The 57,435-nt window shown below is 49.1% G+C and overlaps 1 protein-coding gene across 2 annotated transcripts; it reads left to right on the top strand.

Moving 5' to 3' along the window:
* The first annotated feature begins 5,057 nt into the window (after positions 1–5,057).
* On the top strand, positions 5,058–29,099 carry ATOH8 (atonal bHLH transcription factor 8). Of its 2 annotated transcripts, none has more exons than XM_049794563.1 (3): positions 5,058–5,594; positions 19,929–20,124; positions 28,734–29,099. In XM_049794563.1, exons 1-3 carry the CDS (start codon positions 5,100–5,102, stop codon positions 28,943–28,945), a joined length of 903 nt encoding a protein of 300 aa, XP_049650520.1. In that variant the 5' UTR covers positions 5,058–5,099; the 3' UTR covers positions 28,946–29,099. The 2 variants fall into 2 exon arrangements, with proteins under 2 accessions (XP_049650520.1, XP_049650528.1); XM_049794571.1 differs by having other exon boundaries at positions 19,929–20,120; positions 28,731–28,866.
* Positions 29,100–57,435: the final 28,336 nt, after the last annotated feature.

Raw genomic sequence — 57,435 nt, forward strand, 5'->3', positions numbered from 1 at the left:
AGATATGATGCTGGTATACATTAGGTGTGAATAATTCTCATTTCTTACCTCATTTCACTATCCTTCCTCAGTTTCATATTATCCAAGAGGACTATCCTATAATCCTGCCAATGCACACTTGCCAAGTCTCCAAATAGCTTTAAAAAACCCCACTGATGAGAGACCACCAACTTTACGGGTTCTTGCAACTCCCACTGTACATTTTATGGGTATTTAGCAATGCTACAGGGTTTTCCTAATGCTGGAGAAATTTCTCTTCTCTCCACTAATAATAGACATGTGTTTCAGCAGCCTTTTCTCACTTTTTCTCTCCTCTTCAGCTTATACTCTCAAATTGCTGATTTTTAAGATGTATTTTTCATAGAACTATAAAAACAGTGCATTTTTCTTTTTTTTTTTTATTTTTTTCCAGATTAGGGACTGGACAAACTTTTAGCCTGCCAAGTTTTTTTCTTTCTTTTTTTTTTTTCTTTTTGTTGTTTAAATACTTCACAATAAAAGAATGTGCTCCTGATGGAATTTTTATTACAAAAAAGAAAAGTTCTCCCCTTCTCCTTTCTTATGTCTTACACACTTCAAAACACATACTGCAATTCTGTAACCTCCTAAGAAAGACAGCTGCTCAAATGCTGTCAAACTATTAATGATAATGTCAGAGTACATGACACATATTTAAACATTAAAAGAAGAAGGACTAAGGCTGCATCTCAATCTCACTTTGATGACTCAACTTTACATTGATATACTCAGCATGCCACTTGCGATCAGACTTCTGGTTTTGCTCTTCAACAGCATTTTAAAATAATTCCTCTTGCCTAAGGAGGGTGTTGGAAAATGTACATGAGAGTAGACGGTCCTTTTTAACAAGTGCAGAGCTCTTGCTTTGCGTAGGATTTGGAAGTGTGTTCTGGTTTTCAGAAAGTACAAAGCTGCCACCAGCTGAATCACCTTTCAGAAATGCTCAGGATGCTTTCCTGGGGAAGATGTCCTGTTCTTCGGGCTCTGCTTTGGAGACATCTCCCTGGCACCCACCTGCAGCATGTCTTTCCCCCATCGCCTATCCTGGGCACTAAAGACAAGTCTTTCAAACACCCCGAACTGCACCTACCGCTATATCTTGCCACTTCGTAGATTCTTTCCATTTCCTTTTCTTCTCTACTCATTTATCCTTTTAAAAATACTTTATCGGAAGACACATTCTGGGGTTTCACAGTGATTTCTTTCAACCACATCAATTTTTAGCGGAGCAGAGAGCTGCCCACCGAGGTGTTTCACCCACTGGCAGAAGGCAGAGATGGGTTTAGGGCATGGTGCTGTAGTGTCAGCGAGAGCTGGACCCCGTACAGGGTGGAGTTAATCCATGACTTTGAGTAACGCAGTGCCAGAGGATGCTGGGATGAGAGGTTAACACTTCTCCAATGATACTTTCTGCTCAGATTTTTACCCAGGACTTTTATGTCCTGTGGAGTGGCAAAGGGTTTACTGCCTTATTTATTTACTGTTGAAGACGGAGGTAGCAGAGTTGCATGGCAAGCTTCTTGGTTGGTGCTTACACTGCAGTTATTTTCTTGGTGGGTCTCAAAGCAAAGGAGCGACCCCTTTCCCACCTCACCAGTGTGACCCACGGCCACACCACCACATCACAAAATGCCAGGCGTATTAAACAGGCCTGGGCTGGGTTAGCTTTGCTCACCCCGAGCAAAGAGGACCCCAGAGCCGGCAAAGGGAGGCAACGGGAGTACAGCGAGATGGAGGCAGGGCAATGGGATCGGACAGTGGCACCGGACCACCAGCTTGGCTCTGCCATAGAGAAAACCTCCCCCTGTGTGTGCCTATGCCCTGCAAGTGCCTGCCTTACCCGTATCTGCAAATACCTGCCCTGTAGGATACCGCAGGACTGCTAAAGTGATGCAACTCCAAGTGCAGACGAGGCTGAGATTAAGCGGTCTGCAGAAAAGAAAGGTCAGAAGTTCCCCTACAACTCATAACCACAGTCCTGTTACTCTGCACTTCTCCCCCACAGGCAGGCGATTCCCTCCATCTGTTTTTCACCTCATGCCATCATTTTGGCGCGTAGGTACCACGCAGCAGAAGGAGCTGCTGCATCCATATGGCACAGAGCAGCCAGCACTGCCCGGAGATTTTCTTGCATTCGGTCCCAAAAGCCATGTTGCTCAGGTGGCTTGGCACGAGGCCACGCTGCTCCTAGCCCGAATACCAGTGTCAGCACGGCCTCGCTGCTTTGATTTCCAGAGGCAAGGTGGTCTCTGTGAGCTCAAGCATCGCTGCCCGTCTCCATCGCACACGGAAAGCGTGCCAATGGCTCTGGGGCTACGACGGCTTGTGCTGAAGGGCAGGGTTTATTCTGCAGGAAACTCATCCTTGCTTAATTTAAAGAGTAACTTTCAGCTAAATGAGCTAGTAGAAGAGGTTGTATGGACCCTTTCATTGCAGTTTAAATCTCTCTCCCTTCAGTTTAGCCTCAAGCAAGCTTTAGTTTCAGCCACCTTCAAGGTAAACAGGAGCAACCCAATGGGATGATAACAAGAGAGTCCGCACGCGGTTTGCGCTGCTTTAACTAACGAAGCAAAAGCAGGTAAATGCACTCGGTGCAGGTTTGTACGTACACGGCGTCTGCGCTCCGCGGTTGGCAGCCGTCGCTGCTGTATGCTCTGCGAACGGGGCACAGACGGGGACGGGCTACATGCACCGCACGGTGCGTCACCCTGAGGGACAAGGACCATCGTGACCCAGCCCTGATTCGGGCCTCCCCAGCTCTCTTGTGATACCCATAACCACAAGGATACTAAAATGAGAGAAGGGGAAGGTCTGACAGGCAGTTATGTGACTAGGGACACTCAGGTTTAGGTTTCTTCTTGGAAGCGCTCCGTAATGCAGCTATCGCCAAGGGAGCAGCTATATAACCAGCACCCAGAAAATACACGTGCCTTAAGGGCAAGACGTAAAAAACAAATGGTGTAAATGGCTGCAAATTCCTTTGGTTTTAATGGGCTTCATCTATTTACCCCCTGAATGGATTTGGTCCGCAGAGTCAAGCTAGAACAGCAGGGGGATTTGGGGCAGGCAGAATTTAATGGCTGAGACTTGAAATTTGGCCAAGATCTTGGGTTTAATCCTCCTTCTCCTGTGAGAAGAGACACCAAATGTTTAACGTAGGCTTCCACTGCTGCTGGAGGGGCTGGTGCTACTGCCACTCACTGGGACATTTGGGAGAAACCAGGTCAACAAAAAATCCCTTTGTTGGCTCTCATCTGTGACAGTTAGAGGAACTCCAAGACGAAAGACGGAGAAAATGGTCATTAGGGCATGCCCTGGCATTAGTAGCAATAATTCACAGGCTCTAGCTGAGGATATCAGAGCAGTTTGCCAGCACCACCACAAGGCGGGGGGCGATGCTACCCCCACGGGGAAGTCAGGCACGTCCGAGTTCAACTGACACACATAAAGTCCTTCTGCAAAAGAAAATCAAACTGCAGTGACACCTCGGGCTGAGGATTTAATGGAGGAGGTGGCACGGCTGTTACAGATGTGGTGCTGAACCAGGACTCAGCACATCTTCTCTAGTACTGTCTCCAGTACCTCTAGTTTCTCCACCTGAAGAAACCCTTGCTATGTCTGCTCTGGGGCAGCCTGGCCACAGTAGCTCGAAGCAGAGGACATGAGCCACCGGGTAGAGCTTGTCTTGCTTCGTGGACCTCAACTTGGTCAATAGAAGCTCCCTCTGCTCCCCTCACGTGGTGCCGATGGCTGCTAGGTTGCCATGCCGTGGGGGGAGGAGGAGGGTTAGGAACCAACATCCCTTTTCTCCGCAGTGAATTCAAGCATCTCACAGCTTACACCCCACTGATCCTCAGTAGAACTTAATGTCTAAGGGGTTTAGGTGACTTGAAAACAGAGGCCAGGTGCCTCAACAACAGATACTTTAAAAAATGACAGAGGACCTCCTGAGGCCCCTTCTGTCCTGAATCTTCCTACAGTCCTGTGAAATGCAGTTTATTCCCAGCTGTGCCACGGCTCTGCCTGGGATCTTAGGCAAGTCCCTGCACCTCTCCATCCCTCCCTCTCCCCCGCCTGCCCGCTCTGCGGAGACCCCTGGCCCTGCTGTGCTGGGGCTGCTCCCCCCGGCGTGGCTGGGGCAAGGGGACTTAAGGGGTTTTGGGGTGCCAGCAGAAGGCAGCCCATGGCTGGTACCAACCACCCACGCGTCCGGGCTCCCTTGTTATCCCCGTGAAAAAACAGGGCAGCCTTTTACTGTGGAATAATTCTTCTAAGCAGATCCAAAGTCGGTAGCAGAGCAGCAGGCGAAGGCTTCAGGGAGCCGTGAAAGACGAAGCGGCGACGGGAGGGGTATCTGCGAGGTGTTGGAGGGTCCCCGGCTCCCCTGGCTCCCCATCCTGCCGGGGTGCCCTCGGTGCTCCCGGACTTATTTAAGGAAGGCAACGTGAAGTCAGGCTCTACCCCCCCACACCTCGCGGATGAGGATCCTGGTGAGGCAAACGAGTGATAGGAGGGGAGAAGCAGGGATGAAGGGGGGCTGGAAACCAAAGCAAATCACGGATTTCCCTGGGGAGGCAAGACGGGGCGGGGGGTGGGGGGCGCACACGGTGGGTCGCGGCGAGTCTCCGGGGGGCAGGATTTCTCTTCCATCGCATGGAAGAGCGAGATTAAAGAAGAAAGTGGGAGTGGGGTGGGAGGGAAGGGAAGGGGGGGGTGGGGGGGGATGAACAAAGGAGATTGGCAGCACAGCTGTTTTGGGAAGAAAAAAAAAAAAAAAAAAAAAAAAAAAAAAGCCAGCCTTCCTGTTTCTTTAAAGCCGCTCATCTGCGCGGCGGGCCGGCTGCCGGCGGTGGGGAGGCAGGCTGCGGGGAGCCGCGGACACACGGCCGTGGAACGGCCGGACGCACGGCCGGACGGAGGGAGCCGGCCCGCCGGGGTTCCGTTGCCCGCCGCGGCCGAGCGGGCGCAGATGGGCGGCGGCGGCAGCGGGGCGGCGGCGGCGGCGGCGGCGGCGGCAGGGGCAGCGGGAGCGGAGCGGCGGAGCGGGCGGTGGTGAGCGCACCCGCGTAGCGCCCCGCGCCATGCGGAGCACGCCGCTGGCGGAGGGCGAGCCCTGGCCGCGCCTCTGCCCCGCCGCCGCCGCCGCCGCCGAGCTCGGGGGGCTGCGGAGGCTGCGGCGCAAGCACGGCTGCAAAAGTTTCCGCGTGGAGCTGAAAGTGCTGAGCGGCAGGCGGGCGCCGCTCCGCGCTCCCCCCACGCACCCCCCCCCACCACCACCACCACCTCCTCCTCCTCCTCCTCCCGTTGCCGCCGCCGCCGCCCCCCCACCGCCCGCCTGGGAGCCGCTCGGCGCCGCCAGCGCCTTCCCCGCCGCGCCGCCGCCGCCGCCGCCCCCCGCCGCCCGCCCGCCGCCGCCGCCGCCGCCCGCCGCCTCTCCGCGCCCTCGGCCGGGCGAGGCGTCCGGCGTCTCGCCGGAGATCAAAGCCCTGCAGCAGACGCGGCGGCTGTTGGCCAACGCCCGGGAGAGGACCCGCGTCCACACCATCAGCGCCGCCTTCGAGGCGCTGAGGAAGCAGGTACCTGCCGCCGGTGGGGGGGACCGCGCCGAAATCGGCACCCCCAGACCCATCCCGCCCCGGGGGGGGGGGGGGGGGGCGGCTTTGCGAAGTTCTTCTTCGGCCGCTCTCCCACTCGGGGATGGCCGAGGGGTGCGCGGGGTCGTGGCGGGGGGGGGGCAGCGCCCGCCGTTCTGTACGGCTGAGGCCGGGGGAGGTTAAAGGCAGGAGCCTGGAGTGGACGCCTGACAGAAGGGGAAGTCGGTTCAAAATGCCTGGAAGTACCAACCCTAGAACTGTGCTAACGCTCAAGATAAATAAATAAGGGCTTTTCGTTTGCTTGCAGTTAGAAACTTTTGGACTTTTCCCCGGAGAGAGAACGGCGCAGAGGGGGGGGAAAGGGGAAACAAAACCGAGAAAGCCCTCCGAGTGAAAACCGAGGGTGGGGAGAGGCACTTGGCCAAGCTGCGAGCCGGGGTGATGCTCCTGTACCAAGAGCATCTCTCTGTACCTCTCCTGCTGGGGTGGGCTGCCCCCAAAGGGATCCCGGGGAATTCGGGCAGCGACGTGCTCCTGCTGACTTTTGTGCAGGGTGCCTGACCCCGCAGGGCCCCTGGGGAATCCCGCGGCCACCCCTGAAACTTTCCGAGGGCCCCACGTCTGCCAGGGATGGCCGAGATAAGTTGCGGTCCCTTGCCAGTTAGTTTCCCATCATTTTTACTGTAGTGTGTGCTTGGAGCGCGTACTGTGCCGGGCTTTTTTGTTGAGAGGTTTTGAAAATCCTCACGGTCGTCTGTGAAGGATAATTAGACGTGTTCTCACTGGCAGGGTGGAGGTTCTGAAAAGTAAATGGAGTTGTGGACAAAACCCCTCCACCACCTCCCCAACATGTGGAAGGTGAGGAGAAAATCCAGAGAAGCCGCAAGGTTCTTCTGTTTTCCCCACAAGGAAAAATCGGTGCCCTGGCCCCTATACTCGGCCCTATACTTCTGTCTGTGTGCAGGCACCCTGTCACAGCTCACTGATGGGCAAAGATGCGCTGTCACGTTGTGCAAGCCCGGCTTTTCTGCCTTTCCAGTAAGTGCTGAGGGGACTATTCCAGGTGTGTAGGAAGGAGATGCCCAGGGCTTGGAGGGCAGTGAGCTGCAGATGAGTCTGATCGTGAGAGATGCCGAGCATCGCCTCTCCCACGATGGTCCCTCCAGCCCGGTGGGAGCAGCCACGCTTTGCTTGCAGGGGGGGGGCTCGCACATCCAGGCTTTTGGCTACCGTCTTTCAGACGTTACTTATCCAAGCCATTCGCCAAGTGTCCTCGCGTCAGGACTCAATCCTGTTTCCTGCTTAGAGGAGCTCTGCTTGTTCCCATCTCCCGCGTGATGCCTGCAGCCCTTCTCAATGACTGCTGTGTGTTGGGTGGCTGCACCCCGAGAGTTAATCTTTCTCCGTCATCTACTTCTGCAAACAGACTTCCAGCCCCGACCTCGGTAGGAAGCGCAGGCTGAGACGGGGGCTGTATGTCAGCAGAGAATTGCCGATGAGCATCTAAAGGAGAGCATTTTTAACCACCGCGCGGTGGTGGGATCTGACAGCTTCTGTTATAAGCGTGGTAATCCAGCGTGTGCTGGATGCTGTCCCTCTGGTGCTGAGAGGCCACCCCTTGTAGATGCAAACTCCAGACTTGATATATTTTGTTTCTATAAGCTGCTTCCGTATCTCGGTTGTTTGGTGACTGCGTGTAACGCGCTTGGAACTGTCAGTCTAATTCTCCGTGGACAGACATCTACACCACCAAAACCGCAAGGGGAAGTAGCACTGATTTCCCAAATCACTGGCAATCTTGTTCTAGGCTGAGCCTCAAGCAGAAGTCAGGCAAGCAACAAATTAAAGCCGCACTCTTTTGGGAAATGGGCAACTCTTGAAAAGCCTCAGATTCCTGGCCTTGGCCCTGTCTCCATAAATCATTTCAGTCCTGGACTCAGCTGGGAGCCCAACGAGCCTGCAGAACAAGTTGCTGTCCTCTCTTCCCATGAAAGCCAGTCTCTAGGGTCAGCACGGGAACATACTGGCAGAGCTGTATTCGCTCTGCAGAGAGAAAGGAATCATTCTCCAGGAAATGTTTGCTGTGAGGTTTTCCTAGCAATTTGCTGAGGGGTGGGCTGGCTATCCCGACCATCATTGGATGACATTTGGATTCATTTCTTGTTGGGCTGCCAACGGCGTGCTTGGTGCCGTACGTGACATCAGGTGACAGTCGGCTTCATTGCACATACGCGCGGCGCTGGCTTGTCACTCAAATCCTACACACCGGTGCCGGCGGAGAGGTTTTTGAGGAGCAGTTTGGATCAGAAGAGAGGACGTTGCTTTCCGTCCTGTCTTGGTCAGGGGGGGCCGGGAAGCGGGAGGACGGAGAGATGCGTTTGTAGAGGTAAACGCAGTAGGGAGGCTTGCTCTTGCCTCGGGTGACCACCGTCTTTTCACATCCCCGAGCATACAAAGGGCCTTCAGCCCCGTGCAGGAGGCAATCCCCGTATGCCATCAGCCGCAGACCTCGGTTTACTTCTTGTTCCTCGGTTAGCCCTCCGTCCCTCCTTGTCATCACGTATCAGGCTCTTAAGCAGCTGGGAGGCTTTTTCTGAGGCACTGAAACCGATACCTCCCCGCCGACGGGCGGGCGAGGAGCTCGGGAGAGTGCCGCGCTTGCACGCAGCCGGCCCTGGCCCCGCGCTCCCTGGGGAAGGGGTCGGCTGCTGGGTGCAGAACCGCTGGAAGCAGGAGCCCCGCTCAGCCACCGGTACCCAGCACCCACGCAGGTGTCGTCCCCTTCCCCACCCTGCTTGGATGCGCAGGGCTGGAGATACCCATCCTCGCTGGCACGCACGAGAGAAAACCCCAATGCTTGCAGGATCAGGCTCACCGCGGCTGTAGGGAGCCCATCCACGCCTGGTGAGGAGGAGGAGGAGGAGGAAGAAGGGGAAGCCATGCCTTTCTGCACGACACCCTCCTCATCTCGGCAGCCCACCCGAGGGTGAGCGACTGGCACGCAGCGTGCCGGGCAGATGGGCTGACAGCGGCGTCCCTGCACTCCGCAGCTGTGTACATATGGCACACATGTTTCAGCTTGTGTCAGCTAGCTCTCCAGATGGCAGGAAGGGGTGGTGGGTTGTTTTTTTTTGTTTTGGTTTTTTTTTTTTTTTCCCCAGTTCTTGATGGAGGAAGAGCCGACCACAGTCGTTTCACACAAGGAGAGGCTAATCCAGCCATGTCCCTGAGCACTTAGCTGTCCCCGGCTCGCCTCTGAGGCCAGGACCCCCTCAGAGGTGGGAGGTAGACGGGCAGCTGCCGGCTCCGGGAAGCTGCCTGCTTTTGGGAGAGATGTGTCATTGCCGTTGTGCTCGCCCCATGGTGTCATGGCCACCAGGAATGAGGATCTCTCTCCCTCTCTCTGTATCGAGCTGCTCCCTTTACCACAGGGTCATAACACTGAAGTGGGACTGAAGAGTAGGTGCTCTTGAGAAGCCCTCGTCTTAGAACTTCTCATCTCCAGTCTGGAAGAGATTTCCCCCCCTGAATCCAGCAAACATCGTTTGTCCAAGTGATCCTTCCACTGACAGTGGACTCCTCAGGCTAACAGCGTAGTTCCCCATGGAAAACACTCACCTGCTCTGAAACACTTTGAGACGGTGGAGAAACTTCTGCTATACTTTGCTCTCCCTTTGCTGCTGCCTTTCTGGGTGTCCCTCCTGGGTGCTGCTCCTGTCCCCGTGACTGGGCAGCTCCTACCCGGAGCACTGGTCCCCTGCCCTCAGATGCCCTGGTGGGTGCTGGTCAGTGGGTTCTTGCACTGTCCCAGCTGTTCCAGGACCCCCCATAAGTGACGGGTTGTCGCTTCCATCCTTTTTCTCTCCCTGCCGTTGTGGGTGGTCAACGAACCCAGACGTCTCTGATGCAGACAGAGGCACAGCACTGAGTTCACAAGAACCCAATCTCCTCCTCCATCCGACGTGCCCTTGTGCTGGTGGATGTTCCAGTTCATGAAGCAGCGCAACCGTTCGGAGGAGACAAGATGCAGCAACACCACCGCGCAGCTTCGGAGCAGCCGCTATCCAGGTCAGGCCATGGTTACCAGCGACGCTGGCTCCTTCTTTTGTCTGCCAGTTCCTTTCGGCAGCAAGAGTCTTCTACTCCAGCACCCCCCAAATGTGAAACTGAACTGTGTTCACATTTGTTACGGCATGGACTTAGCCACCAGGTTTGCTCCTGGAGGCCTTGGCCAGGAGGAGATAGTGCTCTCCACTGTTAGGCTACGGTGGTCACCCAAGCAAACCAACTCCCACCGGTACATTGCACTCGCAGGAGTTGCGATCGAGCTTCTCAGCTGTGCTGACAGACCCTAAGGTGGCAGCAAACTCTCCCTCGATGGACGGAGACAACCACAGCAGCCTTCCTGATCTGGAGCCTGCCTAGGCTTGCACATCTGGTTTCTCTCTGGAGCACTGCTGTCCAGCTTCTCCTCAAGAAAGCAACGCACCGAGCCACAGCGAGCTAGAGTCTGCGCCGGGAGCAAATGTGTCCACAGACATTTATTTTTCCCTTGAAGTATATTGGCGTTTTTTCTAAATCTTTTCACCACTGCATTACCAGAGCGCTCTCTGCCTTAGCAGCTGACAGCCTCGCTCTCTGCACTCATGTGGGTTCTGGAGATATTTTAGGGTTTTATAGGGCTTTTTAGCTGCTGGAGTGGAGGGTTTCCCTCCACACACACACACACACACACACACACCCCACTAGCATCCTTTCACTTTTTGCTGCCGGCTCGCGCGTGGGTGCTGTGGCTTGTTGTTAAATCAGTGCAGAAAAGACCCCGCTCGCTCCCGTCGGGAGGGTGGTGGGACATCGGGAGCGGCAGCCTGGAGGCCGCGGGAGGAGGTTGCGTTGCTGTGGAGCGGCCTGGGGGCCAAGCTGTCTGCAGGGGTTCGAAAAGGGACAAGCCAGGCGCTAAATGCAGGCAGGACCTGCGGCTTGAGCAGTGCCTTAGCCGCAAGGCAGCGGAGGCTGAGACTATTCTGGGGATGCGTCATTACGTGCTCGCCCTCTTTGTGTGTCATCCCAAAGGCGGCTGTGGTTTGTCACCTCTGCAGGCGGGACACCGTACGCCACCAGTGTCGCTGGCGTGTCCTTAACTGTGTGGTGGGGAGGCTGCGAGCTTTCCTCCATCACCTGCTGACATCTCCCAGCCCAGTGATTCATCCCCCCATGATCCCACCAGCGGGAAGCCCTAAGATGCCTGAAAACCCGGCTCTGGAAGACAGACTGCCCGTTGAGCTCCGTGGGGGTGACAGCCGGGTGGGAAGGTTTGGCCCCGCTCCACAGCGGCAGTTGGAGAGATGCTGCTGGGCTTCGGGAGAGCCCCAGCATCCTCCACACGTTGCTCGCAACGTGCGGTGCTACCGCTGCGCGTTGTCATCGAACAGCACAGCGTTAACCAGAGCATCTCGGTGGTTTCAGCCAGTCCAGTGTGACGCTTATGGTTATTTAGAGCCCGGTTGGGGCAGAGTGGGGTGGCACTGTGGTTTAACAGCTAAAGAAGATGACAAAATACTGGCCCGAAGCAACACGAGGGGAGAGAAAATAAGGGAGAAACCAGACAAAAGGACAAAAATCCTGAAAACAATGACTGTGTGTCACCAAGAACGGGGCTTGTTTGCTCCCTTGGCTGCTGTCTAACTGATTTTATCCTCTGCTACAAATCCAGCTCCTGTCAGGAGGTATTTGCTCTGCCTGCTGCAGCCACCCTGAGTTAACCTCTGTGTTTTCTTACGGCTCCCGCTGAAATCGGAGGAAAGAGTCTGCTTTTCTCCATCGGGCTTTGAATCCAGCCTCCGCTCCCTGCCTTAATCCGCTCTCAAATTCCTCCCTGGGCTGCAGTCCCCACGGTGGGGAGGCGAGGCACTTTATGGTACCTTGCAGCAAAGCCCCCCGGGGCTCTTTGTTCCCGACTTGCAGCTCCTTCGGTCCATGCCATGTGTGTTCTTTGCAAAGCGATATATCCCACCCCGGTCCCAGTTTGCACTGTCCCCAGCGCCAGGCAAGGATGCGAGCAGAGCCACGTGTGTGCTGCACGAGGGTTGTGCTCCTTGCAGCTGGCCACCGCCTCTGGGCAGCTCCTGGGTCTAAGCAGCGGTAGCAAGGGAGTGGAAAACCCTCTGGTGTCCAGCAGTGGCCGGTGACTAAAGAATCGCCAAGGCCAAGCTGGGGCTGGTGTAATGCTATTTGCTCCGGTGGAGCTTGTTCTCCTGTTCCCCAGATGAATTGGACCCATTGGACCTCAGAGGTGGAGATGATAGCTACTACAGTGTAACCCAAGAAGGGGAAACTATGGTTCTTGGGGGTAGCCCCTCCTAGAGGAGATTTTCTGTGCCCAATGGCCCTGGGATTTCTCCTGTGATACCCCAGTAGTCCTCTGTGTAGTTATTATTTTGGAAGGTGGTTCAAAGAGCCTGCAATAATGTAGGAGCTTTGCTGCTGCCCAGCAATGTAATATTTTTCATGCATGATACTGCGGGCGTGTGTTGCATGCCCTGAGGATGTGCAGGAGGCTTTGAGGGTGCAAAACATCCAGGGAATAGTGCAGGAGGACTGTCCGAAGCAGACCAGAGCCAGGCCTGGGGCAGCATTAACCAGACTGCCGTTTGGAAGAGATCCCCGGGGTGAACTCACCCAGCACCACACCTAGGTTTTGTTTGGAGGAAGCCAATTCAGTCGCTCCAAGGAGTGAACTCATGTTTTTGCAATGTGAGCGATGGGGGAGCCAGGAGCTGGGAGGGAACCGGGAGCTGGGTTATTTGACAGCGTGGACCCACCCAAGAGGCAAAGGCGCCTCGGTCGGGACTAGTGCTCCCGCATGAGTGATGCTGCTTTTGTTCTTGTTGGCATTTTTAAGCTAGGTTTGGTCCCTGGCTGGATGCTTCGTTGCCTGTGGCGAGGCAGGGATGAGGCTTTCTTTCAAGCTGCTGTGATTGCTTTGCTAGCACGGGGCTGCCCGTTCCCCACCGCTGCAGTCTGGTGGCAGAGAAACAAAAGCCTCCCACACCCATGGTATGAAATAGCTGCCCATCACTGGCAGAGTAGAGCTCCAAGAAGCATCTGACACCGTGATGCCCACAGATGGTCAACGGAGGGGATTCTGCCCATCTACTCTGCTCTGGTGAGACCACCACCTGCAGGACTGCATTCAGCTCTGGGGCTCCCGAGATAAGAAGGACATGGACCTGTTGGAGCGGACCCAGAGGACGGCCACAAAAATGATGAGAGGGATGGAACACCTCTGCTACGAGGACAGGCTGAGAGAGTCGGGGTTGTTCAGCGTGGAGAAGAGAAGGCTCCAGGGAGACCTTATTGCAGCCTTCCAACACTTAAAGGGGGCTTAGAAGAAAGATGGGGACAGACTTTTTAGCAGGGCCTGTAGTGACAGGACAAGTGGCAGTGGTTTTAAACTAAAGGAGGGTAGATTCAGACTAGATATAAAGAAGAGATTTTTTATGATGAGAGTGGTGAGGCACTGGCACAGGTCGCCCAGAGCGGTGGTCGATGCCCCATCCCTGGAAACATTCAAGGTCAGGTTGGACGGAGCTCTGAGCGACCTGATTGAGTTGAAGATGTCCCTGCTCATTGCAGGGGGGTTGGACTGGATGGCCTTTAAAGGTCCCTTCCAACCCACACCATTCTATGATTCTGTAGGGCCCTTCTCCAAACGCATTCCCCTGAGAACCATGCCATTTATCCACAAAGCAGGATCTGGCCTTGCTGGGTTCAAGCACATGCTGTGCTGCCCCAGAGGTCCAGATCAGTGTAGTGAGCACCAGTGGCCTGGAGGAGCCATCGGTGGAAGCTGGTTGCTGCTGTGCCGTGGGCAGGAGGAGGGGTATTTGGGGACCAGGGCCATGCAGCAGGCTCTGCTGCCGCCGCATGTGGGAGTTGTCTTGCAGGCAGCAAAGCTGCGTGTCTGGTAGCTGCAAGTTGCTGGGTGGCTCTGAACCACACACCATGGTTCTCCTGGGTCCTCAGTTCAGGCACTCCATGGAAGCTGTCTACTTACATGGCGCCGTTACTGTAACTGCCAGATCCACCCATGGATAACCAACTGCACTGAAAGGGGCTGGCAGGACTGCAAAAGGACATCCCAGCAATGCTCGCAGACTTTTCCATCATACAGCTGTATAAATCATCATTGTCCCACCTAGGATGTTAGGAGGACTCAGGGCATGTACCTGTCAAGAGTAAAGTAGGGAAGCCAAGGCCCTTGCTGGTGAATCAGAACACACCAACTAGCCCATCAACCAATGGGTCCCTCAAGAAGTAGGAGGACCCATATGTGTTCACCTCCCCTCTGGAACTGTGTAGAAAGAAAAAGGCTGGCTCCAAACCCTTCCCAAACATGCTCCACAACATAATACATGTTGAAAACAAGCCATGATCTTCTGGACAAGGCCTTCAGCCTCTTAAGGCTGTTACTTACAGAATCACAGAATGTTTTGGGTTGGAAGGGACCCTTAAAGATCATCTAGTCCAACCCCCCACTATGGGCAGGGACGCCTTCCACTAGATCAGGTTGCTCAAAGCCCCATCCAACCTGGCCTTGAACACTTCCAGGGATGGGGCATCCACAGTTTCTGTCCTCTTCCTAGTAGCTCCGCAGACATCAGCCCTGGAGATACTTTGGGGTGGTGAAAGAGGTTTCCCCTGTGCTCAGGACCAACAAGCAAGGAACGCCAGCAATCCTGCTGCCCCAACCTGCCACCTTTCCCCAAGATGCCTTAACCCCAGGAAACGTCTGACTCACCCTGGGCTGGAAGGAGGAATGTACAAAAGGCAGAGCTATTAAGCACTGGACATTTATATGAACCTTCTGGAAAAATTTTTGGCAGGAGGTGCAGCACAAACAATGAGACAGTGCAGTTGCACTGTGTGTTCGGACGCAGGGAAGAGGCAGCCAAATGCTCTCCCGGGGGGCCCTAATGTGTTTTAACTCCCAGCATAAAAATAAACCAGATGAATTAGCAGACAGGTAAATTCAGCAGCTTATTATGGCATGTTGTGGAGGAGCTAGCTGTCAGGCGGGCTTAGCTTACGCTGCATCGCAAACACAGACGTTTCTCTGCCTTGGAGCCACCCCGTCTTCCCTGCTGTACCCAGGGGCCCCAATTCTGCCCTGCGTGACCTTCACGTGGAGGGGATCTGTGCAAGTCTGTGCTGCTAAGTCCTGTTGCTAGCATGATAACAGAGAGGTCTGGACCCCCAGCACCTGACGCCCTTCTTTCTTCCAGCGTTTTCATGCAGCGTAAAAGCAGAGTAGGCTTGGCTTTACAGACGTTATCTGTACAGGTCCAGAGGGTGTTTATAGAAATTATATCTTATTGATAAGGACAGCGCTGCCTGGCCAGAAGCTCAGTACTGTGAACTGTCTTAATGCTCCTGAACTCCATAGGATGCTCCTGGTTGTTCCTCACAGACCCATCGTGGTGAACTTAACCCTACACCCTCACAGGGCAGCGGTGGTTGTTGTTCCCACTCACCCATCTTCTTTCTCTAGTTGCTCCCCAACCTCATCCCGCAGTCTCCTCTCCTGTGCCCTGGGTGAGAATCAACTCCAGGACCATGCCTTCCTCGAGAGGGCTGGCTGCGGGCCGAGCACGGCTCTCGTCAAGTGCGTGACAGATTTCCCATGGACTTCAAAGGGAGCATCTTTGGTCTTCCCAGGGCGCTGCCTCTGAATTGCAGACGTCAAGGATGGACAAAAGACCTGTTAGGTCACATCCTGTCCTATCTTCCTGCCAAAGAAGGGCTCTTCTGCACAGGAATATGTCTCAGGAGTGTTCATCTTGCATTGCTTCAGCCCTGCCAGCCTGGGGATCACTGATAAGACCCATGAGACTCTGCAGAGCCTTTCGCAGATGCAACCAACAAACATCCTCTGGCTGAAGCTCTGGTTCCTGCTGGTCCCAGCCCACTGCCGTGCTGATCTCCTGAAGCTGAGGATGGTGCCAATAGCCTTTCCTTTCTAGGAGACAGCTGCATTCCTTCGGATCGGTGTGAAATTTCAGTTGCAATTCCTTCCTAATTCCTTTTAATCATTGGAAATATTGCAGGCAAGATGGTGAGCTGTGCTGCTGTTCGGCAGAAATCAGTGAGGTCAGATAAGGGAAATATTTTCATTAACTGCAGAGGAACTTGAGCTCTCCCCTGGTTCCCTCTGGCTCTGAACGGACCTGCTCAGCTCCCGTCATTGCAGCTCTCCCACTAAAGCACTGATGTCTGTTTGGCTCAGCCGTGATGAGCAAGAAGGTGACAGAAGGAAAGGGCTTGGTGCTTACCAGGCGCGTGACGGATGCCTGTTCGCATTACCTCCTGCTGAAAATCTGTATAACGTAGACCCCAGTGGGAGCTGGGATGGTTACACCTGCGTGGCCACACCAACATCAGGCATTTTTCCCATCTCTAAGATGCTCGCTCTGGTTTGGGTTGGATTTTGAAGACTTCCTGGCATCCAGGTGTGTCATCAACACCCTGCACTCCACCTTATGCGAATCTGTCCCCTCTTCCCTGCTGGCTTTATGTTCAAGAAGGGATAAAAACAAAGTTCGCTTTCTCCCCCCCCCCCCCCCCCCCGACTCCCCCCACTGCTTAGGGAAGCTTTGGATCTGGATCTGAACTAAAAGTGGCTCATTCCTCTCTCAATTTCCCATGTTTAATTCAAGAGGAAACATTAAAATGGCAGGAGCTGAGCCAAGACAGGGAGGGTTCCTACGCAATAGTTATTCTAACACTGTTACCATGGCAAAAACTCTTATCTCCTAATGTTGGTGCCCCGCACCCACCACAGTGGTATCTGAGCTGCTCAAGGTGAACCTCTTCTCAGGGACGTACAGGGCAGTTCCAGTTTGGACTTTGCTGCAGCGTGTGGGAAAAGTGTTGTGTAATCCTAGTCGAGAGTTTTGTCAACTGTTAGCATTGAGATCTTTCTTGGAATTTGTGGCAAACATGTCCTACAAAACAGTTTGGTTTTTATTTTGTTTCTTCTTTTTTTAAAAAAAAAATAAATAAAACCACAAAAGAAAGAGAGCAAAACAGATGAGCAAAAAAGACATTAGCTTGCCTTCTTGTGTTGTAACTGGACAGCGTCTGTGCATCAGCCTCAAGGATTTCGTGGTCTATTTTCCTTCCACTCGATTTAACTTCCTTCTTGCTCTAATTCTGAAATTATTCCCACATTTCACTGAATCCTTCCATTTTAGTTTCCATCTTGCTTTGGTCTTTCACGCTGCTGTTTGATCTGGGCTCTCCACTGTTCTTGTTACATTGGCGTCAAGAGAGACTTGGGTGTTTCCGCTGCCCGAAGCTCTTGCTTTCAAAATAACTCTCAGCTTACTGCATCTCGGGGCCAGGTATTATGGTCTGAGGGCAAGTACAGTTGGTGGGTGCATAATGCTGGCAGAGAAGTGAAGGCAAGAATTTAGAGAGAGATTTTGTCAGGCAAAAAGAGGCCCTTGGTGCCACCAGACTCCAGCCAGAGAGTAAATAGATTCCCTGCAATGTCCCTGCTCATTGCGGGGGGGGGGGAGGGTGGGGGGTGGGGTTGGACTAGATGACCTTTAAAAGTCCCTTCTAACCCAAACTATTCTATGGTTCTATGATTCCTTGCCTCCTCAGGGGTATCTATAGCAGGTGGTGTGTATAAAAAAAAAAAAGCCCTTTGAAGCTTGTTGGCTTGCTTCTGGAGAGGTTGGGTACTGCGGGGCACCTCAGCTGTATCATACAAGCCAAATGGCCCACAGCGTCAACAGCATTAAAGTCCATGTGCTTGTGGATAAGGGTGATCCAACCGATTGTAGTTGGTTTGGATTTCCCTAAATATCATGGCAGAGCTCCTCCCTGGGAGCATTTGAAGAAACTGAGCATCTTGGACTGGAGTGTGCATTAGTGATCGGTGGACAGGCAGGGACTGGTGGGTAGGGAAAAAAGGCTGGTTCCTGCAGGGAGGGATGTCATGAGTGGAAGAACCAGGATCTGACTCTGAGCTTAGCTCTGCTTCAAGCAGGGAGTTGGGTTGGAGACCTCAAAGGTCCCACCACCTGAAGTTGTGACTGTGGGGGCAGTGCTGCTGAGTGCGTTGATAAATGACCTGGAAAGGTGGGTGAGCAGTGTGATAGCAGGTTTGCTGGTAGTACTCCAGCAAAAGGTACTGATAGTTGCTAAAGGTAGCAAAGATAAGAATTACAGAGGGACCTTCTGACTCTGAGTGACTAGGTAATAATATGGCAGATGAAATAAATACAGTGTAGATAAAGTGAAGTGATGCATATGGGGAAAACCATACCAGATCCCACATATGAAGTGATGGAACCAGTGCTGACCATTATCTCAGAGAAGAGAGACCTCAGGGTTTCTGTAGATGGTTCAGTGGAAGTCTCGGGTCAGTGCCTGGTAGTGATCACAAATCAAATCCAGAGTTATGAGAAAAGGAATATTAAACAAAACAGAGAACATACATAAACATCAGTTAGATAAATACACAGAGCACCCACAACATGAATACTGTGTGGCGTTCTGATCCTCTCAGCTCCAAAAGAACTAGGAAAGGTTCAGGGAAGAGCAGCAAGGGTCATCAAAGGTATGGGATGGCTTCCACACTACTGTCTGCTAAGGAGGTTTGATATTTTTCTTCTGGAAAAGAGGCCGAGGAAATGATGGAAGACTAAAAACGTGTCACAGAGGAGGTGAATAAAAATCTGCTGTCCTCTCTTCTAGTACAGGAACTGGGGGACCTCAAGTGAAGACAATAGGAGCCAAGTTCAAAACAAGCAAGAGGAGGGCAGTGTTATGTAGGCTAGGGGAGAAAACTTTGCAAAAAGAAGTTGTGGGTGCTCAAAATTGGCAGGGCTTCAGCTTACCAGACCAAATTCATGGACAAAAAAGGCCTATCATGGGTTGCTAAATACAGGGAAGGCACATCTAGCTGAGGTCATGGAGGTGACGTTAGTTGGAGCCTGGCAGAATACTTGGGGAAATCCTAGATATGCCTGAGCATATCTCCCTTGGCATCTGTGTATGGCTGCTGTGGGGTTCGGGAAGGGGGTGAACCCATCTTACCTTATGTAAAGTCAGGGACATCACTCCAGGGCTGAGCCTGGCTTTGTGTCTCTGTGGAGAAAAGAGAAGCTGAGGCATGAGAATGGCAAGAAGCGTTAAAAAATCTCCAACCCCAGGCAGAGGGATGAGGAGGATGGAGACTGGTATGGAGGCAGATGGTAGAGAGACATTGAGGCATTCCAGGGATGGATGTAGTATGAAAACTAAGATTGACGGGTGGTCAGGCAACCTGAGTGGCTAGGATGGATTTCAATAAATGCCCAGCTCCAGTTTCCCATAGGCAATAGACTCTCGTGCATTAAAGGCTGAATGACCTTTAGCAATTTTGCAAACTATCGAACATGGCCCTAAGCCTATTGAACCCAGAAGATCTCTCGTTAAGCTGGACATGTCGAAGTTGTGTGTCTACAATCGAGGGCTTATGTAGTGTTGTGCTGGATCACGATCGGAAAGCAATCAAACCTTCTGCAGCAGGAAATGTGTACTGTTCAGTTCTTTAGACACACGCTGTTTAGTTCGAATTGTTTGAATGTTTCACATTACACTAGAAATCTTCAAGGGTAAAGAAATAAATTGCATAAGGTACAACCAGGGCCCTGAACCAGGCTCTGGTTTGGTCTCTTCTGGGAGGTGAGGTACCGTGATGGGGTGTTTCAGCAGGTAGGAATTTCTGCCTCCAGGTCCTGCTCCTTCAACAGCATCGTGTTTTAGCACAGGCTGAAAGTCACGATTGATGCTGTTTGAGTGCAAAACCACCAGGTTGTGATATATTTGCTCATATCCCCCTTATTGCCTTATTCTGCAAGACCTGCGATGGCATTGGAGCTACTTGCGGGGAGTAAGTTACTCAAGACGAGTAACTGAGTGGCGTGGGGGTTGCAGGTTTCTGAGAAAAACGGGGCCTCTGAGAAGTGAACTGAATGGCAGGCGGACGTCCCAGGCCGTATCCTGCCATTGCGTTTTAAGCAGAACTGCCCCGCTGAAATCAAGAGGCTTCGTGCTGCTTTCATCCCCATGGAGATCAGCGGGGGAGTTCTTCTTAAAAACCTGTTGGGACCATATGGCCTTTTATCGCTAGAGTTCCTATTTATGTTAAAAACTGCTAAGAAAATAACCTACAGTTGTTTTTTCATGCTTCAAGCAAGATATTTTGTTTATCTGGCCTAATTTTTAATTTATTTTTTTTTTTTTCCCTGTTACCCTTTCTAGGTTCCCTGCTATTCTTATGGTCAAAAGTTGTCCAAACTGGCCATCTTGAGAATAGCCTGTAACTATATCCTTTCCCTGGCCAGACTAGCAGACCTGGATTACAGCGCTGACCACAGTAACATGAGCTTCTCTGAATGCGTGGAGCAGTGCACTAGGACCTTACAAGCAGAAGGAAGATCTAAAAAAAGGAAGGTATGTTACAGCCTCCCCTCCTCACCCCCCAAATAACGGTAAAAGTTACAAAAGGAGGAAAAAAAAAAAGAAAAAATCCAAAGTGGTTTCCTTCCTTTCTCAACCTCTTGAAATTTTCCTGATTTTTTTTTATCCCTCGCCTTTCTCTCTCGCTTTTTCTCCTCCATCCGTCTGATCTTGTAATAACCGCATTCCTCTCTAATCAAAAGCTTTTCTCTCCTCCCCGTCTTCCGTGCTGGGCTCTTCCTCTCGTTAGTCGCCCATCGTGTGTTTTAACACAAGCGTGATCCTATTAGAGTCATCTTGGGGCTGTTATTTGTTAAACCAAACCAACCTCGAGTCGCCTTTTGGAGCCCATAAAACACGGTCGCCCGCCTGTGTTTTCTGTTTTGTTTAATCTAACACTTATCTCCGAGAAAAATCACCCGACAACAAAAAAAAAGTAGCTAATGGAGACATTGTATGTATAAACACATTAGTAAGATGTATGACCTGAAGGACATGTGGGTATCTTGAGGAAACAACGTTAAATCTAATTACGCCTTGCATTCCTTTAGGTTACTTAACACTGAACCAATTAGGTGAAATCATCGTCAAGCGGCGGGAGGAGGAAGCGGAGCGTTCTGCCAGTTTTCCTCTCGAAGAGTGACATGGGTGAATTAAAGGAGTGATTGATGTCTTTGTTCAGGCTTTTATGACAAAAAGAGTTTTGTAAACTCGAATTGAACTTCCCCCTGCTTTCTGGGCTCGCTTGTCAGGCGGGATAATAAATCAGCAGGATTTTAATGGATGAATGGGCAGCTAAACCAGGGAGCAGGCTCCTTCTCCGGTGTCGTTAAGATCTGCCTCCAATTCGGGCAGGTTTCTTTACTTTTCCTCCTCTTTAGCCCGACAAATCATCCTGCAGCAGCTCAGTTTATAAATAAACACAATAGCACACTCCCTGTCGCTTCCTCTCGCTGTCACGGGCTGTATTTATGCCCCCAGAGCAGCGGTGCCAGGCGGAGACACCGCACCGCTCGCCCACGGCCAGCAGCACTGGCTGGAACTGGGAGGTGTGGGGGGAGTTCCTGGGCAGGCCCGAAATGAGGGGTTCATTGTGGGGTCCGTCGTGCCGGTGGTGTCCCAGGGACGCCGATGTGATGCCGCCGACCCTAGGGCGAGGTGAGAGTTGGGTCTTGGGTCCCCTCTCCGAGTGGAGATGGGGGAGAAGGAGGGGATGAGCATCCTTTTTGAGGTTTTGGCAGATTGCTAGTTGGGTCTTGGGTCCCCTCCCCATGTTGAGATGGGGGAGAAGGAGAGGATGAGCATCCTTTTGGGGGCTTCAGCAGATTTCTGGGCTGGTGTTCAGGCTTTGGGTGCCCGATGGGCTGAGACCTATTGTCTTGGCTTATGTAAACCAACGCGAGCTTAAAGACAGAAAACGCAGAGCCAGATTTCAAATGGCTCCAAATCCCAGGGTGTTCACATCTGAGGGTTAGGGCTGGGCCCGTCCTTAATTAAAAAAATAAATTAAGAATTAAAAGCCTTCCATTTATGGCATTTGTTCTCCAAAGTTTGCTCCGGAGTGGACGCATGGAGAAGAGCCCTGAGCCCATCAAGAGTGCACAATGAAACTCTCACGGGGCATCGGCACATCCCGCCTCCCAACGGGCCACCCTCAATCCACAGAAACAGCATCACCAGGAGAAAATCTGCCTTTTCTCCACATTCTTGAAGGACAGCCACCCTAACCCCTCTCCAAAGGCCCTCTACAAAAAGAAAGCTGGGCGTTGTATCTGGGGCAGGGTCTTGATCCCTGTCCTGCCTTGCTTTTCTTTCTGGAAAGTGTCTTGCAAATGCATTTCTGCTACTTGGGAGAGTCCAAGTTTAGGGCAGCCTAAGACCCTGTGGATTCCCCTAGCTGATAGGTATCAGTTTATTTCCAGCAGTATTTGCTCAGGTGATGGCAAGAGCACATTCAGCTGATGATGAAGCCAAAACCAGTAGGTACCACTAAATTACACCAGTAATTCCCAGTAGATAGGAATGGGGATGGGAGGACTCAGCTTGATATCTGTCTCCCTTTCTCCCTGAGCCAAGCAAATCAATGGCATCACGAGCACAAGGGAGGGAAATGCCGTTGTCAGAGGGAAATTACAGATCCGGGATGGCTGTGCAGGCAAGATCCAAGCTCTGGATGTCAGGTGGTGTGAAGGGATGTCTCTCCTGGGGGGTCTCACGTGGGCGGCTGGATGAGGATACAATGGCTTGGCCCAAAATCACCACGCCCTCATTAATATTGAAATCGGCACGTTTTTCTAAGCTGTGTGTGTTTTTAATCAGGTCTCCAAAACCACTGCTCACTGAGCAGTTCCTCTGAATTATCGACTTTGGGGTGGTTGTTACATTTTTGTTGGTGGTGTTTTTTCAGTTTCCTTTTTTATTCTCTCTTAAAAAAAAATAATCACAGCAAGCCCAAGCACAGACCTCTGCTCCTTGAGCTCTACCGTTGGGTCCATGGCACCCTTATCTCCTGTCATCCATCTCTGTTTTATTGTGTCTCTGCCTCTATCGCTGTCTCTCTCAGCTCTCTGATTGCGATGTGCTATGGCACCCTGAGCTTTTCACACAAAAAAGTAGCTGGTTGGAGTTTGTTTTGGCAGGCCGGGGCTCCAGATGTTGCGTTTGCTGGACTGTGCGTCGCCTTTTGCTTTGTTTTTGAGGGCGAATTATCTGCTGTCCCTAATGTTAGGTTGTTGTTCAGACTTTGCTGTTGCAATAGGAAATTTAATGGGTGTTTTCCCCCCCTTTCCACTCCATTTTGTTAATTAGAGAAGTTGGCTTTAGCCTTTCAAACCTGACTAGGAAAAAAAAAAAATCCCCTTTCCAGTCCTAACTACAGTTATATGGTGATTTTAGTTGTTGCAGTTGAGATTTGACTGAGGGTGTTTGGTGATGGGAGATCTCATTTATAAGCGGCAAAGGGGTAATTGAAGAGCTTCAAATGCATTTGCCTTTAAAAAAAAAAAAAAAAGCTGCATGATGGGGTGGTGAATTCTGATGATAGTCTTCCTTTTTTAAAGCTGCTTTTTGCTGGTTATACAAGTAATCTGGACTAAGCCTTGCCCTTCAACATGCACGCAAGAGTCGCACCACGTTGGGAGATTTGGGTTGCAACACCTTCAGCAGAGCCCGAGTCCTGCTGGGGCCACGCTGATGTCCTGGGAAAAGGTGGGGGGATCCACCCTCGGCTCCAGCCGAGAGCATCCTCCGGCAGCGAAAAGGAGCTGGATCAGAAAGGGGACTCCGAGTTTCCCCATCCCTGGTGTACCCCCGTTTCTGCATGGGGCACGATCCCGAGCGGCCAGAGGTCGTCTGAAAGCCTTGCGCAGATTTCGTAGGGTTTCTGGTCCAGCTTTCTGTTTGCACGGTCTCTTTTTCTAGCCTTTTCCCCCTCGGGGCCAAAGTCTGGTGCCCTGCAGAAGGCAGCGTTACGGCTCAGGGGAGGGTTAGGACTTAGGGTGCGTGGCCGGGGGCTCTCCCTGGAGACTGGTGTTTTGGTGGGCGCAGAGCCGTGCACCGCAGCCCCCCACATCCCCCAGCCCCACAGGATCCGACCCCCAGGGCTATGGGACAGACTTTACCTCCCCACCAGGCAGCACAACCACAGCCCTTCGGGCTACAAAGAGCAGGATCCGACCTGCTAACAAATACCCTATACAGCACATCCAGTACGCGGCACTAAACAGAAAACCCCGAGCGCTAAAAAAAATCCACCCCCCAAACTCCCGTCGCAAGGTTCATTTTCTTCTCCTTCCCCTCTTTGCTTTTGATTAACCCTCGTGCTAGGCAGGAACATCGCCGCGGCCATGGGAGCTAAGCCGGAGCAGGGAGGGATGGGTGAGGGATATATTATTTTTTTTTCGCTTTATCCTCCCCCCGTCCCGACTTTTCTGGCAGTCGCAGACTCCAGATGTTCGGAGCGCGAGCTGGGAAGTCCTGCTGGCGCCACTTGGGGCAGAGGGCAGGGGAAAGGCACGCGAGCTGGAACCCGGAGTACTCAGTCACTGCAGGACTTGGCGCATTCCCCAGCTCGCTGCTGGCACATTCCCCGGCTCTCTCCTGGCCATCTGTTCCAAAAAAACACTTTCAGAACCTCATCATCACTCAGGATACAACACTGCGAGCAGCTGTTAGCGAGGCAGAAGGAAAAAAAAAAAACACACACACACACACTTATAAAAAAAAAAAAAAAAAAACCACCAAACCATGCGAAAGGTCTCTTTGTGAGAGAGGAAGCTGGGTTATGAATAACAGGCGAGCAGTTGGAGCTCAATAAAAGTTTTCGGCTGGAATTTAGTTTCTTGTTTTTGTGCCTGTGTGTGTGGATGCGCACAGACGCAAGGAATTAAAAACTAGAAATGTGCTCTCGCTCTCTCTGTCTCCCTATATATATACTCCCCAATAATTAAATGATACAGAAGCACATATAGAATGAAAAGCCACTCTATTTGTTGCAGTCTGCTGCACTAAAATGGCTCACATTATGTATGTAATTATTGCATTATATAAAATAGTTATTGTGGTGTTCTGCCATGCCTTGATGCCGCCTCGTTGCTACTTTGCTAAAAGCAGAGTTCCCGCTGTAGGTAACACTTACTCCCATTGAAAAATTCAACGGAAGGCATTCTGCGGGCATATTTACTTGCGGGAGTGAACAAGTTAAGGTTTTACATTATAAAAGAAAAACGGTCGTGGCAGGCTTGATTCGTATGGCAACGAAACCATTCGCTTGGAGCATATTTTTTCGGTAACGCTGTATCATGACTCGTGACTTATTTAGGCAGAGCCCCGAGATAAAGCCACAGCTCCCACCCCCTGGTTTGCGCGGATGATCCTGGCTGCCGGGGTTTGCTGTTATTGATCATCTGATATTGATTATTATAACACGTTCGGAGCCAGCACAGTAAAAATCTTGATGATCTGCGTGGCATTTCTTCCTCGTGGCTCCCCGTCCTGTGTGGGAGCAGGGGGGCTCCGATAATGAGGTTCGACCTCCCTTTCCCTGCAGTTTGACTTAGCAGAGGTTCCTCTTTAAAAATAGCTTCATTTCCCTGCTAGGACTTGCAGGCGAGAGCGGGCAGCCAGCCAGTCTGCTTCCCCACGGCCGCCAGCTCCGCGGGCCCCGGGGAGGAGCTGGACCACAGGAGAGCAGCGACCCGCTCCGAGCCGTCCGTCTGCCTGCGGGATGGCAGCATCCCCGGGGGCTGCCAGGGGAGGGAACCGGGATCCTCCTGGCCGTCAGTTATCCCTGCCCCGTGCTAGCCGAAGGATAACGCACCTGGGGAACGGACCTGCTTCAAAATAAGGCGGCGAGGGGGTCGCGAGGCTGCGGAAGCGCCGTAGCGGATTCCCGTGCTTATGGCTTGCGTTTGATACGTCCCTGTTAGCCGAAACAGAGGTTGCAAATGGGGCACGGGTGGGAGGCTAAGGGCTCGCGACAAGTCCGTGAGCAAGTTCACCCAGCGCCAGGCAGGGAGACGGCAGCAGCAGCTCTGTGCATCCCCACGGGCACTGCACCCCCTGCGTTGGCCCGTCGGGTGGTCGAGCATCAGGACCCCAAAAAAGCAGGGCTGAGAGCTTTTTCTTGCAAAAGACATGTGATGCGGGACCCCACTGTTGCGTGGCAGGACACTAAAAAATCCCTTTGCTTTAAGAGGTGTTGGAGCAGCCGCATAGCAGCATGCAAAGGTTGGGGCCGGCGATTCACTCCCACGGTGGGAGCAGGGTCCTGGCGTAGGCTCCGTTCCCTTTGTAGCGAGGGTATTACCAAGAATAGGGTAAGATCCACCCCACAGATATCAGGTAACTACAGCAAAAGGAAAATGTGAGTAGAAGAGACAGGAGAAGCCCTGGAACAAAGGCTGACTCAATTCCAGAAGTGCTTTGATTTATAGAGATTGAAATGCTCCAGGATGCTGCAAACTCACCAAGGTCATTGGGCCAGTTGTCAAATTCAAGAGCCATGGGAGTTCTGATATTATTAGTTTAAAACAGACCCTGGTTAATAAATCTGTCTTCAGAGCTCCTGGCTGGAGTGGAAAAGGGCGAAGGGGGAAAGAAAGGAGCCTGTTCCCACCTAACACAACCCATGGTCTGCTCTGGGGCTGACCGAGCAGTGCCAACGAGGTCTGCTGAGCTCCTCCATCGCGTTGCAGAGGGATCTCTCCATTCCCTTTCCATTTCCTTCACCTCGAAGATACAGCGCGATTGCCCTTGGCTGGTTTGTACGTGTTCCCTCTTGCCCCACCATGGCTGATCTTCCCCACTTGCAAAGAGTGCGGAGACAGAGCGCTGCCTAAAAACCCAGAACCCACCGATGTTTTTTCTCAGCGTTGAGCACCCTGAGCTAAAGGGTAGGGGCTCTCTGAAGGAATGCAGGAGGTGTTAACTGCAGTCTCGGGTCCTATTTGTTCAGCACTTTAAAGAGCAGCGGAGGCACAAGAGAGGGGACCGGGGGCCCGGTGACTCCGGTGGCTTTGGCTTAGGGCATGAGGCTGCTCTTGCCGGGTAATTCGTTCCTGCAGTGGAAGAGGTTTTGCTTGCTAAGACTGCTGTTCCAGACGGGAACAGGGAGGCGGATTTGTCTCTCTTCTGTCTTCTAATATTAATGAGAGTGGTCATTGCTTCCCTCCTTTTTCTTCTTTTGCATTTTCTTTCCATGTGGGATAAATTAAACAACCGACTTCTTTATTACAGGTTATTAATATCTATTATTTCTTGTTGGAAAATAATTTTAGGGGGTTTCTGACAGAAACGTTTGCAATACACAAGGCTGTTTGTTTGTCGTTCTCCCACCTAAACCTCTATTCAAAATCCCAAATTCTAATTAAGGCCTTGAATTAGGCCAATAGTTTCTACATTCTCCTTCTCTGAGCAGCACTAGGTAATGTCTTACAGTCAGCAGAGCCACCTCCTTATTGATAATAATTGCAATAACAAGCTCTGTTTTCAGATTTGGCATGCGCCAGCTGTGAAGAGTTCGTTATTGCTTACGTAGGAGAGAACCGATGTGGGCTGGGACCGACAGAGCGAAGTTTATCCGGGGACTTTGCTATCGCTGGGATGCGCTGGGATGCAGCCAGCCCACGGCTCCGTCCTGTCCTCCGGCAGAGCTGCACGGCCGAACACCTCCTCCACCGTATCCAGATGTGCTGACCCCAACTCCTGGAGTCCAGGGTCCAGCAGAGACCAGCATTTCTTGCATGGAGGATGACCTGGGCCCTTTCGGTGTAGCAAGGGAAATCCTGATGGTCCTGGGGCAATCCTGTGTTTGCCAGGGTCTGGGCTTTGCAGGAGGGGGTGGCAAGGTGGATGTTTTGGGTCCCCCTGACCCTTAGCCTGGCATGGATGCTCAGCTGTGATGGTTGATCTCACATAGCAGCAGCCCTAATGATAGTAATAAAATAAAACAAAACAAAATAAAATAAATAAAATTAAATAATAAAACATCAGTATCTTAGTAATATTTTATACCTTAATGTTACAATATCCAGTAATGGAAAAAGAGAGGCAGTACAGAAACAAAACAGATTGAGGAAAAAATGTTTTTCAGACCAAGCTTTAAGGAGTTTGACCTTTTTAAGACTGTCAGAAAGACGGCTGATCTGTCCAGGGAATTGATGACCGTGTCCGAAGGACCTTCAGAGGCCGTACTGCACCCTGAAGGGCTCTTAAATCCACTGGCAAAATGCAAGAAACGGTGGTTGGACTCGGTAAATGGGATCTCGTTTCCAAGTTTCTAATTCCTAAGTTACTTAAAGGAGGATTTAGGAGCCCACGTGATGAAGGCAGTTTGGACAACGGAGATGTGATCTCATGAAAGAGCAGGCCCTGAGGATTTTTCTCTGTTTTGAGCTAACGATTGTTTGTGGGATGTTTGTGGGGCTTATTTTAATGTTAAAGGGGGTTAGATGAGATTTTTTCCCTGTCTGAAGGTGCTGTGCTTTGGAGTTATGCATTTTCCAATGGACCTGGCCCTAATACTCTGTAGCCAAATGCAATTACCCAAGTCCATCTGCCACAGCCGTGATGCACGGGGGGATGCACAGGCACAAGGGACAGGTTGCAGTCCTGCAGGCTGAGAAGCCATGCACGCAAAAAAAGTAAATGCAATTACTAAAATACAGAAGTAAACCCCCTATCCTGCGCAAATCCAGCTTGTCCCAACTCCTTTGCTTTCTCTCTGCAATTCTGAGCTTGGCTTCTGAAGCTGAAAATAGACCCAAAAAGCTGCAGGTCTTGTAAAAAGCAGGTATATTTGCCATCATTTCTGATTTTTTTTTTTTTGCAGCAGGAGCTAGAGCCAGCACCTAATTACGTGGTTGCACGTCTTCCCCAAACTTTCCGCGTCCCCTCTCTGCCACTCCCTCTGCTCTGTGCGGGCTCTGGCCACCGTTGTGGCACCTACAGGTGGTTGCTCTGCGAGCCCAACTCTTAAAGACCTGCCCATCCATGGCCGATGGTCCCCGAGGACACCCCAGCGTGCATCAGCCATGGTCGTTCGTGCTAGGAGCCGGTGGGACACCATGTGTTCGCTGTTCTGATGGTGCATCTTTCTCTTTCCAGGAGTAATAACCAGAAGGGAGGATTCAGAAGAGCTTCCAGCCAGAGTTACATCTGTTCTTGGCAAAGGTTGCACGATCCAGATGAAGACTGCAAGCAGCTTTTTTGCAGAAACCCCTTTTCGAGATGACAATTGGCCAAGGAACTTTCTTAATCTCTGGAACAGAAAGGAAAAAAGGAAAACAAACAAACAAAAAAAGGACGGGGACGCTTCTTAATTGTTGTTAAGCCAGCCACCTTTTAGTACGTGCAATTTATTTAGCACTTTTCCCTTTGCTTAACTGGGAAATGTTACCCTCTCAGCTCATGTGTACAGTAATTTTTCGTTGTTGTTGTTGTTGCTGTTGTGCCAAAGATTTGATGGAGCTTCTACACTGTGTCTTATTTTTGCCTTAACGTTAAATCTTTGAGCCAAAGAAAAGTCAGAGGTGCCATTCAGATGGTGGCAAGCAGGCCAGCCAGCTGTCGGTGACAAATCCGAATTTCTGAATCCTTCTGTGAGTCGCCTCTTATTTCTCCTGCCCGCACTTCTCTGCCTGCAGTCCTGGAGCCAGCACTCAATGTGGGCAAGAGCTGGGACAGCACCAAATCGTGCTTCGGTGTTCAGGTTTGCTTCTTTCTCTGAGCTACTCCGTAGTTCTGCCTCTTGGGCAATTTCCTGACGTTCCTGCCTGTGCGACACATCCACAGAGTAGAAATACTGACACGAAGTGAGAGCTGGAACAGGAGCTATGATTTTTTTTTTTAATAAATAAATAATAAAAAAAAATAAATAAGCAAAAGCTAAGTGCATGTAAAGCAAAAAAAAAAAAAAAAAGGAAATCAAAAGAAAGTTCAGCTAGGCAGAATGAAATGCAGCAAAACGATTCAGCAAGCGTTTCAGGTTTGTGAAGTCTTTTTTTCCGTGGGGTTTTTCAAGTGGTCAGAAACCCATGTAATGCAAAAGCATTTGAATCCTATACTGTACCTTTCACTTCAAATTGAAGTAAAAAAAAAAAAAAACAAAGAAAAGATTGAGAAACATTTGCTTGGAGTAAGCAGACTTTATAGGTAATGCAGTTCATATGCAAGACATCTGCTAATGATGGGGGGACAGAGCTCCGTGTTCAAGTAAAAGAAATACGAGTTTCCAAACCGAGGAGATTAACAGCTTTTGTTTCCCGCTCAAGGGGAAAGGTTATTTGCGAGGCCAGATTCGCATCCTGGCTACATCAGCGTAAATCAGGTTCCCAGGTGTCTGACTTACTCCAGTCTGACTCTGGCCGGGCATCGCCAGGCGCTGGGGAGGGCGAGGGGCTGGGGTGGGCGAGCACCGGCGGGCAGGGGAAGGGAATAGTCTTGGTTTTACCGACATGAATACAAAAAACTTGAACTCCTCAGCGCCTGCCCGTTTATTTCCCGAGCTGAGCAACTGGCAGATGAACGCCGAGCTGGGGAGCCGGTATCCAAAACCCGAGCAGGGTCTGGGTCTGGGGTGCACGGTGATGGTCTGCTCGCTGCCAAGTCCCCTGGCCCAGGCGAGGATGGGCGAGCTCCCGGTGAGGATGCTTAAGATGGGTTCTACCTGATTTCTGGGACACACAGGGGACGGCTGTGTCCAAGCCCCCTCCCAGGAGCTCCATTATACTGCTCACCCCTCCAACCTCACCGCCGGTCATTATTAGCAGCCCAATAAAATACATTTTTAGATTGTCATTTGTATTTCTTTATTAAAGCACAGTTTTTAACCCTGTCTTTCGTTATATACGTTAAAGCCAGCTTTTTAGCTTGTAACAGGGAGAGGGGCTGAGGTCAGGGACTGCGGGAAACACTCCAGGGGTGTTTGCACCCGTGTCAAAGGGTTGGGTTTAAAGTGCATTGGCTTTCAAGAACCAGCAAGCGGCTGGACCTCGCGAATGTGGCCCAGCAACAGAAAACAGTGACAGAAAGGGAACTGGAAGGCAGTAGAAAAACAAAACAGCATCACAAGGTGACCTAAAGGAGGAACGGCAGGTTTTGTACAGGGCCATGCTGCAATTCTCCCGTCTGGGGTTTGAGCAAGAGCGAGAGACAACCCCAAGTTGTCCCCACACCAACACACACGGGCTACACCGTGTAGCCTGGGGCTAAGGAAAGCCTGGGGGCATTTCTGTCTTCGAGCAGCATCCAAAATTCACCGAGCATTTTTAATTTGAGAAACACCATTGTATTTTAGTCATGAGTTCTGCAGTGGCTCTCAGTTTGCGAGAGTTAATAATTATCAGTAAGGCAAGGTCTGCAGGGAGAGTCAGCAATACAATACTGCTGATATTCTTTATTTACCTTTTTTTTTTTTCCTTTCAATTCCTGTTGATAAGGAATTTGCTGCAAACATGTAAGTCACAAGCCGGGCAGCGTCATTGGGTTGCAATTGGGGCTTTAGGTTATGCAACATTGTTTGTTCCCCTCATTAGGGAAACATTAACCCTTGGGATCAAGTTGCTTCATTTACAAATTCCCAAATTCATTTTCCTTAAACATTCCCTGCTATTCCCACCCTACTGCTGCCTTCCAGTAAATGCAGGCACAAAGATAGCCCTTAAAAGTTTTAAAAAAAAAAAGTTTTGCTTGGTTTAAGCGAACAAGCCTCTACAAGAGGCTGTGTGGATGCTTTTGCATCCCAGCAGGAGGTGAGGCAAGGTGAGAGGAGCAGCAATGGGGATCCCTACCACCGCCCCATGCTGCTCAGCCCGGCTCCACCACCCAAATCTGACGACAACAAGGGTAAATTTTTACCAAAGCGTGGCAAATGTGAGTTTGACCACCACAGTGGAGGTGACGCTCTGCTTTCCCGGCCAGGCACGCAGCCGGCGTCAGCCTTGTTTCGCTCCTCCCCAGCCAACACGCCAAGCCATCGCTCTCCTCTGCGGGTAATGAGGTGGTAATGATGTTTGTGATCACGCTGGAAAAGAAAGAACAGCCCTTATGCCATCACCTGCCCCGTGGTCAGCAGAGCCAAAGCCAAGCTCCACGTCTGGGATGGGATGGGAGGGCGCGGGACTAACGCAGCCCCTGCGTAGGACGACTGGTGGGAATTCCACCTCGGTGCCCTCCGTGCCGAGGGCTGAGATGATGCGTCTTGGAGTGCCGAGATGGCGGTGCCTAAATGAACCCGTTAACCAACGAGCATCAACTCCAACCGCTCGTAAACTCCTATGCATCAATCCGAATCGCTCACAAAGCTGCATGCAAAGGTCAGGACTGGCCTTGCACCCCTTCTGTGTCCTTAATCCACACCCGGCGCTGCCTGACGGATGCCAGCGCTAATGCCTTTTCCCTACAAGCTACCTACATTTGGCAGGGATCAGCTGTCACCTTTCAGGGAAGGTTTAAAGTGCCTCAAAGCACTTTTATTACAAATCTTGGGCTGAGCCCAGCTCTTCCAAACTGCAAGGTGAGACGCACCATTTGCACAGCTTACCTGGTGACCTGCTGGCCCAGCTCTTCTTGCTGCTGCGTTTATAGGATTTATTCCTTCCCTCTACAGCCCTGGGGCCTGGAGAACCGTCTCCCCCCCAAAACTAACTAGGAGATCCATCACCTAAGCAAGGCAACGTGGATCCCTCTTCCTAGACGGCTGCTTTGATGAATACAATCGTCATATATATGCACATGCGTACACACAAATCTATATGGAGAGTGTTTCTACCTTGGTTTTTGGATGTGATATTTCACAGACTCAACCGTATTTCAGTGGGAGTTTCCTTATTCCTGCCCCTGCCCTGCTACATGTCGCAGTGGCACTAGTTACACTGCAGCTGTAAGATGTGTATTGTAATTATTAGTAATTGTATTCACTTACTCCATATAAAAGTATCAGCACAGTAACATGAATGATTTGTGTAATGATATATTTGCTGTTATTAGGACCTAATATGTTATGCCTGTAATTACATACTATGCCCCATATAATAGGCCTGGAATTGCTGTGTAAATTTTGGGTAATTACAGAAAACTATGCTACAAACAGGTCCCCCTAGACCAAGTCGACCATTCACTACCAGGAAATAACCATTTTTAAAGGCTCTGCAATAGACAAACTGATAGACAACTGAAAGCCAAAAGCCATCTGAATGTACAGCAGTAGTGATGGGGAAAAAGAAAGAGCATGCAGGTATATTAGGGGGAGAAATAACAGTGCAGGGGAGCAAGAGAAGTACCAGTCTAGGCAGTGTTATCCCTGGGGAACCTTTCTTCCAGCTCTTGATTTCAGCAATGTTCCAGCAAAAATCCAAGGAACATCCAGTGGGTGCAAGGTAAGCTCCAAGTAGCACAAACTCATTCAGATGCAACTGTTTCAAAGGATTTAGAAGCCATGCTCATCATTAAAAAAGAAAGTTATAATGCTTGCATCTAGATTAAAAGTCTGCCAGAGGTCATTACAGCTTAATGCATAGTCAGGCTTTTCTAAATCAGCTGGAAACATTGACATTGATTAAAATTTATCCTCCCTTTCCCAGTTCCAAGAGATTTTCCAGACTTCAACACACTTTTTTTTTGGTGAAGCTGATCCTTCCCCTCCTCACTGCAGTATCTGCACATCTTCCATCTAAAATCAATAGCAATAGCACGGTCCCCCATGGGCTTCCTGCAGTCGTGAGCGTTTCTCCCAAGGATGGGACGTGATGGGAAGAAATGAGATCAGCCATCTTTATGGCTGAGTGAATAGTTACAGGCTTTGAGGGCTTTCTCATGGTCATGAACCTCAGAACAACTTCTGATTATTTTAATTTCACTGCAGCCTTCCAGCTTCGTCATCTACACTGCCAACTTCTATTAAGGTTCCATTAAAAGGCAATGAAACACAGGGCTTTTTACAATACCCTTGACAGAACAATTTCCCTTTCTGGATACAGTAAAATTTTTCAGCCAAAAATACATCTTTTTGGTTAAAAAAAAGAAGAGAGAAAGAGAGACAATTTCAAGCAGATCAAAATATTTCATAAAATGTTGTCAGACTGTCTCAGCCAAAAAAAACAATCCAGAAAAGGCTAATTTTCAAAGCAAAATATTGATTTTTCCTCTCTGCCTATCATAATTACATTTGTTTCCACTTGCTTATGAAAAGCCCCAGATAGCAGACAATATTTCATTTTGTGTAGAGCTAAGTGTTTTGTTCAGATCAAAATGTTTTCCACAACACTTTGTCATTTGTAGATGTTGGGTAATTGAATTTTACTGTTATTAGTTGTACCTTTTCCTTCAAGGATCCTACCATCTCTTCACTTGAAGTGTAACTAAACTTAGCAACAGAGGGAAGGACAAACCCTGCCCTCAGATATAACTGGGTGAATTCAAGCAAATCCTGATTGAAACAAAATGTGTTGTAACAGGTAAGGGCTGGGAGGAGTATAGAATTTAACCTTAAATTATGCATAGAATAAGCTTGTCCAAGACACCGTTTTAAAAGTTTTAACCCACAACATACCAATAACATATAAAATCCGTGTCCTTTCATATCAGTATTGAAACGACAAGTCTGATTTGGGGGCATCTATGCATGTGCTTGGTCTTCCCGAAGTTCATGGGATTTCTTGTAGCATTAAGCACAAGCAACCGGTTTGGTGCCCCAATGACTCAGTGTCAGGGATGGGTTTTGTGCAACGGAAGATCGGGTAGCTTCAAATATTGGTAGATATTAAAATTAAGTTCGTGTTCCCTCTCATTTGGCACATTGCACTGAATGAGATGACAAGGGCTGGCCCCCATCCCATGTACGTAAGAGAGTGTAAAACATGGGCTTAAGTATAGGGGTCTTTGCAATGAAGCAGAAGATCTCATTGCTCTATCCCTTTCCATGATATGCATTATAATAGTATATAACTCATGACTTGCACCATAAATCACTCCTGGGGTTACTGTGCCGAGGAAAGCAAGGGAATTTTTTTGGAAGAAGCCTGAGAGTGAGACAAGTTGGCAAGACCCACGGACAGGCTTGAGCCCCTGATTGAGGAGCCAGCGGAGGAGAGCGGGACTGCGGGGTGAGCAGGACCCCCAGCAGCCGAGGCTGATGCGGGGAGAGCTGTGATGGACTGAGATCCCCACCTCACCAGTAGCACGCGTGTTGGAGCAACCACGGGACTGACGCAAAACCTTGAGTGGGTGCGCCTTGCGAGAGTGATGCCTCTTTGGTGAGCTGAATGGAGAGGATCCTGCACAAAAACACTGTATAATGGTCATAAGACCATCACGAGACATAGGCTTGTGAAAGCTAAATGAAGATGGGAGATAAAACCTTCATTCTGGAATCTCCTAGCTTCTCTGTGGTGGAGTTCGTAACCTCAGTGCAGTTTATAGGCAAATACTACCTGAGATTTACAGACTGCATGTTTGCACATCTACAATTCAAACCTGATTGTGATGACCTCACATAAAATAGTAATAATCAACTATCAATAATACTTTGGGAATTGGGGGAAAAAATAAAGGAAAAATGTTCATTCTTAATAAAAACCGGTGCTGACGGTCAGGAAATTGAACCTTCTGCTAGCATTAGTTACAGGAGCCAAAAACATTGCTGCTGAATGTTTCTGGGGAGCATATGCTTTATATACTTAAAAGATACTCTTCTATATCAAGTCTTTGTAATTGCAGAGACATGGAAAATAAAGGCAGAAATCATAAAGATTTCCTTTTCCTCTGGTAGCTAATCAGCCCAGGGTGTATTTATGTACAAGCAGAGAGCTGTCTTCATCCCTGCCTCTCTCCTCCCTGCATCCCCAGGACACAGTCCTATGTGCAGTTAGCTGACATTTCCCTAATGAATCAAACCATTTGCTCCAGAAATACAAGATGCAGGGCCAATATTTTCAAAAGCTGCCTTTAAAACTCTGGCAGCAATTTAGTGTGGTCATGTTTCCGAGTGTGAAGCTCTTCATGTATGAATGCTTGCACTCAGGATTTATTTGCTTGGACTGCTCTCACATCTGTGCAGGGAGCGTGACCGTGAACCCAAAGTTTTCCATGTGCTATCTACTAGATGGGGGAAAAATGGGTTTAAAGGATTAGAAACCAGGTAAGGACTGGAAACCTGGTAAGGATTTGCAGATCCAGGATGGTGTTTAGGGCTATAGAGCAGGGAGCGAGTTAGAGGAAAGGAAAATGAAGAAAATGTTACGTTTAAGTGAAAAAACCCCAGCAGTTTTGCTACATTCACTACTATCTTTCTTTCCTTGCACTTCAAGTGGGGGCGAAGTGCCTTTCTGTGCACATCTGGGAGCACAGCAACACGAAGCAAGGTGCACAGATCCCAGAGGTGGCCTCAGACCTGGAAATGGTCTGGCCACATCAGCATCATCCAAAATCAAGACTAATTAGTCCTTGCGGGAGCATATCAGCTCCGGTGCCGCAGCATTAACGTGACATGGGACTGTGATCAGGACCTAAATGGGGACATGCCGTTTGGGTGTACTAACCTTCGCTGACCTTGCTTGGGGACCCCTAACACACCCTTGCCTCACACCTCATCTGTTATCCACTGTGACAAGAAGGGAAAGGCCACAGCTCAACCTGGGCGAGATGTCTGCAATGTGTTTTTTTGAATGTTTAGTGACATTCACTGTCTCAGATGCACGCGGCAGGACCGCACCGTATTGTGCCCACCGTAAGTGCAAACCAGAAAGATGCCACTTGCCCCAGCCTACACGCAGAACTGCCCCAGCTCTGTGTCACCCCCATTTTTAGCCTTTTTTACTTTTAAAGAATTGCTAAATTTAATAGAGAAATAAAACCACCGAGAGTCTTGCAGCTTTTACGGAGAAAAGTGTGCTTGCTCGGGAAGCGTGAAATTAAAAGCTCTCGAGTGTGCCTTTGCCCAGCTCCACACCACGTGTACCTCGCCAGCTCTGCAACGGGCTGGGAGCTCACTAATTCGCTCCATGGCCTCATCCTGCAAACATGTACCCCTGCAAACGAGGCTTACTCATGGAAACACTATGCCTGCATTCCCGTTAGCGAGCAGCTCGGGAGGAACCTGCTCCCCAGGCTGCCCAGGGGACGTGGCTGGCACCGTCCAAGCCATCAGCCTGGCACCATCGGGAGGGCTCCGGCAGCACAGCAAGCCACCGAGCCTGGCCAAGAGCACGAGATCCCACATGCTCTGAAGGACACCCTCTGGCCATGCTCGAGGCCACACTTGGATGTTTTCTGACAACACGGACACCAGAATCTCTTCTTGAAATAAAGTGCCTTCCAGCAGCTCTCAACAGGCTCCAGAGAGATGCCCAGGAGTTTTACTAAAAGCAGCTTGCCTGCCTGTCCATCCCTGCGTTATCAGAGTTCGCTTTGTGGTGTGTTTTCCTTAGGAAAATGTGGATGTTGCTGTTCCCCAGCCCCCGCCAACAGCCTCCAAGTCCTCAGGGCTGGGCATGAGGCACAAAATGGGCTCCTGCCAGTTGACTCCCAAATCGACGACAGCACCTCGCATGCTTGCAACACGGCGTAACGGTCAGTCTCCTGCTCCTCAACTTCACCGGTCAGACAGAGTGGAGCAAGCTGGCCTCCGATCCACAAACCACGTTTTCTGGGGCAAGACAGGACCACACCGGGTCTGGAAGCTAGGTCACGTCCCAGGGCTCCCAGCTCAGACTGTCCCCGTGGAGGTTGTAACCGTGTGCTGTGACACATGGTCCTCCGTCCCTGCCTGTGCACCCTTCCATCACCCGCTGGGAGGCTCAACGTATGTGATCGCACACTTTGGAAGAGAAGAAAGCCAAGGGACCTGCCCTTCTTTGAGAGATGGAGTAGCAAAAAGTTGCTTGCTTGCTTCCAAACCCAGCAGGGTTTGAAAGGTTTGTCCCTCTGGGGGAGAAACCGCTCTGGGTCTGAGGTTTGTCCCCACCACCACAGCGGCTGAGGTACACGCCGGGACCTCAGAAATAAGACCACGGCGTCCTCGCACAGCTTTGGGGAGCGCCTGCTGTGACCCCCTCCCGCATGGCTACAGCTCTGTTGGTCATGGTGCACCAACGTGCACGTAACACGTTCCAGACTCCTTTGGTTTGACTGATGCATATTTTGACAGCTCAGAGAAAACATTTTGCAAGATGCACAGTCAAAGGCTCTTTCAAGCCGAGATGTTGTGGAAAGCCGCGTGAGCTCTCCAAGGCACTATCTCTCTCTCTGCCAGCTGCTCTAATGAAAGCTCCCTGTGCAGGCCAGAAGATACAGCAGGGAATAATACATTCCTTTAAATAGCATCCTAGCTGGCTTGAGGAGGCCATGAACATTTTAACTTGCTTATAATCTTCCTGCGGTTCAACCCTCTCTCCTGCAGCAGTCTGCTCTGGGCACCAGGGCCAAGCAATGACATGGGAAGCCTTTAAAATGGCATTAACTAACCCATAACCGTTCAGGGAGCGCTTGCGTTCATGTCCTTTCCCGAGCAATACTGCACGCCACGCAATACCTACCCTGTAGCATGCTGCTCAGGTCTTAATTACCCGGAGGTAATTGGCATATGAAGAGGCAGCGCTGAGGTCAGCAGAGGAGACCTTGTTGCACCAGGGACTGATCTCAATGAGATGATCGCTTCAATAACACGTGGCGCTGGCTAGAAAATGCTCCCCTAACATCTTCCACGTGACATTTTTCCAGAGGCAAAGCCAGCTAAAGAGGTCCCCGAATGTCCTCCTTTGGACCCATGTAACCATCTGTAGAACAGGTCAGTGAAAGAAAACAATTGGGGCCAAGGGGGGGGGGGGGGGGGAAATAAATTAATTGAGATTTAAAAAGTGCACAGAGCCCAATTGCAGCACGACTCACAAGCAATTGTTTTGGCACAGCAGCAGGACAGCAAACTGCCAAGCAGCAGCAGGAAAAGTTTTGGGGCTAAGGAGCATTGGGATTCGCTTAATGCAGCTTTGCTCGAGGAGAAGCTTGAATAGAGGACTGTCTCCTGGATGACTAGAAGGAGCAGCATAAAGGCAATGTTGAGAGGTTTAGAATTTCTATATAGAAAGAGTTATTTAGAATAATTCCCAGTCTCCCGCCCATAGGAAATTTCAAATAAAAACTTAAGATTCCGTGGCAACAGCAGTCTCCAGCCTAAATAAAAAAATAAAAAAGAGGAAAAATTGTTTTGGGGAAAAATATCAAAGGGAGCATTTTCTCTGCTGAAAGCTGAAATTCTTCCACAAAAAAGTCATTTTGCCACTCCCCAGAAAACCAGAAAAAAATATTAGCGTTTTTCCATGGGTGATTTTTAACGGTTGCCTCATTGTCTTCAACTTCAATGTTCCTTCTGCAGAGCCTCCCAGCCCTGCCCTCGTCTCACTGCACCCATCAGCTCGCATATAGTCTCTCCAGGACAGAACAGGTTTCTCTCCCATGCAGCTCACAGCACACCCACTATCGGTGGTTTAGTCAGATTATATTACTGATGGCAATACTCTGATACAGCTGTAGCTTTGCGATGCTGAACGTGTGAGCTACCACAGCATGTCAAAGGCGCTGGACTTTCTCTCCGCTTTAATTTCTCTGCACCACCCTATGCTTCTTGCCTTGCTCTACCACTGCCCCAAAATACATCTACTTCCTATCCCAAAGGTTCGATGTTACCGAAATAATTGGTGGCAGTGCAATAATTTTCAACATTGTGAGGCAAATGGTGTCAAACAGCCCTAAAACAAGTGTCCCGTGTTTCGCAGGGACATTTTTAGGGACTATTCCTAAATTTTATCAGGTGTTTTCCTGTGTTATGGGGCTCCACAAAGGATATTTTAAACCAACCTTCTTGTCATGGGTTTGTTTTCTGGTCTAAACAATTTGTGTTGCATAGGTCTACCAGCAATCCGTTCAAGTTTATCATAAAATATTAGAAAAAAAGTTGCATCATCATGGAAGTGTCAGCAGAACCAGGTCTTCTCTTAGCTGGGAAGATCTGTTTTCGCTATGCGCCTTTACCCTCAGAAAATAAGTTCTTTATATTTGCTTTACAATGAGAGATTTGGGGGCCATAATTACCTTTCCTCACTTATTTCCAGTGGTTGGGAATGGGTTAATTTGCATTGAGCCAAAACCACGGTCAGGGCTTCTCAACCTCGAAGCACAACTCTGTTTGCTAGAAATTCATTTCCATGCAGCATTTCCAGCACAAGGAAAGGGCATCAAAACAGCTTTTCATGGGAACTGAACCACTTTCACACCTCCAGCTGCCGCTGTGAGGTGAGAAAGAACTCTCCATTTTAACCGTACCGAAATATCGCGGCTCTTCTGGTGACGGTGAGGACAGGTGGCCTTTCCCCGCTTCCCAAACCGCAATTACAGCAGCCGCAGCTTTTCACTTTGGAAAGCAGCCCTTTGGTAAGTTGGGAACGAGGGTGTGGGCTGTGCCCTGTCACCTCTGGGAGAGGACCCACGTCCTTCACACGCCGTCACCAAAAACCGTCTCGGCACCAGGCAGGTGTTTGCAGCGACGGCAACCATGACGCCGGCCTTCGCCTTTCTGCCCCGGGCACAGCCGCGTCAAAATCTGGAGGGCAGAATTAACTCCGTGTTTGAGGGTTATGAATGCTGAGGGTTTCAAGCAGGAGCTGGGGGAGATGCAAACCAGGCACCAAATCTGTTCTCTTGCGAGCTTTCCCATCTCAGGTGTCTCACACAAATGCCGACCACGGATGGTCACCTATCTTACTGTTCCCTGCCCCATTCCCTCAAACTGCACATAGCTCCCAACACCACGGCTGCTCAGCTCCATGCCTCGCACAGCAAACCTCCATTCACCCTAAATCTTTCAGTTCTTTCCTCGCCTTCCACATAACTTTCACCCATGTTTTTCTCCCCCCGCATCCTGTCATCACCCATAGGGCAGTTCAGTCTCTTTTCTTCTTTGTCTCCTGCCCAAGAAAGGGCATGTCAGAATTAATGTATCCAAGAAAAGGAGCCCATTATCCCAGCAAAGCCTGAAGCAAAGATGTATTCCTGCTCTGGGCTGGGTTCATACCACACTAGCACACAGACAACTTTGTTTAATTTGGGTGTCTTCCTATGGCACTGCATTCAGACCCATATCAGCTGCACCCAAGCCACAGACAGCTTCAAAAACTTAGTGACGGCACCATTTTAAATGCGTGCACAAGCCAAAGCCCTGCAGAAACACGTGCAACATATTCCTTGCGTGTCAGCTTATTATACAAGGAGGCAGCTCATTTCTGGACACGTCCTCCATGGAGAGTACCTAATTGTAGAGTACCTAATCTGAGATCAGAGCTGTAGCGCGTTCCGCATCACTGATTCATTGCCTGAAACTCCCCAAATTATAAATCCGCTCAAGGCGAGCACCCAACTCCTATACATTAGCCTTGCCACCCAACTACCGCTCTCGCCCTCAGTCCTTGCAATGTCTCAACCAGCTTGTTCGACGTGGAGACACCACTTTCCCTGGGACAGCAGGAGGGAGAGGAGGAGCGGTCACCCAGGACCCCAACCCTCAGATGAAGGCTGGTCGCTGTGGAGGTCCCAGCCAGGGACCCCAACGGGATTTGCCATCCCCCCGGCGGGGAAGAAGCAGCCTGCGAGCACATCCATCGCTCAGCTGCGGGAGCCTGCAGCCCGGAGAATTAAGTATTCAGCAACCACTAAACTCACAAATAGACAGTAGGCGCCAGAATCCTCAGCTGTGGCTCCTTGGACTACACTGGATTTACGCTGATTTAAGCCAGCTGAGGATCCGCGCCACCGGGCCAAGTCCCGCTGGCCTACCTCAAGCTGATGGCTAGTTGACGTGACTGATGACTAAGATTTCCATTTAGCCTAACTCGAAGCATGAGCAGTGCCTATGTAGTGCTACCATTGTTGACTCCAGCCTTTTGTCTCGGGCTGTAACCGATAGGCCTAATAACCAAAATCATACTGCATGCATTCATTCACCCTCTTCACAAACAGCATGTTATTGAGCTCAGTGGTGAAAAGGCATGCACAAACACAATGGGGCTGGGATTAAGCCCAGCTGCATTACCAAAGTAAATACTTTTGCTGCTGACAGTTTGTCTGTAGGGATTTGGAGAAAAGTTTTGTGCATCTACTTAGGCAACATATGGTTTTATTTTCCCTGTTAACAAAAACAGTAGTGGTCAAAAGTCAACACCCTCTGATGACTGTTTGGTGGCCAATGTGGAATGGGCTTGGTGGTCTAAGTCCAGTTCCTTACATGTCCACATAAAAATGATCCTCTTCCTGCATTCCTCTCTCACTTGGCACTGTGGTTTAGTCTCCGCAAGGAAGCCGAGGGGTTTTTGAGGTTAATCTCATCTGTCCTCCTTCCTGATTGAAAGCAATGGGTGACGTGGTTTGGGTTAAGATACTTTGCTAGCTTCTTTAATTTCCCTTGTGATGAAAACCCCTCCACAATCTGTTTTCTTGAAGCCTGAAGAGAGTCAGAATTAATCCACATTAGCCAGTGGCCGGGGCATGCCAGCTTGTCAGACTTCTAAAGCAAACACAGAGCCGATGAGGACGAGCATCATGCCAAGAACACAAATGGTCTGAATTTAGCCCTTCATCTCCAAGCCGAATGCATACTGTTCTCCAAAGATCTCCGCAACACTCAATCAACAGCTGGTCACCTTCACATCTGAAACCGAGAAGAAAATCCACAAAGGCCTGGGTTTATATTTGGTGGTGACTTCAGTGGGGTGGTAAAGGGCAAAAAGTTGGCTGAACTTCCACGGGTGCCCATCTCACATAGCTCCAGTGAAGTAATTGGCAGATACTGGCACTCAGCATTGTTGGGAAGAAAAAAAACCAACCGGCACCACCATCAAACCCTCCATAGCTGACTCGCCTAAAAGATTTTAAAGCTTTCAAGGTGCAAACAGGTCTTGTCTACACTGAGGTAATGAGAATTACAGCAACTAGAGCACAACTGCTAACACTTAGCATCTGCGGGGTCAGAGGCAGCTCGAGAGCTGCGAAGGGAGGTTAACTAGACCCGCCACATGAAGTAATTGTTTTTAAGGGAGTGTATCCAAGCTGGAACACAGCAATGCAGAACATGCACATTAAGACAGGTGTAATCCCAGGCACAGTGGGTGGGAAGGAAGGCTGGAAAATTACAATTAAGAAGCCAAGACATGTTGCATAATCCAGACTTCCCCGCCAAGATGAAGGTAGTTTGTTGAGGGCCAGATTCTGCGTGATGCCCAGCTACTCCCACAATGTGTTTGCCATCTTCAGATGCTACTGAGATCTCTGAAAGCTGAAGGTCCGAAGTATTTTGCAGAGGATGCTCAAACCTGCTCGCAACAGCCAGCAATGGGCAGGCAGCCAGGGCTGGAGGTGCTAAGCCAGGAAGAGAAAATGCTGCAGCTCAGGTTGACACGCAAAGGGATCTTGCAAATGGGCCATCAGAGTCCCATGGTCACACACGCATCCATCCACGGAGGAAAAAGGTAAAGGCAGAAATTGTTTCTGTTCCTGTGAAAGACAATTGGTGAAAACAAAAGCTTATCTTAACGTTTTTCTGCAGCAGTTTGGGGATTTTCATTCAAAAAGCAAAAACTGAAAAAATGTTTGGTTTCTGGCAATCAAAAACTGGAAACTTTTTGGCCACAAACCAAAATAATTTGGGGTTTCTGGGTTTTGGTTTTGTTTTGGGGTTTCGCCAAACTCCTTAGCTTACTTTTGCCAAAAAACTGCACATTTTTCAAGCTTTTTCTTTCTCAATGAAAACCCTAAAATTGTTGTTGAAATTGGACATTTCCCATAGAATTTTTTGATTATTTTTTTTTAAGGCATTCTCGGCAAAAAGAATGTTTTAAATGAGCAATTTCATCCAGCTCTGTAAGCAGATCTCTTGGAGGGACTATCATACCCTCACTTTTTTATCTCTTCTCCCCAGCTCACTTTTCTCACCCATGGGACTCGGGGCTGTGACCATGGTCTGGTTTTGACCACCACATGGCCAGGCTTTACCGTTGTGGAGCAGCCATGCTGACCCTCCCAGGGACAAACAGCTCTGGGGTGGGAATGGCTTGAGCTTTTCCTTTGAAATACCAATCATCTCTGTGGAAATTAAGAAATGTAGCAAAGGAAAATAAGTATCTGGAATCTAGATTCAGCAGTTCTTATACTTGGGCCACATTTGGACCCATGGTTCTTGGAGATGAAAGTGCTGGTACCTGTCCTCCAAAGTGCCAAATGTCGTTTACCCCCAGGTTCGTTAGAGCTGCTGGCCCCGGGGTCCACCATAAGCTCCACAAAGTACGTGGCTGATACAGTCTGCATTAATATTCAAGGTCCGGCACAGGAAAAGTGGACAGGAAAAATGGACAGGAAAAATTAGATCTTATGGACTTCTGACACAAACACAATGCTAGTGACTAAAAAGAAAATGAAGAACTGTAATACTTTTCTAGCCCAAGTACTGAACTCAGAGATGGAGCTGAAGAGTGAACCCCCCTCAGAACTGAGAAGGTGTTTGTACTTTCTCCAGCATAACTTTGATCTGACCCACCACTGAAACCAGAAACTGCACAGAAGTGAGGGAAGTTTGGACTGGAGTCTGAGTGCCAGAGTTTAAGACTGCGCTTTTACGAGACAGATCCAAACTACAATAACAAATCTCAACTTCCTGAAGTTCGGTGAATGTGAATTTGGACCGGGTTTTGAATTTCACTCTTCCAACCAATCTCCCATTAAATGGCCATTGAAAGAGCCATTCTTTCCCCAGTTAAAACTAAGAGATCTTGGAGTCTTTATAACAAAGTAGAGCCATCTTATGGCGGCTTTTTTCCTGGAAATATCCTCTTTTCTTGCTTTCAAGGTCTGTTTGGATGTTTCCTTTGGTTGGGGCACTGAACTAGGTATTTGATGACCCTGCCAGAGCTATGACTTCTGTGAGGAAGGCCGGGAGAAGGAAGGCCGACAAGGGGGAGGGCAACCACACATGTCGGTGGCAAGTGGGACGGTATGCCAGGAGGGAGAGGGGAGGTGATGAGTCTCAAATTTAGGCAAAAAGGGGATTGCCACGCAGCAAAAATACCAACTCAGAGGACTTTGAGCAGGATGTTTGGAGGCATCAGCCAAGACAAGAACTGATGACGGGAAGAGATGGATTTGGGCTGGGCTGGAGAAGGGAAGGAATAGGGAATGGGTGGGTGAGGTGGAGGCAGGTAAGGTGCTGGTTATGAGGACCAAGGTATCTCTCAGGAGTTGGGGACAGGCCAGGGATAAGAAGGAGGGTCTGAGGGGCTGGTAGGTTCTCACAGGGCAGATGAAGAGAAGGGGGTAATGACGGATTGAGAGGGCTGGGTGGTTGGTGAAGAAGAGGAGCAGATGAGGTTTTGCTTTTCTTTTTTTTTTTTCTCCATTTGGATAATAACGGCCCTTACACTATTTTTAATCTGATTTTCAGCAAAGTTTATTTAAGCCTTGACACAGCCTGTCAGCTGAGTCATGGTTAACAGTGTTGTCCCCTAAGTGCAAGGCAAGGGGAATAAATTAGTTTAAATCTCTGTAAAAGGTTTCACAGTTGCAACAGGGTGAAAGTACAGGCACAGTAAATTACTGCAGTTCAGCTCACTGTTAAGTCGTGCATCTGAATCCTCCAAATACAGAAGAGACACTCTGTGATTAATACAAACCTAGGAACGAGCTAAAATACCAGCACAGGCTGGTTTTAGAGGCCCTTAAGTGGAGCAGTTAACCTGGAAGGCGAGTTGGGGACCCTCGTGATGAAAACCTCACAAATGGAGAGGTGGGTGAAATGCCAGATAGCTCTGGGAGAGAGGAAATATTTATATTGATTTATTCTGCCATTTGAACTGTAATGTCCTTATAATAAACCATCCCCCAGGAGTGGGTGTTATTTGGATTGTCTTGACACCAGATAGTGAGAAACCCAAGAAGGGGAAACTGAGGCAGGGCCAAGGTTTGACATCCAGCTACATAGGCTCCTTTCGTGGTCCTTCATCAGGGCTGTTTTCACCCACAGTGTGCTCACATAGTTAAGAGGATCTAGGAAGCTGTGATTCCTTTGCTTTCCAAAGCCGTTACTCAGGAAAAGACTAATTAAGTGCCGGTGTTATTACAGCAGGTCCTCAAGTCTCCGAACACCACCAGCGGTGATTAGGCAGGCGTCAGCTACTGGGCGGGATTTCCCACCGCCCAGCTGTGTAATTATCACGGCAGCTCAGCCAAAATCATTTGACAAAGAAAACCAGCTGCAGGCTGCGGGTCTGGGAGATAGCACATGTCCAGCAGAGAGAGAAACAATAACCTCTTCTCCTCTGTATTTTCCCAAAAGAAAGATCAATGAAGAGAAGCACGCCACATTCCTGCAGAGGAGCAGATAGAAATATCGATTTCTGGGGAGCACCTGGAATAAGAATCAGGGGTACAATACGTCTCACTGCGGTTTTCTTGGAGAACTGAATATTCACTGCTGCCTCTCTCGCCTAGGGACATGGAGGCGGCAGGTGAGAGCTAAGGAGGGAGGATCTGTTGCATTGCTTTGAAATATGGACCCCATGCTGCAGCATCATCCCTGCTGAGAGAGGCTGAGGGCTGTCTTTAATATCCCCAATAAAGCACTGAAGTGGCCTTTCAGTGCTGGAAAAGCTTTGGGTTTGTCTCCTGAAAAGAGAGGATTTCTGTTGTCTGTGACCTTGAGTAACCTTCAGCCTCAGTTTCCCCATGCCAAAGGATGGCATCTGTGCTAGCTGCCTCACTGGTTGCCTCAGACACATCGCATAGCGCCTTCAAACAAACTGGGCAGAGCCCAGCCCACAGCTCGGGGGCTTTCTTCTGCCTCTCTCTGCCACCAGATGCACCTTCAAGAGATGTCTTCCCTGTCTACTGTCGCAAGGCTTTTGATCGCATGTGAAATGGCCATTAGCATCTCCCAAGCTTTTCTTCCCTCCCAGCAAGGATGGTTGATGCACAGAGGGGAGCAGAGAGCCAAACACAGGAGAGACAAACTGGGCTGCCGGCATGTGTGGGAGAGGAACTGGAGTTGTTTGGAAGAGTCTATGCAGATCCTTGCCATGGGTCAGCAGTGCGCTTAGTGGTGTAGCAGGACAAAAGCAGGTTAAGAGAACGAGGAGAGGTTGCAACTGGGGAAGATAGCACCATCACCACCAGCACAGTGTTGTCTCCACCCTGTAAGCTACCCACCAGGTCCAGCTGACGTGTGCAGGTAGAGAGTCTTCCCCTGGTTGTTTCTGGTATGTAGGTGTCCCAACCCATCACAGCATGGTGTAGATCTGGCTGTGAGGAGCTTAGCGTGAGTCGTACATCCAGCACGTGGCAATGGCCAGGACTGGACACAGGACCCACCTAGACCTGCTGGCATGAAGGACAGTGTGAAAGACAAGGCCCTTGGAAAAGAAGGACAAGGACAAAAGCCAACATTTTCCAGAGTAGCAGCACAAAGGCATCTATTGCCATTTATCTGTAGGAGTACCCTACCCAATTCCAATTTCATATCATCATCCAAAGCTATCTCTTCGCTCCCATCTGAATTTATTTGGAGCAATCCTCTCCCATCCTTCAAACAGCCAGACAGGACCTTTTCAGTAGGTCCCTCATGAACACTGTTTGCTTGCTGGAGCCTGTAAGCAGGGATAGATCTCACTTGATCTGCTGCATGAGGAACTCACTGCTTTCATGAAGGTGCCAGCCTCAGCCTCTAACTACATTCTCAGTGTCTGTGCAAATCTGCCAACCATTAGCAAATGCCTTCTCAGAGGGCTCTTCAACCTGCAAATCCATTTGCACTTAAATTGCCCGACACACAGCACTTGGCCTAGATGAGTAACGAAGTGTGTGACCTTCCAGCAATCAAGCATTGCTAATATCTCAACTATTTCAAATGTTTAATAACTTAATTTAATGCAGTGAGAACGATTTGATTGAATGCACAATATCTGTAGCAGCTAATTAACCACAGTAGCCCAGAGAAGTCTTGGACTTCATACAACCTTTCAATATAATTACAAATTTTTAACAGCAAAATGAATTTAAACCCAACCTGACACAGCAATCCATCTTCATCTCCAGATAAAAGGTAGCACACGCAGTATTAACATTTAAACAAAAGCCATGGGCAGCGGAGAGAGACAAGGAGCATTAGCAGATGGGCTTTATGAATTACTAACAACGCTGCAGGAGGGGAGGGGTGGACAAGTGCATTGTATTGTACGGGTCGGACTTACAACGTGGCCACTCGCTTTGCTGGCTTTGCCTGTAATCCATGAGTTTAGACTTCACGGCAAAGGCAGGGCCCTTTAGGTCTACCTATGTCTCCTCTGGAGGACCAGGTGTGTTGTTACTGACTCATCCTCCTCTTGCTCGTACGCACACCGGCAAGCACGGGTGATCACATCTTTGCTTTTATTAGAGCTGTTTCCCAGCAAAGTGGACCTGAACACAGCAACCTCGCACTCCTTTGTGCCTGGGTAGGCAAGAAAATGTCTTAATGGTCTTCTTGCTCCTGTCCTGTGTGCCTTATGGGAATCCTCTACCCTCCTGTGAAGGATGCCTGGAGATTTCCTCCTCTCCTACGTTCCAAGGCATAGGTTATGTGCCATGGCTTGCAGTGACGTGAGGATTTGGGTACGGAGCTTACAGGGTCAAAGTTCGACCACACTTGCTGTAGCCATGATGGGGATTAAACTGGGCTTTAGGACACTAGGTGGGACTCATGGCACCCTAACGCAGCATTTCAAGTAGTGCAGGGGAGTTGGAGATGTCTGTTCCTCTCCACTGACTGTAAAACACGTCAGATGTGTGATTCAGGAAAGGAATGGGTTTGGGTCCATCCCACATGCAAAGCATCTCTGTGCACAAAACCGTTGTTGGCATTAATGGATGCAACAAATGTGGCATGGGGTCACTTCCTTGCAAAGCTCTGACATTCAGTAGTATCTGACCTGAAAACTCAACAACTACGAGACACCTTCCCTGCCACCTCCCAAGTAATAATAACAAGAGGAGAAGAATACATTTGGAGTTTTAATTTGCTTTCTTGGTTTGAGCCTTCTGCATTCAGAGAGCCTCTCCTAAAAGCCGTGAAGGATAGAAGCAGATTTTAAGTGAAAGGTGAGATTTCTCCTTCAACAAGCAACCACCTGCCCTCAGCTGCTTGGACGTGGCATTTTAAGCCTCTCTGGAGCCTGTACTACTGTAAAGCCAGCGCAGTTAATATCCATGGAAGTGCTCCTAATTTACACTGGTGTAAATAAGAGCGGGATTAGAGTGACAGTAAAACAGACAAAAAAACAATGACAATATAACACAGACATCCTACAATCATGATAGTGAGTAGCTTTAGTGGATATTAGTAGTTCAGAATAAATGGAAGGCACATAAAAGAGCTATTTGTTCTTGCTGTTAAGAATCTTTCAGATTCCTATTTAGCTTGTATCTGTCAAAGACATTTTTTCCCCAAGAGTTTGTGAAACATTACCATAAAACTGTCCCATGTAGAGTTTTAATTGCCGAGTTCAAAACTAGGCTGACTCTGCCAAATGTGATAGCATCAGCTGGTGGCGTCATTTGTCATTGTTACAGGCAAATAAACCAGCGAGTTAATCAAAGGGGATGAAAAATGAGGTGGTTTCATTTTTTGGAGTCCTGAATCCAATTCTTTCTCCTTTCTTCTCACCAGTCTGCACCAAAATGCCAACAGCACCAGCTGGCCAAAAGGCACTCATTCAAAAATCAGTTGTAGACAACACATAGGCACATTCTCTGCAGATAAAATCAAGGACAAACAGGAGGAGATAAGAGTAAATAGGAGACAAAGAGAAAAAAACATTGTCTGGACAGTGCAGCTGAAGGAGATGAGCAGATAGGCAATCACTGCTGCTCAGACAGTACTTTGGTCCAAGGCCCCTCCATATCACACTGACATGAGGTCTCTCTGGAAGGACAGAGTGGTGAAATATATTCTTCTGAGGGCCCCTTGGACTACTACATAAAACAAGCAGAGGTCAAAATCCAAATGAGTCCTAGTGTTTGGGAATCACGTTCATCAGCAATATGTTGCCTGGAAGCTCAGCTCTGGGCTTCTGCTAATCCTGTGCGGACCCCAGCCATGAGGTGTTCTTTGACCGCACAATCACTGCCCTTCTCTTGCAGACAGAAACAGTTACTTGCAAATCTTTGCTCTTAATATGCCAGTGCTGGCCTTTAGCAGACCCAAAGTAGATGAGAAGGTAACATTTTTTGGTCAAAAGGCACCCTGCTTATCTCCTTCTTAGATCCATTTGGTGGAAAGACAGGAATTATCTGCCAGATGGAGACCTAATACATTTCATGCAGTACCTCAAACTGATAGAACAGGCTCCCTCATTCTCAAGGTATTCAGTCAAAGGGTTCTCTTGTCTCATACAGACTTCTAGCTTCCCTGAACCACTGTGAAGAAATGATGTGGCCAGCATCACACTGGAAGTCTATGGAGATGTACAGGCACTCACAAATGAACACAGTGACGGGCTTAGTGTTCGAGCTGACAGCTGAGCGTACATGCTCCTAGCCTATACACTCAAAGTAAATGTATGAGCTGAAATCTTTGTGTGGTGCTTTTATAGCTGATCCCAGGGCAGAGCCAAGGTCTTCCAAGTCCATGGCCAACACCAGCAAGAGCATCTCTCCTCATTCTGAATATTTTGAAGGCGTCTTCTCATACTTGCTTTTCCCCCTTAGTCCATCCCCCGCTACCTCTCCTAGCAAACTTCTCTATTAATCTAACCTCAATAGTCCCGAGCTTACAAGTATTTGTAGAAAAGTGGAAGACTAAGAGCAAAACAGCATCTACTGCACAGCTCCGTCCTCATCCTCCACCCAACTGCCCTTACCCCAGCCACAAAAGCCGCCAAGTCTTGCACATATAACAGTTCTCATGCCTCCTGCCTTTTCTCTTTCTTAATTTTCCCTCCCTTTAACGAGAAAATCACACTTTACTTTCACCATCCCTTGACCTGAAGTTTGTTCAGGCAGGATCAGAACAGGTCAAGGGTGAGGACCAGATACTTCTCCACAACCAGCTGCGACTCCTTTAAACTCCATCTTCTTGGTATCTTCACATCCAGAGATGAGCAGGTCTGGCCCTGCCCAGGTGCTGCTCTCCTGAGGGGGTTCAGATGGGGCAGGGTGAGCTACTCAGCTTTGAATTTTGAGATGCCAGAACGAAAAAGGTGTTCTCTTCCTCAATATACGTGGAAGAGGTGGAGAGAACAGTGACATTCCCTTTGCTCAGAGTTCCCATGGGTTTTAGGACTTTTAAACTTTCCCCAGAAAAGTAAGTGGGGACTTACCCCAGAATGCAACAGCATCTTGGGGGGGGGGGGGGGAAGTAACTTAAAGAAAAACAAAGTTGCCTCTCCCAGGGCTTGATCTTATGTTCTCTGAATTTGACCTCCTGTCCACTAATGTGTATGAAAATACCCTCCACAATGAAACATTTCTTCATAGGCAATTATCTTAATTTTTATTACACAGGAATTCCTTTTCCTGTCAGACGGGGTGAGCTGAGCACTGCTCATGGCATCTCTAGTTCCTCCCACCAGATATCACAGTGGATGATCTCACAGAATGTGCATTTCCCCTCCACAAAATTTCAAAATGGGACCACATCCCTACAGATTTCCTACAGCTTAGAAAGAGGGTGCATCTGATTTGTCCTTCCAACTCAACAACAGCAGGGTCTAGCTATGCTACAAGCTTTTCAGAAGCAGAGGTTGGGACAGAAGAGAGAAATCGCATCGTAATAAACAAGTGAAAAACAAATATATGATGCTAGAAAGAAGAAATTATCTGCAAGAAAGAAGCAGCACGAAGGAAATTTGAAATAATAACTGGTACAGTAGCAAGTTTCTGCAGGCAGGATGTATGACCAAGATGTCTTCTTTTTGCCTAAAATGCAGCAATCAGCACACTGGCTTAGTGCATACACTAGCAGTTGGCCTCAGAGGTCAAATCATCCTACAGGGCTCAAGATCATCTCATTTACCACGAGAGACAGATCCTACTGCTGAGTATCTTGAGCTGATGTCTAAGGATAGTCTCTGTATCCCCACGTCTGGCATCGCAGAGCATTGGTCATGGTCTCAGACCCCAGTGCCCTGTGCCAATGGCTCACTACATCGGCATGTTCCCATTTTGAAAGCAGAAACCAAACCAAAAACATGTGTCATCTTGCCAAAAATCACAACTCCACCTCAAATCTCATGACCTTTGAAATCTCAGATCCTAGAAGCAAGTCTTTTACCTCTACCTGGGAAGAATTCCTTGGTGGAGAGCATCCTGTCCCATACATCCATACAAAAAGAAAAATAGCGCATGTTTTCATTCAGGCCTACCAATGAGCTCTCAGCCCCGCTGAAGAGAGCCATTGTGGAGTGACTGCATTATAAAAGATGTTAAGACCTCTTCCAGACCATAAAATATGCAACAAAACAGAGTGCCAAATACCAGTCCTTTCCATGGCCCAAGACAAAGAGCCGCCCTGCAAAGCATTAATCCCTGCAGCTGCCTTGAACTATTCATGTCTCTCAGCTTTACGTAAGGAGCCATTCCATTCTAGCTACCACTCTCCTCAAAACAGAGATTTGCAGAGACTTTAACACAATTAAAGGTCATTCTGTGAACAGAGAACCCAAAGTTTTGAATGGGAGACTGTGACTTCTTAGCAGAGAAGGCCAGACTATTTATTTTCAGTGGAGAGTAAATTTACCCCAAAAATGCAGTTATGATCGTTTCTCCTTTACACACATCAACACCCTTTTCCTTTTTCGAGCAGCTTCATGGTTAGTATATTCACTTAGACTATGAGAGACCTCGCTTCAATTTCCTCCTCTTCCTGGGCTGATCTGGACATCTCTCATCTTCCTGCCCCAAACCACCAGACCACAGGACAGAGCTACACAATTAAGCGTTACCAAAGCCCAGTGGGTTGTCCTATTGAGGTCAGCTCGGCAGGAGCAGCGTGCTGTCCCATGGGCCAGCTAGGGACCACGCACCACCTCCTACTGCTGGGGGTGGCAACACCCAGCTTCAGCTGTCCCCCAAGAGAAGGTGACCTGTAGGAGACACAAAACCACCTCTGGAAATGTGGGAAGCGTCATGGTTTGCTGAGGTCTGGGCAAAATATACTCCCAGTCTAGATACAGGCTGCAATGTGCCATTTGAGTCACCCTGTTATAGACGTCTAGTGGGATTTTTCATTTTTCTCTTACTGACACTATTAAACTTTTCATACATTATCATGAATACTGGGAAACCTAATCTACAGGTTAGGGAGAGGAAGCCATGGCCTCTCCTTCTGTGGCAGAAAGGATTTTTAGGGTTTCATGATACAAAGCTCTAAGAAGTAGATTTGAAGAACATCCTCTGCTGAATATCATATAGCTTTGTGGTGGGACTGATCGCCTTAGAGGCTGAGTTTTGAAGCTGGACCCTCCACCAGTGGGGGGGGGGAGGGCGGGAAATTGCATCTAAGTTTCCTTCACTGTGGGTAAACACCCAAAGAGATGGGCCTTTGGATATACGACAGCTGCCACTTCCACACAGCTATTTGGTTCTTTGCTTTTTGTACAAAGGCCTGAAAATAAAATGTTTTGCTTTAAACCAAAAGAACATTTGGCTCGACACAAGAATGTTTTTTAATTTCTTGGGTTATTGAAAGAAAGCTAAAAATTTTAAGCTTGGCTGGAGCAAAACCTAAATTTTTTACAAATGTTTGGTTCTGTAACTAAGGCACACAAACAAACAAACAAAAATCTGTTTCTCACAGCTCAGCTTCTCATGCCAATAAAAGATCTTTCTCCAAACCACTAGTTTTCAGCGGGTACAAGATGCCACCTTTGGTGATTTGCTTCTTTGGAGGCTAGGAGACCTCTGCTTAAAAGCACCTACCAGAAATTCCCCCTAGTGACAAGAAGCCTGTGTTTCTGGCATAAAAAGCTATTTTGTACCTTCAGGTGGCAATTTATGACAAGACTTGTAATAGTGAAATTCATTGCACCAGCAGCCAGGCCTTATCTCGCTTATTTTAACTCGAAAGGAGCCAAAATTAGAGGCTGTGATGCTGCACTTCAGCTTGGGTACGTCACTTGGAAGGGTCTAACAGGCAAAAGACTCTCTCTAGAAAATAAGTCCCCAGCTGCCACCCAGCACAGTCCCTCTGAGGAGCAAGTGACTTGCCCAAACCACTCACCAGGGTGCCCAGTTCGCACCTTTGGACAAGCACTGAAGCCTCCTGGGACAAAAAAAAAAAAAACCAAAACCAAAACCACTAGGAGCTGGCAAGACTAAGATCATTTGTCCTTCCCTGTGAGCCATCGAAGTATTTTTAAATAGTCCTTGACTAACAGGCCCTCCTCACTTGTACTGTCCATGCAGTAGATGAGAAGTGCTGGCCCCAGGCAATGTCTTATGGGCATCATTCTGAAGAGGAAATAAAAATAAAGTTGTTTCATTAGCAAAGGACTTGTTTTCCCCACCAGTCTGGTTCCTGGCTGTCCTGAAGTCCCAAATGGCTCTGGTGCCCTGACTTGCAAGTGCTCTGATGAAATACTACCAAATACTGGCTCCCAAGCCCATCCCATGGCAGTTTTATGTGGCAGCAAACCCTCAGTTTAGAGGCTCCCAGAAGTTTAATGTGCAGTGACTGAAATAACCTGTCTGTTTGGTGACCCAAAATGGCTCGGACAATTACATATCCATCGGGATTCTCAGAGCTGTGGGGTGCATGGAAACCAGTCTATATTGAGCCATCAGCCGTGAAAGCATTTTGACTCCTATATATGTGAATGAACAGGGCAAAAAAATCAGGTCAGTGTTTTTCCAATGATTATGGCATTTGTGATCTAAATTTTTGGGTAAGTCACTGAGAGCAAGCTGGACACAACAGTAACAGTTCAGGCACGTTGGTGCAGGCTCATCCCTCCCCGTGTACCAGCTCCAGTGGGGTTACAGATGTTGCTCCAAACACCCAAAATAGGGGTTGTTAAATACAGACTGCTTTATACTGTCATGTGTCAGTGTACCCAGCTGTACCAGTATATTAGGTAACCTGGTCTTAGAGGGGAGCCTCATCTCAGGTTATAGATCAGCAATTTGAGAAAAGCACCCTTTGGAATCCTTCTACAGCACTGTCAAAAGTTTATTCAAAAGAGAACATAAAAAACCCAAAACAACCCCTCAGATATATTTTAAAATGCACTGGAACAATGGAATTTGAACTGTACAGGTTAAAAAATTGGGGTGGCAGACCTAATGAAGCCTGCTTTCCTGAAGGCTTTCCCCCCTACAACATGTCCACGCTGTCCCAGCCCCAAAAAGACATGGTCGGTGGTATCCTACATGCTGCCCAGAAGTGAAGGGGCTGTGGCCTCTTCCCCAGGGACATAATTCAGGTCCCTCATCTCCCTCCCATCAGTTTGCACAAATCCATTAAAAATCAAACTATCTATGAGACCACCTTGCCTTTGTCAAATTTTGTTGATCAAGTGATTCAGGTGAAGTTAATGACTGGATGGTGGAGGGGCTGTTGAAGAAAGGGAAAGGACCCAAGATGTAACAAAACGTATCCAAGGTACTTGGAAAGATCCCTGGGCTTTGAGCTCGCTACCAGTTAAAAAACCACAGGCAATGTGACTTGAGACAGACTTGTGCAATAGGCTGCTTAGGAGTGCGCACACTATTGAAATCTGTGGGCAGGGACACATTTCACTAATATTTCACCGATTTGCACCAGCCCTCTATCTTGCTCTATCTGAACTTACAGGGAAACAGGCTTGAACTGTGCTTGGCTACAAGCCCAAACCCAAACTTTGTTAGTAAAGGCACTGGAAATCGGGATCAGGCTTTGAAATCGTGGGTAGCATAGACTTCAGTTAGGCAACTTCAAGCAGAGGCGCAAACCTCCCGTGGTAGGTGGAGATGCTGCTTTCTACACCTCATCCGCTGACTTACCCTGGTTAATTCTCCAGATGCTCCAGAAATGCATCAACCAAAGGCATTTTTTAAGCCTCTGTGGCAGAAAGTGAATCTCCAACATCCACAGCCCAGCTCCTCTCGCTTCTGGGGTTGGCCGCGCAGATGAACACGTGTAAGCAAGGAACCACTCCATGCTACCATGGGGAAAGCAGGACTTGAGCTACCCCCTGAAATACCCTTGAAATACAAACACTGATGCCTGGGGAGGGAGCAAACGGAGGTGTAATCCCCATGGATTTTCCACCCGATCATGAAACCAATTCCAAGGCAAGGTTCAACCACCAAAGCTCGGAGTGGGAAATGTTTCAGCCACTCGGGTCTCTTGGGCTGTGTTCGCCTTCCCTTGGCTTCACCTTCTTGCTGCCCCCCTTGTTCTTGCTACCTCTCCTTGTTCTCCCCTTCCCCAGTCCGATCTCTCTTCCCCAAATCTCATGTTTATCTCTCAACTGGTCCTTTTCACAGCCTTTCTTTGCCTGGGAAAGAAACAAAAGGCTTTACACCCGGGCTCTGGGCTCATTCCTGCACAGCAAACAACAGCAGTTCCCACAAAATGGGTTCCTCTTCTCTCCAAAATCACAACTCAACCTCCTTCACGGAGGAAGGCAGATCCATCCCCGCTCACGGCATTCAGCCCAGATGCACCCTGCGGGTTCAATACGAGCATCGCTGGGAAAACCCCAGCCCAACACTGCTCCGTTATTAAAATGTGCCTCGTACTCAGCTAGCAAAGCCCTGGGGACTGATTTGGGTGCGACGAACGTTACTGCTGCTACTGAGAGTTTTGCAAATATCTGATGGTACGGCCCCTCTCCTACAGGCACCACGATATAATTAGGCAAAAGCGTGGTGGAAGGAAAGATAAAAAGAAAACATGGGTAGATTTGGCACACAGCCTGCTGCTCTCTTCCTTTGTTTATAATATGTACAAGGGAGAAAAAGCAGAGGAGAATGAAGGATTTTGTGTATTTGCAGTGCACGCAGGTCTTAAAATGCACGCAGCATTATTAAAGGCTAATTTGATGATCTGCAGTTTTACATTCTGTTCTTCCCAATATTTGGGAAAAAGTACATGGGATAGGCAAAAAACACAGTGCGAGGGGACTTTAAATCTCTCTCCAAAGACAATTAACTGTTATGATTATTCACTAATAATGAGTCCATGTTTGCAAACTAGCCTGACCGCAGAATATGCTAAACACGTTATCATCAGTTCTGAGCTCGGTGAAACCTGATAGTGCTTCAAAACACGCCGGGTTCCTTGCTGTGAGGAGCATTGCTTGCTTTTTTATCTTCTGCCTCCAGATTTCAGTATTATTTTAAAACTATAATTGAATTTCAATCCTCTGTGTGTGTGTGTGTGTGTGTGTGTGAAGAAAGGAAACACTTCTCTCAAGATTTACTGCATGTCTGTTACTGTGTGGGCTGTTTTGACTCTGCAGCGTAGCAGAGACCATGCAAACCGCGCGCTATTGGAATCGGTTCAAACTTTTACAGTCCTTCAAATTGGGGCTGGAGCCGGAGAGGAAATACTAAAATCCTGTATATACAACTTCTGTCTGTGAGGGGGAGAGAAATTCCATGAAAATTAAGAACTCAATGATGTATAAATTTATATTCTGTTTAAAGGGTGGGTTGGTTTTTTTCTTTTTTTCTTTTCTTTTTAGGTCTTTTCTTTTTTTCTGTTGAAAAAACAATTGAACTCTTATATAAGGAAACCTAGAATCTTTAAATAACACAGGGTCCTGCAAGC

The sequence above is a fragment of the Accipiter gentilis genome, chromosome 3, assembly GCF_929443795.1.
Source record: "Accipiter gentilis chromosome 3, bAccGen1.1, whole genome shotgun sequence".
Taxonomy (NCBI): domain Eukaryota; kingdom Metazoa; phylum Chordata; class Aves; order Accipitriformes; family Accipitridae; genus Astur; species Astur gentilis.

What these genes read in the sequence shown, in the direction of transcription:
- ATOH8 (XM_049794563.1), top strand. Translation starts at nt 5,100, where the DNA reads ATGCGGAGCACGCCGCTGGCGGAGGGCGAGCCCTGGCCGCGCCTCTGC. An exon ending in TCGAGGCGCTGAGGAAGCAG is followed by an intron (nt 5,595 to 19,928) that starts GTACCTGCCGCC and finishes TACCCTTTCTAG; the next exon opens with GTTCCCTGCTATTCTTATGG. An exon ending in ATCTAAAAAAAGGAAGGTAT is followed by an intron (nt 20,125 to 28,733) that starts GTTACAGCCTCC and finishes TCTTTCCAGGAG; the next exon opens with TAATAACCAGAAGGGAGGAT.